Consider the following 72,089-nt stretch of genomic DNA (forward strand, 5'->3'; position numbering starts at 1 on the left):
TGGAGAGGGTTTGCATTTTAGTCTACTTTGTCAGACAGTTGCTGAGACCCGTTGCTGTGGGAAATGAATCTCAGTTGATGTGATACTGAGAACCCATAGGGTTGTGCATTCAGTAGCTATCCACTGATTTGATATATTTTGAGTAGTGGTCATTGCCCACAAAAACAATTGCACCCTCAACGATTGCAGTGGCCTGCTGAGTAGTTATATATCTTTTCACCATTGCAGTGTTACGATCCATTGGAATCTGAGATTAGTGAGAGCCAGATTCCTGGGTTTCATTACTTCCCTTAGGATATTTGCTCTAACACTGTTTAGGTTAGTACAAACGTGATGAGCTCTGAATTCACTCATGATGCATGTAGATGACACATTGTTTAAGAAATTCATGCAACTGCTTCCTATCTCAGGCTGCCAGGGGTGCCTGCATGATGCTCTGTTGCTCTCCTGCCTCTGAGACCCTGCTTGCCAGGTGCTGTGCTGGTACCATGCTCCTCTGTCAGATGTCCATCCGTAACGAGAGATCACTTCTGCAGTCATTTTAGTTTCTCTTTTTTTTTTTTTTTGAAAGGACTGGATAAGGACTGGTCAGGTGATTTATGTTGCTTCTAGGTTGAGCATCTAGGGAAGAAAGAAGGTCTATCTATGTGTAGGTTTTATAATTCAAAGTTTCAGTTTTAGATGCAGGGTAAAACTGGAATCTCTGGGCATCGTGTTCAAATCTCTAGTTTTGGTTTTGAGTTAATACTTTACATTGACCTCAACTGTTATTTAGGTTTGAGTGCATCTAAAAATGGCGTGAACATAGCATTTCTTTTAAGTTTCAATATTATGTAAAAGTTTGGAATAATTTTTGTTGTAAAACTTGAAACCTAAATCTAAGGTGACTTTGAAACTGAACTCTAACCTAAACTGCATGCATGTATCTGTGCCAATCTATTTTTATATATTATCAAATAAAATATCTTGATATGCTGAAAATGTATGTAGCACTTTTTCTTTAGTAGTAAATTGATTCATATTGGAAATAATAAATGGGACATATCAGTTATTACAGATCCCTTGCATTTCTTAGCAAAGATTTTCACTTTTAGAGCTGGTTATATCTTCCATATATGGGATATTCATGTTAACAATGATTGTTTATGGGACACAGGTTTATTACAAAATGACATAGTGTTTACAGTAATAAAACCAATTTTTATTTTTATTGTCATTTTCTAGTTAAGAATGTTTGGTGCCTCAACGTAGGGCAAGTTAATGTGAAATAAATCCTTTGTATTTAGGTTACGTTTGGTTGTGGTTCCGTCTGAAAATAACAGGAGCTGTTTTTGTCAAATGTATGATTACTAGTTTACATGTTTTCTTACTCGGTTTCTGTCTGGAAAAAATGTTTACAACATAAAAGCATCCTCAAGCTTGAGGGCATTTTTGGCTTTTTAAGTGGGAAAAGACTCCAGACACTCTGGTGGGATAATATAGGAAGTTTCTGTTGCTGGATGTACTGATGGGCTGAGGAGTTAAATCCTCTGAGCAATCAATCCACTGGCTTTTATGAATGCTTAGGGAAAAAAAAGAAATATATTGCTGGAAAAGAGAAATAAACCTTGTTGCAGGATATGTGATGGCCAAATTAAAAAAAGACATATGTGTGGTAAAGTCTCATGTATCATTGCAACTGTCTGACTGAGCAGGACAAGTGAAAGCAAAACAAACCCAGGAAATAATACTTTTCTTATAACAAATGGATTTTGAGGGAAAATCTCAATGAGGAAAGAAAGCATATTCTGATTCTGACTGCTCCTCTGCTGAGAACATGACTTTTGCTAAATAGCTTCATAATTACTTTTAGAGTTAATTCAGCAGGTCCAGTATGAGATAAATCCTTCCTTGGGAGAAGTATTGTCTATTATGTGTGCTGATTTATGAGAGAGAATCAGCTGTATTTTAATGATAGCTGGACTAGACTGTAAATAGAGACTAGGGCTTACAATATATGAGAAAAGCTGGTTTGTGCTTAATATACTGGATAAATTGTTCCTGGCTTCTTAGGATGTAACTATACTTGCTGTCGCACTCCTGGTTTACTCAAGAACTGTGTGAATTGCTGGGTAGGTGCGAGTCATGTAAGGGAAAACCCGGCGGGATACATTTTATATACCTTTTTTTTTTCCTCAATGTCATGTATTAACCTTTTTTGTCCTTTTTTTCTCCCCTCCATCAAAGAAAAGCCTTCTCAAGACTGAAGGCAAATTATAGGAGTGAGGAAAATGACCACCAATAATCAGAGCAATACGAAATTTAACACTGTGAGTTTGTTTTAGCAAGAGGAAAACACCAGCTGCCGGCTGTCATAAAATTCTAAGCTGAACCTTAACTTTGTGGGCAGCAGCTTTAAAATCTATTTCATATTTCTTATTTCTTCACTTAAGCTATTCCTTTCTCCAGCTAATAATAGGCTGTGGGGTTAAATCTTAGCTTTTGATATTTACTGGGAAATGTAGTACAGTGATTTATGAGTCAAAATGTACTTTGAATAAATTATCATTGCAAATTACGGTTTATGAAAGTTGTGACTATAAACGTAATTACACCATAGGCTTTGCACAACTTGAAATCTCACTTGCTGAATAAATTTGTTTTCATTCAGGTTGCATTCCCAACATTTTCAGAAAAGAGTGAAACAAACCTAACCGACAAAATTTCCTACAGAGTTTATTAAAAAGGTCACCTTTGTTTGCTAAACTTACCTAAAATATAAACATTTCTCTAATTAATGAGATGCTATTTTAGTCTGTTATGTTTCCTATTCAAGTTTACTAAACTAGAGACTCATAAGGAGACTCAAGAGCTCCACATTACGCCATGCCTTCAGCTATCTATATATCCTAAAATTGTTAAAGTTAAAATTGATTCTTTGAGCCGTTAGGGAAAAAACAGCCGCTAGCCAAAATTAGGTATATTACTGTAAATTGAGGAGGGGAGAGGTTGAAAGCTCTGCCTGGCAAGAGAAGGGTTAAGGACTTTTTTGCTATACCCGTTTCAAATTACAATGAGAAGCCTCTTCTTTCCCAGCAGGGTTGTGCTTACATTAGTCTTTAGATCTCTCTTGAAGAGAGCTGTTATATTTGTGCCTGCTAGATTTGGAAATAACAGTTCAGAAGCTGAAAAGGGTTGAATGGATTTACAGAAGGTTTTTTTTGCGAGTAAATTCATGGCAACACATTAATTTGATTAGTACATGCTTTAGAATTACTTTACACTCAAGCGATTCAAAAGATGTTAAAGTTATCACCAGGCTGCTGGACAAATATGTGTTACACCACCAAGGTACAGATCAAGACAAATCTGTGACTCAGGATTTTATCTTGGGAAGAGTGCAAGGTGTACGAAGAACTCAGAATAACGAGGGAAGATAACTCTGGGAACTACAATGTGTCAGAAGAACAGCTCTTGCTAATACAGCTCCCCACCAAAGACCTGGTTATCTAAGGTTTATATAGGAATGCCTAGGTCAGCTGACAAAATACTGGTCTTCTGCTCCATAAATGCAGAAAAAACGATAACAACAGTGGAAAATTGGAAGTCTGAATTTCAGCTTTCTTAGAAATAACTGCAACCTGACACATTCCATGGTATTTAAACAGGGTGGGGGGAGAGAAATCACCAAAGATGTTACGTTTAGAGATGACATTGAAGAATAGGTAAATTTTGTTTTTCAGCCACTGGAAAGCAGACCTCATAGGAACTCAGAACAAGTAGGAGAAAAGATTTTTTTTAATTTTTTTTTTTCCTTGTTCTTTTTCTTTTCAAAGATGAACCTAACTGCGCTCAAAGCTTTTGTGGGCTTGCTCTGGAATTGCTGGGTTCTGGTGGGTCACGCACAGGGAGGTATAGGAGACAATCATGTCCATTCAAGTTTTATTTACAGGAGGCTGCGGAACCATGAGAGAAGGGAGATTCAGAGAGAGATTCTCTCTATCCTGGGTTTACCTCACAGACCCAGACCATTTTCACCAGGAAAGCAGGCTTCTTCTGCACCCCTCTTCATGCTGGACCTGTATAATGCCATGACAAATGAAGAGGATACGGAGGAGCTGGAGTATTCACTAAAGGGATCAATGGCAGGGGAGAGCAGAGGGATACGGAAAGGATACCCTGCCTCTCCAAATGGATATTCGCGGAGAATACAATTATCTCGCATGACCCCCCTGACCACACAGAATCCTCCCTTAGCCAGCCTGCACGACACCAACTTTCTGAATGATGCTGACATGGTCATGAGCTTTGTCAATTTAGGTAGGTGGAAATTTTTTTGTTTATGCTCTCTTTCACAAACTGTTAGCCTGATCTTGCCAGGGGCAAACCTCTCGGCTGGACCGTAACCTGTTCTAAAACGGCAGGATCAGGCCCGGGCTGCTGTGCCACTGGTAAAAGAAAAGTTGTACTGATGGTAAAGTAGCTACGTTGTAGGTGGCCATGGAAAAAGATTTTTCTCACTGTTTATATAAAGTCAGTTTCTATAACTCCCCTCTGCTGGCTTCTGTTTTCTTTCTTTCATTGATGTAATGAAAATTCTAGCCTTAGGCCAACTAACTCCTTTTTCTTTTTAAATCTCAAAAAATCAAACACTTATGCCTATTGCTCGGTTATTTCCCTCACTGTTTTGCTTAAAGCTCAGACATGAACAAACATCAGTTGTTAATATTTTAAAGCCTAGAATGTTATGAAAAGGGAAAAGTTAAGCCATTTCCGAAAAAAAAAAAAATCTTAGGTTATTTAGGTTTTTTTTTTTCTGTTGGTAAGAGTCAGAGTTTTATTATCTTTTCAGCTGGATGGCTGGATTTTAAATAATCTGTTGCTGTTTCTTTGTTATTTCTATTTAATAACCACAGACTGTGTTTTATTATACTGCCATGGTGCTCAGTCTGCAATGGTTCCTATTTTCTATGTCACAAATAAATTAAATAACAAGTAGAGTATTCAACACTAGAAACACGCAAGCAAAGAATGCTTTAGAAAATTTTATCAATTCAGACACAAAACCTGATAAAACTAAATTATATTGGCTTCTGAGTAGAATACACATGCTTACCAGTTACATTGTGGTTGAAAAAGCAGTTACATATTTCTTTAATAGAAGGCAACTTAAATCTGATTGAGAAAGCTGCAAATAATTCATGAAATGTATTTACTATTTTTATAAGTAGTTTAAATGCTGCAGGACTCATAAAGCTGGCTAAAAAAAAAACTTCTCGTTTGATCTGAATAGCAAGAAATTTAATTGAAAACTTTAAGTTCCTCAATAAGCTAGTACAAAATCTGATAAACTCTTGCTTTCCAGGATAATACTTTCTACAGAAACTTTTTAAACAATGGCACATGTTCCGAAATGCCTTCAGATTACCACACACATTCTGTAGCTTTTATGTCTACCAGGTCTTTAATCCTTGCTGCAGGATTAAAAATGTTTCCAAACACTAAAATCCTCAACAACTCAAATTTCTAGGAAAATGACACCCTAGAGTTTAGTTGTCATAATAGTAATATTCAGTGTCACATATGTCCTAGCCTGATCCTGCTGCGATTCCCCAGACAAAAAAACCTCTCTGGAGGAACACAAGTTTTCACTGGGTGTCTTACCTTGACTGAGAAGTTTCCAATATTTGTCTCATTTTGTTGGGAAGCCAGTGTTGCCTTGAGAAAATACTTTTGAGATGTTAAAGCATCTATTTTAACTTACGTTTCTAAACTATGAAAGCTGGGGTGAGATGCTTTATTTTGCTAGTGAATATGATTAGTAGAAGCCATTAACTTGTAGAAAAGTACCATGTAAATACCAGGTTTTGTTTGGTTTCTGTAAAATTAAAATGTATCTCAGCACTTAGGGAGGCTAAATCCTAATTCACTTCAAATGCCCTTCCATACATGTTGAATACTGCTGTTTATCACGCATTCCACCGTGTAATGTACATAAGGAATATTGATGACCACTATAGATTAGCTTCAATGTTTTTATTAAACAATCCTATGTTTCAGTATAATTAACATAAAAATGAAATAAATCATAGGAACAGGTAACCATTTTATACGATTTATGCAGTATAAGATTGTGACAGATGAGGGCAAGCTCTTTTAAGGTACAATGGGGAAAAATACGCAGTGATAAGTGAATGTTAACACTATACCTTAAAATCAATAAATGCTGATGCAGCACAGTAATAACTCAACTGGTTTTAGATTTGAAGCCTCAGTCAACTTGCATCAAATTAATCTGCTCTGGAAATAGCATTCACCATGTTCATACTTGCACACCATTAATTACATAAGGTGTAATTATAAAGCTTTATTAATCATCTTGATACTTTAAATTGAAACCTCCCTATATAGCAGTAGCTACTATAATAATTTAAGACATATATATTAAACAAGAAATAAGTAGCTGAGACATTTGCTAGGAATTATTAAGCATAAGATTGAAAAGGCTGAATAAGATTAAAAGTAAAGTAAAAAAATTGACAAGGAAAAATAATTCTATATTAAAGAATGAAAATTGAAACTGATATGCTTGTTTTGACAAAAATCAACCTGTCAGAGTTGCAAATGCCTCACTTTCAAAAACAAATTTAAAAAATAATCATCAAGGGAACTGCAATTATAATTCTGTCAAGCGACTAGGGAGGAAAACATGACTGTATTTACTTGTCCTGAAGTTAAAATTGTAAACACCTGCTCTTTATACTGGAATTCATACCAGAATTTCCATCTCTTTGTTTCTTGAAAGATATGACAAGACAGAGACTGTGCCTTGTCCTGTGTTCTATATAAGACTGTGTGTGTTGGCAGCTCTCCATAAATATTGATGATTGTAACAGAAGAGTTAACTGGGGTTGGTCCAGCAGTCAAAGAATAAATCCTCTACTAAATTCACTGGGGTTTTCAAAGATCTGATTATATCACCTACAAGTTCAAGACTTTGTTTTCCTCACTGGGTATTTTTTTACCCTGTTGTTATATTTTATTATATTGTTGCAAAGCCCTGACTGTTTAGAGTTCTGGCATCTTCTTTTTGGCCCGTCTCCCAAAATGACATACGTAGGATACCCTGTTCCTCAGAGAACAGGCAAATAATACTTATGTAGTTCTACTCACTTTTCTGCTTGCTCAAAATTTAGTTAGGGAAGGACTCTTTTAAGATAAATGTTAGTGTTCCCACTCTTCACCTCTCACCAAAAGAGGGGGATTGAATAAAAAATTATGTACATGACTGAGGCTTGGTGAAACAGCAGCACTTTTGAAAACTACATTTAAACATTTCAAGGACTGAATTTTCCATTAGCATCAAAGTGATCATCAAATCCACTGTATTTAACTGTTCCTTCTCATGCAATTCAAATGGTCGGTATTTTCTTTTGTTTACAACACATCTGTAAATTTTTCTCTAAACAGATTGCTGCATTTGCTAAGCAACTGTTTTCTTTCTCCATATTTTGCTATGAATTGATTAGATAGGGGATAAATATATACAAGTTTTGTAGGGTATTGTTATGTTTTCTTTCTTAGCATATAAAATTAATTTCAAAAACTCAAATGTGAAGATCTCTTATAAGGTTTGTGATCCTGACCTACATATGCTAATTTAAAGGATATAATATTACAGGGATTTTTAAAGTAACTGACGCACTCCAGAAAGACACCTTTTCTTCTTCACACACAATGTGATTCTACAATCAAAGTTACAACAACCCTCAAACCACACATGCCGTGATTCTTAAATCAGACACTGAAATCAAAGGAAATTTTGCCTTTTTGAGGCACAGAAGACTGTTCATATTTCTCCAGCTTCTCTACCCCAATTTTCTACACTGTCCTGAAGATTATATTCTTCTTTAAACTGAATCACTAAGCAAATACATAAATTCAAAAGATTTACATCCCATTTTATTCACCGGAGAATGCTGATGTGACAGAAGACAACTTTTATGCACCTACTTTGAGAAACCTACAGTACATCAGTTCACATGGAATACCTGTACAAATATATTTTCGTTACACATGAAAAAGAAAGGATTTCTTGAGTGTATATAGTGGCTAGTTTCTTACATTAAACTAATTCAGTTTCTATAACCTTCCACTCACAGCTAACATATCAGCAGTGAGGGATATGGTGTGCTAAGCTACAAAATGCCAGGAGCTGTGGAAGGGGAGCTGAGTTTGAAGGATACATGCAAAAAGGCCTCAGGATCATTAACGTCTCTACTTGAAACTTAGAAATGAGCACACTTTCTTTCTTTCCTTTCCACCGGACTTCAGATGTTGCTGTCTTAATTTTAACCTTACATGAATTTCCTTGGCTGTGGTACAGTTTTAGTCTGTAAAATGCAGGCTTCTAATGAAAATATTGACATAGCCTTAACTGAAGTGACGGAAATAATGCTATTATCTTGCCTAGGACAGAGGGATGCTATTACAGAGATAAAACTTGTTAAATAACAAATAGACCCCATGTCTTTATTTGTGGAGATGGATCAATGCTGAGAAAAAATGAGAAAACATTTATGAAGTTTTTTTGAATGGCAACCCAAAGACAATAAGATGGTATTTTTCACTCTTTTACATACAACTTAAAACAAATTAGATCATGTGGGTCTTATTTATCTTATCCTAAAGTAGACCTCACCGTCATCTTGAAGTCCTAAGATTTTTTTTCTCATAATAAAATTTTAGTCACCCAATCAGTGAGCTGAACTAATCTGTTATGACCTAAGTACGCAATCAAGCATTAGAAATAACTATTAACGATGAAATAATATTCTACGGTCAAATTAAATATTAAGAAAGCTTTTTGAAAAAGAAGTTTGTTTATTTCTAGAACAAAGGGAATTTACCCATGGGATGGTATTCCCTAAAAATCTTTGCCCAGTCCTTACAATTCATTAGGCAGTTTTAACCAATTTTTCTGCAATGACAGAGCAGGTTGTTAGGGGTTGTTTTTGATTTTGAATAAGAAATAGTCTCCATATTCCTTTTTGGAATTACACTACATTTGTTGTTTTGTATTGAAATATTTTATATTTCCTTTGAAATCTCTCACATTACATGAACCTTATGAACTATACAGCTCTACCTCAAAATAGGTTTGTCTGTGATTCATAAATATCATCTAACAAAATAATGTTTTTATAACTGTCAATTAATTTTTTTGCCAAAGTTAACACTTTAAATCCAAGTAAATTATTGTATCTACCCAGCCAAAAAAATGTCAAGCTCTCCATTAACTGGGGTATAAAACTGTCTGACTTTCCTTGCCGACAGATTTGAAAGAAATTGCAGATAACTGAAGAGAAACTGATTTAGCAGATGGCTAGACGTGCATGGTGAAAAGCTATATATATGTATAAATATATAAAAATATATATTATTATTAATATTTTTCCCATTGGGAAGAATGACTGACCCAGTTCCACTTCTTCTTTAGAAAGTGCTCCTTTCCAGACTAAACACAGACTTTGGGTGGGGTTGTGGGGATTGTGTGTGTTGTACAGTACATATTTTCCCAGGAAAACACAATCTCGGAGTGACTCTGGCTAGCCATGAAAGAGAAAAAGGAAGACTTTTGGAGACGCCTCTGTGTGGAGGATATTAGGGGAATAATCTGCATGCCATGGAGTGGATGGAGAGCCTCTTGGTTCTCTTCCTAAACCCTAGGTTATTTGCTTAAATAACAGGACAACTTTGGCACACATGTGATCTCCCACACTTATTGCTCCTGTTATTGTTTTCTCTGAATGTTAAATTATGCAAAGAATTTTACCATGGCTACCTGCCTACTTACTGCCTGAGTTATGGAGGTAATTACAACATGAGCAGTTCCTTTTTCTTCTCTTTTTAGCCACAGCGATTCCTTTCAGCTTGCTTTCATAGGCCCACAAACTAATAAGAGTTTTGCAGATAATTGATTGATTGCATTCTGATCATTCTGGGTGTCATCTGGTGTTTCCACATAGCTGAGAATGAACAGTTTATGAAGTGCCGATTGCAGCCTCCAGCTAAAGAAAGGCTCCCCAGGGCTTCAGGAGAGCTCTGGCTGCTACCAGACTTAATAATTATTTCCCACACTTTTCCCCATCCTCTCCTTCGTGTCTTTTCCCTTGTCTCTAACTCCCGCCGTCTAGGCAGGGTCACCGAACTTTAGTTTTATGTCAGTGGCATTTGGCTGCAGAAGGGATTAAAGGACAGGAAGCGGTGAGACTAGGCACCAACGCGGGAGGTGGAGATGGAAGGAATGAAAAGAGGCATGAGAGAAAAATGGCAAAGCACAGACCAAGCCTTATGGGGAGGACAGCCCTCTTCTCTGTAGGCAACAGCCGTCATGCGGGAATAGACACAGACCTGCTGGGCATGGGAAAGGTTCACAACGGAGAAATAGCCTCTGCAGGAACCGGTATTACTGGGAGAGTTAGTCCCGCTCCTCTGTACTTCACGTGGAGAGTGATGTCGTAGTGCCGAGAGCATTTCCCACGCCTGTAGAGTTACCAAAGTGGAGGAAAGTTTGTCGTGGTAGGGAGAAGAAGGTGATTGCAGACAGAAAAAGGGCAAAGAACATGATAAAAATGTGTAAATGCAAGAGAAAATGAGGCCAGGTATGGATTTCTTCTCCTTGTGAGCTTTGCAGGTGAAGGGAGCAGTTTTCTTCTTAGACCCTCGTGGCAGAGCAACTGCCTCAACCTCCCCAGGCACTTGGCTCCCGGGCAAAACTTCTTGTCCTTGCAAAATGAAATGCAGCTCCTCCCACCCTTCAGTATGTGTGTGCAGGGAGTACACAGACGGACTACTAACGTTTGTGGCCATAAATAACGTAGAAGCTAGCTTTTAAAAACCGCAGGTTAAAGGATGAGGGTTGCCATGACGCACACAGAGAGGTTGAGATCAGAGGAGCAGCTAAAAGGGGTCGGGAGAAACAATGAATCCCCTTGTTCTGAGTCATATTTATGAGTGCTTCATTGCACCTAAAGTTCATATTTTATTGGCTAGGCCATGGGGTTTCCCCATTTGCTCATCTCTTAAAATAACACCCCTGGTTAAAATTTCCTATAAAACACAGAAATGCTACAGCAGGCAAAACAACTTGTCAAACCTGACAACTACATTATTTAAGTTTGTGGGTGGGGTACGCCAAGCAGGAGCTGGTTTGTGTTTTGTACTGAGTTATGAATTTGTTCCTATACAAAAAATGATTAAAAAACAAGTAGAAAAGGAGAGGCTTTACAGCACAGCTCTCCACTCAGAAACTTCCCGCTATTATTGAGAGATGCTCCAAAAGGTGAATCTAAATGTTTAGTTCCTAACTCTTTTTAAGCAACTGCTCTGGTACAATAGATTGAGAACTTGGCTTTATTGACCACTATTATACAAATCAATGGCATGTGTGATACCTTGCTAGAACATCACTTTACTTTATTTCCCACTATAGTTCAGGGAAAACTGAGACAACGATTAGCAATGAGTCAGAGCCTAGAAAAGTAATCAATCAGGACAGCTAGGGCTGGCAACCAGTGGCTTTGCAGAAGCAAAATTCCACCTAACTCTTTTTGGAGGAGAATCAGGAGACAGGAATTTGAAATTTCTGTTCGGCTTCTCTTTATCTGGCTTAGCAATGTTACCCATTCAGACCCCATGAAAACCTAAAGGTCTTTTCCAACCTCAATGATTCTGTGAATTTATCCCTTTGTAGACTGTGTATATCACATGAAATTATTTTTGGTTTAACTCTCATGTATTTGACTGTAGTCAAATTAATGAAGCTATATTCGTATTATCTGAAAAGTGTACCCATAGTCTAGAGTAATCATCGTAAATTAACAACAATTTATCTAAGCATATCCATTTAAAACCTCCCTTTTTAAAAAGTGAGGGGGAAATATAGGTGGGATTTTCAACTATAACATACTGCAAAATAATTTCAAAAATATATTGTGTTGGACTTTTACAATAAGGATAGCATCAGTTTTGGAGGTAGAGGTGTTAAATTCTGCCCTGGCAAACCTGGACTACAGAAGAGGAAAGAGCAGGGACACTAAATGATTTGTAAGTCTGATTTTTGAGCAGTGGGCAGATGGCACCTGATGGCACCTTGTGCCAGGAGCCATGGTATTTCAGTGGTATGGTTTGCAAAAATGTTAGCTGAGAAATCAGAAGAGTGAGCCAACAGTAGTGGGGATGATAAAGCCGTGGGAGCGAGAGCAAGCCCAGCGTACAACTCCATGACAGCTATAGTCTTTGTGGTGATTTATGATGGCTGAGATCCAGCAGGAACATAGCTTTGAGAAGGTTGTTCCCAAGGTTACCTCAGCTGGGGTGCCTGTCAATAACTACAAGTCATAACATGCTAGTGATCCTGAAGGTTAATCTGCTACTCCTGACTAGGTTAACTCATTGCCTTGCACATGAAATGTGTGCAAATGTTTTGCAGTGAGTCTGTCCTGGCCCCAGTCTAGCCTAAACCTGAAAGTCGAAGAGTGAAATGTCTGAGCAGCCAAATATAAAAACCTGAAGAGCCTCAGATAGAGAACGATAACAGTGTGCCTCTGTTTTCCAGTCCATAAAATGAGGATGTGCAAATACTTCTGTATTCATTTTCACTTGTGTGCGCTCTCATTTTTTGACCTTGCAGAGTACTGGAATAGCTTTCTTCTTGTGAAACCTCTTTTTACTCTGGCTGTGTGCTCAGTAAATTACATCACTCCTAAGAGCCTTGCAACACCTTGGGTCTCCTCATGGTGATCTCAAGCGTTATTTTAGAAAGGTCTAAAAGAAGCCCTTACAGGAGGGCAACAAGTCTATTTACTGTTCTTAAAAAAGGCAGTTTTACAAAATAATGAAAAATAAAAAGAAACGCTGGAATTAAAGCAGCAAAACTGAGATTTGAGATCTGGTGCAATGGAGAGAGGACGCGAGGCTACTTTAGTTCTTGTTCTCAGAATATAGATTTGTGCCTCTCTGAGGCATGAGTGCATGCGTATCAGCCTGTGTGCATGGCTATGTGTATGTAATATAGAAAGCACGTAAATGTCTTCAGTTTTAGTCACTGGGATTTTTTCCCCCTGAAATCATAATATTCTTTCCCATCAATACTATGTGGCTTTAGCAGCCCTGACCTTTCAAGCTGCCTGTTTGGGCCAGTGTTTATCAGATGACCGTTTGACCTCCTTGTTAATTGTACTTAATTACATCCTGTTGTAACATTTTGAAATAAGGAGGAGAGTTTATGGATCTGCTCCAAAGAGCTGAAGACTAAAATGGCAGCAGAATTCAGTGGTATGAGGTGCTGAGTAATCTCGTAGTTAAGTCAGTAAGAGCTGTGCCTTGTCCAGTCGATTGCAAAACTGGATCCTTAAACCGCTCCTTTTCCATTTAGGATCCTCGGTACTTCTGAGAATAAAATCACACAATTTTGTTTGTTCTGAGAAGGGCTTCTCCTCTCTGATTCCTCAGCTTGGAGTTTTCTCCAAAGAGATTGAGGAAGGGGTGAGAGGCCTATCAACAGCATTGCAAAGGCTGGAGTTCACATAGGATGATGATATGACAGAGACAAACCTGCGTTGCCATGAGTGATCTCTCTGTGGTTTTCCAAAACTTCAGAGTTCCTTATGCTTCCCTAGAATTGTCAGTTCCCATGAGCTTTTTGAGAGTTGTATAATATTCGCTATGAGATTTTCTGTGCGTTGATGATTTATGGGCACAGCTAAGTTTTCATTAGAGAGCAGCAATTATCCCCTGTAGTTGCAGAAAAACAAAAATGAAAACAAATCAACATCCAGAAACATGCAGTTCTTGAAAATGGACGCTCTAAAGGTTCAGAAAGCAACTTTAAACACTTCTTATTTTACAATGTTTTTCATATGGCTTTTAAAACACATGGGGTTGACCATATTGCTTCTTTCCTCACTGAAGATGAGAGAGATGCTTCCTCTATTATTGTTATTCCATAGCTCACTTTCCAAAAGCTTGATTTATAAAATTATAGTAAACTTGATTTCCTACAATGAATTAAGATCAAAAGGAAGAGAAGCTATAAAACGGTTAATACCAGGTGAAAGTCTAGTCCTAAGACTTTAAGGATCACAAGGCAAAATAATACACCTTCCATTACAGATAATTAGATTTATTGGAGAATGAAGTGCCATGAAGAATCAATTGTGTCTGTAGTAGTAAACTACACATAATTATGGCATTATTGTAAAAGATTTATCATCCATCATGAGTCATATTCTAGATAAAAAAGACAAGTTACTTGGTGCTGTGCTGCGAGACTCTAGACTGACAGTACTGCCCATGGTTACACTGTGAACTGAACAGTGCTGCTGTGAAAGCTAAAAGTCTGCGCTAAGTCTTTCAGGCAGCAAAGGCTAAACCTACAGTTCAGCTAAAAACAATTGCATTTACATAGTTAAATGTTTTTTACACGTTGATTTAAGTTACAAACTCATATGATTAAAAATAAAACACAGAATTTGCTGAATATCATAATAAGGTATTGAAAAGATCATAATAAGGTATTGAAAAGATCATAATGTTTAAAATCTCTTCAGCCTTAAGCAGTAGTAAATGTAAGTGAAATCATACAATTTAATATGATGACTTTCAGGGAGGGCTGATTTATTTTTCAGAATTTTGAGAGGTATGTGTAATGTGACACAATATAATATTGTTTATCAAAGTAGTTTAAAATTAGATATTTTTGTGAATAAATTTCTTTCTTGTCTTTGATTCCTTGCTGTGTTCCTTTATTAATGTCATCTTATAGCTATTGATTATGAGTCTTCAAAAAGTAGGATTTTTTTCATCACTTCTTAAACTATTTAATTGATGATCATGTTTACTGAGGCTGTATATCATAGCGAGATCACATTTACAAGGATATGAATTTTTATATATATATAAAATTTAAAGTAGGCATATTTAAAATAATACTCTATAAAATGGATGTACTTTTAAAATATTTATATTTATATGTATGTATGGTAATGGAAAATCCAGAGACAGTTTATGCCATGGAGTGAATACCAAGTAGAATGAGTCCGTGTTGCGTTTCACTGGGTTAGAATGGAGGGAGTAATGTCATTATGGTTAACAATATATTGCCCCTGTTTTGGTTTGCCAGCAGTTGTGTTTTGCTTTCTCCATGTTTGTATGCATTCCTTAGAAAATGAAAAATACAAAGGATTTTTTTACTAGCATGTGTGTGTACAGGAGAGACCTAATGTAAAAGGAGCTAATCGCAGGACTCAAATCAATGAAACAGGCACACACATGAACAGAGGACTTGGTGCCCTGGGCACAGCTCCCGAGTAAATTATGACCTGTTCATCCTGTGTTTACTTTGCCATCTGCTGCTGTACAGGAATGAAGCTTCTTTTACTAACATTGTATTACCTTGGATCAATGAGACTCAATTAAATCATGCTTCTTCAGCTTGTCCTCAGTCAAGGAGTGTGCTCTCATCAAAAGGGGGATGAAAACAAGCCCCCAGAAGAAGCGTTTGTGATACTTCCAGTTTGGGGGATGGACAACAGACGGTTCTAAATTTCTTGAAAAAGAAAACCAGGCCTATCACCAAAGATTAGGGCAGTAGTCACTTCTAATCCTGGTAGAAACAAAGGTTTAGCGCAAACATCTGCCAAGGCAGAGACTGATCAGATGCTGTAAAATGCATGCCAAATATTCTCAAAGTTATTATACCAAAAAGATTGCACTGGAAATAAAAGCACTATGTTAGTGGTCAGGTTTCCACTCCCTTCTCATTCTTACCCTCTTCTCAGAAAAACACTCAAATTTTGTCTGAGACGCATCAGCTACTAGAAGTGGAGAGAAGCCAGTATTATAACACATGACACAAGCTTCAGGAGATCATCTTTGCTGTTCCAGAGGTGTGTTACACTTATAGATACTTCTATAATCAGCCTGGGTATTGCATTGGTAAGTAGCTTGGCAGGGAATGTGAGAAATGCAGTCCCAGGTGGAATGACAGTGAGAATGTGAGAATGATACAAGCATGTCCGCAGTCCTGGGCAACCAGCTATAGGAGGCCCTGCCTGAGCAGTGGGGTTGGGGCAGATGACCTCCTGAGGTCCCTTCCAACCTCAGTTGTTCTGTGACTCTATGATAGAGTGGTTACAGAGAAGGGGGCTGTTACTCATGTCTTATATATTGACATCAATCATTCCTGTTTTTTTTTCGTACTGGAGTGATAGTATTACTCAGACAATTGTTGGATGAACAGCTCTGTATGCTCAAAGTGTCATGCCTTTTCTTTCTGCTTTGGAAAGTATTTTCTTGCTTTTTATGTCATTTGGAGACTCCTGTGTCTCTCCCCAAGTCTTTCCAAACTAACCTACTGTGAGGGATCAACACCTACTGTCATGTTACCTGGAGCTAATGTGAGCTTTTTCATGGCACAAAGATGTTTTGTGAAGACTACTTTTCCTTTCCTCTGGCGATGCAGGTGTAATACTGGATGGCCAATCCAGAGATCTTTTAACTCACTAAGGGCCAGTGAGTTTCAGCTCTGAAAGAGGGTTGAAATGTTCATTAACTTTGGTAAAAATCTAAGTTTATTTCAGGAAAAAAAAAAAAAGGCCAGGTGTTTTTTCCTTCATGTTGAAGGAACTTATTCCATGCAGGGGGTTGTATGTGGGTAAAATACTCTCTCTTTGCGAGAATAAATCATGATCAGATTTGACTACCAGAGCTGCAGAGGAGAGGTTGCGGTCTGAATCAGTATAACAAGCTTTTAAAATCACAGCCAGCTCCCAAACTGGCTGTTAAAACCTGCTGTCTGAAAGTGCCACTCCTCACCACCGCTGCCCAGTCTCCTGGCTGCTCTTCCTCCTCATCGTTCTTCTCTTTTCCCCCAGGTGTAATGTCTGGGAAGGCTTGACCCTGCTGTGCTTCTGGCCCTATAACTCTGTTTCTCAGAATCATTGTTTAGGCTCTCCTGGGTGGGTCCTCGCTGTTGGCTGATAGCAAGTAAGCACAGGGTAAACCTTCAAAATGAGGGCTAACAGTTTATATACGATGAAATTCCAGTCTCTTTACATGTTGAATTTTTAAGGTGATGACTCAGTTAGTACAGCAATTAGTTCAGTACACCCTTGTGTACACAAAATACAAGTCTGAGGAACTCTTGAGTTCATTGGAGCCATGCTGACATACTAGCTAAACACATGGCTTGTGATCGGCTGTTTTTTTCAAAATAATTTCATAGCCTATCTATAATATAGCATATCAAAATATTTTTTAATTTATTATTTGTAATAAACATTTTTCTACTCTTTAAATAAGATGTTCTTCAGGGTATCCTTCTTCATTGTTATTATAGCTGGACTACTTTTTATGTAATGTTTGGCTAGCGATAATGGGTATGGATAGTATTGAAATACTCAAATATGACCATAGGGTAAGCAGAAAATAGTGCCTATACAGTCATATCCAGTTTGTCACGCAGACACAATTTCCATGGAAGCTCTTCTGACAAATTCCACAGCAGGAAATGGATGGAGTTTGTTAGATGACATATGTGAACAGTGAATGGTAGAGTGACTGTCCACCTCCGGGTGGAAGCGAGCAGAGGGTTAACATGAGCAGGAACTAAGGAGATGTGGGAAGATAGAATGGGCTTTAATGTTTAGCTTTTACTCCCCTGCCAGTTGCCCTATGATGATATATGCCCTTTCACCCTTCTCAGATGTTACGATCCGTCTGTATACTTCTACAGTGTCAAAACAGTTATAACTTACGCCTATTTTCTGACCGCCGGATCCCAGAGGTATAACTTTTGTTCCTATTCAGTTGCAGCTGAACACAAGAGGGATCTTTTTTTCTGTCCTTTGTTAACCTTGAGGTTGTGTTGATCTGACATCCTGACTTTCACACACAGTCAGAAACCTGGGAATAATTGTTAGTTTTCCTTGTGATGATCTGTGGTTAGAGAAAAACAAAACTAAATATGAGAAAAAATGGAAGTCTATTGACAGACAGTACCAAAACCCACTGGCTTTGTCAAAGGCCAAGTGAAACAGCCATCTTTGAAAATGCAGACAAAATTAACAACCTCAGGCATGGTGGTGTAAGGATCAGCTAATTTATCTGTGCATTAGCTCAGAACTGCATGATAGAGTGATCTTTAATCTGTTCTATTTTATCAAGTAAAGTTTTGTTTATCCCTGATGAAACCGAACACAATCAGAAATCTAGTGGATATGTATTTTTAACATAGGTATTTGTGGTTGGAGGGCCTTTGTAATATACATTGTGACTTAAAACAATGAAGAAATCATAGGTTCCTTACTTACTACATTCAAAATAGCAAACGGCATGTGATATTTTCTTCATTGCCTCTCCCCAGGCCTTTTGTTGTGATGCCTCCATCTTTTGTCACACATTACTACTGACAGCACAGAATAGGTCCAAAAATGACCTGCCACTGTTAATCTTAGAAGCTGCAACCAGCCTCATATTCAACTTCAAAATTTGTGGAAGAAGATTCAGCTGAGATTCATTCTACCATTGTTAGCAGAACTAAAAAGCACATATATGGAGTGCAACTTTTGTTGTGCTTCATGCTACAGCTGAATAACTGGAGTGAAAGCTTTGCATTCGGAAGGTTGAAGGATACAGTGCATTATGCTGTTGAAACCAGAAGAAAAACTAGATTTTGAGGAAGCATTTTGTCAAGTATCTTTTATATTAGGATTGTGATAATACCCAGACTTAGACTCTCATAATTCTGTTCACTTCCAAAACTCAATCTCTTTATTCTGGTTACTTAGTCCTAATCTTACATTGGCCAAAACCAAGCCAGCATAAAGAAAGCAGGGTGTTGCTTTTCCACTTTGTATCAAAAACTGAAACCCTTCCAGCATTTAATTATTATTGGAGAAGCTGCAGCGTAGCATGTTTTGACTTGTTGAGCAAGTGTATTTGAAGAGTAAATTGAATGAGTAACACATCTTTACCAATGAAATTTCCAACAAAACATTCACAATTGAATGAAGACCAGCAATTTCATTAAAGGCATCTGTTTTATGCCGTATTTTAGTGTGAAGTAACAAGGAGGCATATGATGCCTCACAGATAATCTCACAATGTACAGAACACCTGGGAGATTATGCGTTAGAAAGCCAAGCAGAGTTATGCCTCTTTGGTGGAGGCATTTCTTTAGGTCTGTGCCTATAAAAGTTGCTGGCAGGCACTGTTCCTGGGAACTTTTTCCTGCTCAGGGTAAATGCTGAAAACTTTAAATTACTGAGCTCTAGTTCTTAAAATAATTAATGAAAAGACAGAAATTTATCCTTTTACATATTCACTTGTATTCTACCATGTTTTTTTAACTTCCATTATTTGCCTAGTTGCTGCCTACCACTTACTGAAACTGAATATATTGCACGTGTGTTTTGAGGGGATTAGAAAGCCGAAATCACATAATTTCAATGTCTGCCTTAATTATTTAGTATTTCGGAGTATTTTGACTTTTTCAAATGTGTGTTTTGTTAGTTGGCAAGACTCTATCAGATTGTATTGACTACAACAACAAAATTAAGAACTTAAAAAATTAATAATAGAACAGTACTTTCCTTGTCATTCTCAAAAGATGTAATACTAAGTGCTTGGGTAAGATAAATGAATATTTTAACTTATTTTTTTATAAAATATGGGATATTGAAATACATTGTTTCTATGAGGGATAAAGAAAGAAAACCAATAAGTGCTTGAAAAAAGTCCAGGCAATGTGTTATTCTTTTTTTGTCTTTTTTTTTTTTTTTTTAATTACGGTTTTCATTTTCATTCTTGCTCTGGATTCTGTTGCAGTCTTTGATGTGATTTTTTGTTGAATTTATCTTGACTTGAATTACTTTGCAACTCATACAGTTCAGTAATTCTGTGCAATTGTGGAAAGAATGTTCTATCCTTAAATTCTGGGTTCAATAAACAATAGATGATTTTTCATTTATTGAAACTACCACTAACTGCACAGTATTTCATCAAACAATTTTCAAACTATCCCTAGTTTAGTTAAGCAAAATAGCCAAATGTTGCTCATTGATGTCAGTAGCTGACCTAAAAAGAATTTAGTGAAACAGTGTAACTTGCTTCAGAATATGACCTACCAAGCTTTCTGCTTTGTGTTTTAATAAGAAAGTATATTTTATGTAAAAGCAATTTACATCATTCTTTCAAAACCACATCTGTAAATCTATAATTACTTTAAATACAACCAGTCTAATAATAATAAATACAGAGAAACTCAAATATACGGTACTTCAATAAAGCAGTTCTTAAGAAACAGAACTGTTGCAATGGAAAAAAAAAGTAAAATTTCTGCAGATTTACCCTCCGTAATTAAGCAAAATTCTCACTGATTACGGAAATAGTTTTGCCTTATTTGGAAGGGGATCAGAACTTGGATTAAGTTTCTGACAGTGAGTTTCGTGTTTAAGATAGGATATATGTGGAATGCAATTCTAGGGACACCTATTTTCAACCCCTGCCTACATTTTCGACTTATTGGATCCTTATGTGTCTGCTCTTGGGCTTTGAGTATGGGCTGATCCATTCTAATCAGAGACAAGTTCCCAAATGATCTCAGTTCAGAAGGTAATTTCTGAACATCCCTAAGACATGTGGACAGACATGACTGAAGTCTGTGCAACCAGTCTGTGCTTTCCCACCTCTGCCTGGAGAGGAAGATGGGAGGGAAATTAAGGGTTATTAAGCCTAAATCACCCACTTTCCCTTACTACTGGCTACAGAATATGCATGAGGGCACCAATCTTCCCTCACTCTGCTGATGAAAATGGATAAAAAGAATTGCAGAAGGTTTGGTACTGAAAGGAGAAAAACTGAATGGTTGTATGACTGAAGCTTTGCAGTTAAAACACTCACTTGAATCATTATCTAATAAATGCCTAATGTCAAATGAATAAAAAAATCTGATGTGGGAACAAAACCTAATTTCATTCTTGTTTTGACCCCCAATCTCCCTGCATTTCTTCTGCGCAGTAGCCCAGGATGTCCCACTGCTGGGCTACTCAGTATCCTGGCAGTTAGGATACAGTCTAAAGCAGCTGATAGGGACTGAAACGTCCTTTGACTGAGCAAGGGCTATCTCTTAGACCTATTCTCTGGAGCTGCAGATGACTAAAGGGGAAACGTAGATAAACTCCTCTGTTCTTCTTAGCGGCTGCTGCAGGACAGTTGGTCCTTGACAAACAGAAGTGTCTCTCCACTGACTGTATCGGGCAGCGATCTCTGGTGTCCAAAACAACCCCTTAAGGACAGGTGACTATTTTTATAAATTTCAAGGTCTAACTCCAAATAGATTTCCTGAGTCCAGATCAAGATTTTTTCCATTTTATAAAACAGATTAAACCTATTAAAGCAGTAGTGTTTAGACAAATAATTACATTTTTTCTTTTTTTTTTTTTTATGATCACTTTGGGAAAGTCTTTTTCATCACACTAGGACTTCAAAAATCTACTTGATTTAAACATTTTTTAGAAGACTGTATTCCTCATTCAAAGGCCAATGAGCAGACTGAAAAAGCTGCCATTTACTTCAACAAACTGAATTAGATTTTGCATTTTTAGGACTTTCAGAGTAAAAAGATGAAAGATATACTTGCTGAGATAAGCTTATCTAAGTTTCTAAAGTTAATGTTCATTTTCTACAGTGTAAAAGCCTAAAAAGAATTACAAAGCTTTAAAATATATTTTTCAAAATCTGTTATCAGATCTCCTCAACTCAGAATGACGTTCTGACTTAGCTTCTCTCTGATGCATTTCATTAAAATATTTACACCTAGCATAGCTTTCTAAAAAAAAAATATGAAAATCCTTCATTCTTCCTTATTTTGTAAAAAGTGAATCACTTCAAATAGTCTGATAGTGGAAGACAGAAAGTACTTCTAGAATTCGAATGTTGGAGAGAACAATAAGAATGAGGTAAACAGCTATTTGATGTCTGTCTTTTCACAGTAGCACAATAGCTAATTCCTTGGGCCTCTGACCTTTTAGTGTCCTGCAACAGAGTACTTGCATTAATCTGTTGCTTATCTGTCACCTACCACATTTGATATTTCCAGCCTCTGCTTTCAATTATCAGTCATTAGAGGCACCACTGAGTAATTTCAGGAGAAAACGCCTGGAACCTTTGACCTGTTTTGTCAGATAACCACAAGTGTTCACTGTAGATAAACTATCATTTCATTATATTCAAGATGTAAACGACTGTCGTTTGTAGTGTATCAGCTTACTGTAACCTTTATCACCTTGAAGTGATTAAAACTGACTGGTTTACTTAGTGTTTATACAGAGAATACAGAGTCAAACAGTGAAATTCAGTGAGATTAGTGTAAATAGCCCCTTCAGAGTTGCACCCGGTCTGTAAAACCCTCCGTTTTGCCGTGACATTTATATTTAGTAGTTAAACAGTGACACTGAGTTGATTAATGAGGCTTCGCTATTTGTGAATCCAGTTGGGATCCTGGGATCTTACATTGTAAAGCTGGTTTATTACAACATATCTTTGGTTTGTCCCCCAGTTCGCCAAAGAAGCTTTCACTTTCCCTGTGTGTCACCAGGTACCAACCTCTTCAGGAAAAGCAAAGAACATGTCAGTGGGAAGCTAATCACTAATGAAAGAACACATCTAATAGACCCTCATGTGCTATGACCTAAAGCCACTGCTAGCACTTTTTACATTTTTTAAGCTCAGTCGATGGTTAATCAGATATTTATAGCTGAATTGGTAAATTACCGATTACTTATTATACTGTCCATCCATACATGTGGCCTTGTACTTTTTTCCAGAAGACAAACAATTTTGTTAATCAAAATTAGTGCATGGTATTTTCTCTTGGTGTAAAAGATGACCTCTTTTCTAAAATATCTTTTTGATGTGAAGTTGTCTTCATTCTTCTTAGAGTTGGGCTTAGTATTAATACAGTATGAATATTTCATCGGTTTGCCACACGGGTGGAAAATATCATTCTTTCCCATCTTACACACAGGTGTTTGTGATATTCCCCTGAGCTGTGATTTGCCTGATGTAATCATAGTGCTGAATATATTTGTTTCAGGTGGTACAAAAATAACATTTTAAAAAGTTGATGCTAAGAATCCTGAATAATGAGAGCAAATGAAGAAGTTTGTTGTGATCAGCATTGACCCTAATATTCCAGTTATTTTTACTTAGAAAAAATATATTCCTCCAATGGTTAAAAAAAGACTTCCTGATTTTCTGGTGAACAGTTTTTTAGATGCTGTGATCGGTCTCACAGAGATGCATTTTGGCGGATGAGCTGAGCAGAGCTGGAATGACATGAGAATATTCTGGAAGAGCTGAATACTTAAAAGTCTTAACCTGTATTTTTTAGACTGCCAGTATTGAAAAGCTCTTGCATGTGAAAAAAAAATATTTGAGATATGATGCCCCCCTGCACTTCGTGCCATTTCAGCAGGTCAAAGGACTTGGGAAATACTCTATATTGATACTGAGCATTCATGGTCTTCCCTGACAAGGCATTTATTAGATGTAGAAGGGATCAAGACTTGTATATTATTTTCAATATTAAAATACTTAATATCATTAAATAACATTTCACTTTTATAACCTGTTTATCATTCTAGCCTTTAGTTATTATTACAACATCAACATCACTAATTTTTTTACAGTCTGCTATATAATGCAAGATCTTAAATTGCCTAAATTTGTAAAAATTGTTTATATGTTTTGTACATTGGCCAACAGAAATTTGCGGTTTGAAATTTTGGCTTCATTGTGGAGAGTGGGACCTCCCTGAACTCAGTGTTTTCCACAGTGTTCAGTGCCTGTTTCCTACAACCCTTCATTTCTGCAGGCTATTGCTACTCCCGAGTCCTGGCCTGCCTATAAATGCTGCCTGGACCCAAGGAAATTTTGAATTTGTGTCCCTTTCAGATGACAGTGTTGTCTCTTCCATGGGTATACATGGAAAGACAGACAAGTACTATCTGTATGAGCTGTAATATTTAATTTTGGGCCCATCAGGAAGCGGCTATCAGTGTTCTTTCAGCTGTTGTGAGTGGTCCTGAGAGAACCCACCGATAGTATCGCAAGGTATTGTAGATGTTTCTGTCCAAACTAGAGCACATAAGGAGAGAACTGCTGTTTCCAAACTAACGTTACTAATTAGAAGGTACTTGTAAGAAACTAGACAAAAGGAAACCTCAAACCCAAACACAAATGAAACAGGCCAGGAGTACTGGCATTCAAACCTTTTGTTCCACATCTAATTGTCATTCATATCACTAATATCACTCATAGTGAATAATGCTTAGTTACCCACGCATGCTGGTAAATACTTGTTGAATAAACACTAACCAGAGATATCAGAGATACATTTGACTTTAATATATTTTTCCTTTGGAGGTTATTGACAGATCTGTTCTACGTCTGCTTCGAAACACTCAGTCACAACCTTAGAAACTTACAGCCGACTCTGCACTAGAAAAAAATCCTCATCAGTTCAGTGCATTTGCATATGCTAATCTCTGTCAAGTTCCCTCTGAAATTAAAGAGTTTACATGGACATTAAAGAAAAAAAAAAAAGCAAACAACCCCCAAACCTCAAGTCAGGTCTCCGTATATATCTCACAGTTCAGAACTGGGCAGTGGAGCTGCTAAATAACCTGTATCCTGTTTCTCTTCAGTAGCAGTCCATTCATCTTCAGGTACAGAGCAGCCAGTTTACATGCTTCTGCCTCTTTTTTGCTTTACATTTTCTACGTAGTGTACGATGGCAAACCCATGGCTCACAAGTTAGCAGACAATTTTCCTTTTGTCAGCCAGGAGAAAGTTCATTCTTACAGAAGAGAAAGTGTTCTTATGGCCTATATATTTTATTTTTGGTGATTCTTATGGCAATACAGATTTGTACATTTTTTTAAAAAAAATATGCTAATGAAAACAAGGATAGTTTACATTTTTGAAAGAGTGAAAAGGAAGCATACTGTAAGGCACTAGCTACACGGCCACAGGTGACTTAACTAGTAACTACTCCTCTGAAAAGAATGTAAATACTTTTCCTTCAATAGCTTTCACTTTAATATGTCCATAACTGTAATCTTATAGGGCAAGCCAATAACTGTTTGGTTTTTTTTAGTGCATTTCTATTTTGTAAGACCACATATACATTATAATAATACACATGTGCAGGTTTATACATGTTTATACACACATAGAAACGCATGTGCATTGTTTATGTAGGTGTACACACATACATGAGCACATAAGTATAAATATACATATACTGTAGTAACATACACATTTTATTATTTATACATGTAATAGTAATCTAAATATGTGCTTTTTCAGAACTGACATAGTTCCTTCCTTAGATCTGAGGACTGTTAATAGTAAAATGCAAGAAAAGAGCAGGGATTATAGGAGGGAGCATTTGGGGAGCTGGGTGCGGTCATAAACGTTTAGCTGGTTACCAAAACCAAATCCCAGCTCTGACTGTTTTAGGCTTTGTCCACCATGAGTAAAGCAAAGCACCTATCTCATGAGGCAGGTGGAACTTCTCCAGAAGTGAGAAGCCCTCTCTTCTCACAGAGCACTGCGGCTTCACAGGTCAATGATGCATTGCACTCTGTGGCAGCGGAAACCATGGATCATTTTCCTTTCCACATCCATAAAGCCCAAAGTATTAATCCCATAAGATGGTCATCAGCCAGTACTGTGGCCTGTAGGTTCCCTTGCCACATCAAAACACGTATTCCATTGCAAATGTCACTCTTAACTTAGGGTCAGAACTGCAGCAGACAGTGGAAATAGCTTCAAATCAGTTGTAAATTCAAATAAACTAAAATCCTCTGTTTAATCCCCTTTAAAATTCTGTACAATCCTGAATTAAGCAATGACGAGGTTAATTTTAATTTTAAATTGTGGCAGTGTCAGAAGCAGAGAGACCTGCACCTGCCCACCCACAGTGCATTTGAGGGGACTTCTCATTCCTGGAGCGGGGCTCCCTTTGCCACGGGGGGTGCCAGAACCACTCAGCCCTGATTCATGGCTCCTTCTTCTGACCACCGGCAAGATGACGCTTATGCCACTAGACTACAACATGTGTTAATTTATAGGATGTAACTGCTTCTTAAAAATATAGCTGTCACAGTGCACTTCAGTAACTCTTCAGAATTTATTACGTTAAGTGGAAATGAGCAGCATTCCTCTCATCTGCCTGGTTATTAGTGGCAATTAGTGTTTTCCAAAGTCATCTATGGCTCCGACATTACTGCGGCTTTGCTTATGACTACACTGAAGTCCTAAATCCTTTCACAGCTTTTAGTTTGTCCATATTTCTAGCTACTTTACAGCATGCCTTTTTTCAGCTTTTTTTGATATTCTTTCCACTCCAGCTTCTGGAATTTGTGTAAAAGCCACTGAGATTTTTTCCTTTTGAACTGAAGAAACTGGGCTGGTGGAATTTCCTTTAACTGGAAGTATGTCTGGGCTTGTGGTTTTATTATTTGCACAGTTTCATATTGTCCTGTTTGTTTACTCCCAAGGACAGGGAACACTCCATTAATCGTGGGAAATGGACATTCATTTCACCTCTTTAATTTACATTCAACTCTTTTTCTTACAGTTGAAAGAGACAAGGACTTCTCCCACCAGCGAAGGCACTACAAAGAGTTTCGCTTTGACCTTACGCAAATCCCGCACGGAGAGGCAGTGACAGCAGCCGAATTCCGGATATACAAAGATCGAAGCAACAGCCGCTTTGGGAATGAAACCATTCAGATTAGCGTATATCAGATCATCAAGGAGTATCCAAACAGGTAACCTGTTGGCGTGAACGTATCATGTGTTGAAGAACATCTCGTGTTTCTGTCTAAGTAGGGAGACAATAACTGATCATAAACGTACCCTGGGCAAGGCACCATTGCTACCGCTGTGGCTTGAGCAGTATTAATTCCTAGGCAACGACAACAAATACTGAGCAAGAATGAAACTTATCTTCAATGTAATTTATTCCAGGTTTGTGGAGAGTTACGCGTCCAATCTCACCAAGTACTCTGCCCATGCACAAAGAGGATGAGAGTTAGTGTTCTCAGTGAGCAAATGGTGGAGTCGTATGCACAGTCTAAGCATCTGGATTTGGGAAATGCACCATTTGCTGACACTGAGGTACTACAAGCCAAGATTCACTTAGCTCCTTAAAGGCAGATAGACAGTTCAACTCTGTTTACTTTTGAAGAAGCATGACTTTTTTACATGTGTTTTAATATCCTGCAGAATGTAATTAAAATATAAAGTCATGCACTAACTTCAAGATGACATATGAACACTTAACACATTCTGCTCACCATAACTGAAAATTAAAACAATCGTAGAATCATAGAATCATTTAGGTTGGAAAAGACCTTTAAGATCATTGAGTCCAGTCATAAACCTAACGCTGCCAAGTCCACCACTAAACCATGTCCCTAATTGTCACATACGACATTACACATGAACAAATTTCTCATCTGATTTTGCAGAGCTCTGTGTGTGACATGTTTCTAGGACTCTACCAGACCTGAAAAAATGACCAGATTTCACCAGGCAAAGTAGCTAAATACCTGAAAAATCCCACTGAAAACTACTAGCAATTCCAAGCTTCTTCTGAAAAAAACAACATAAACCCAAAATTCGGATTTTGAAATTAAATTAGTTTATGTCTTTTCTCAGAAAAGGGAGGGAAAAAAAGTTTTGTTTTGCCATAAACAAAAACTTCCTTCATCCTGGAACAGATAAAACACTCTGGGCATGTTTAGCAAAAGAAAAGAAAATGGCAGCCTAAACTTATGGAGTATTCTGGAGGAAAAAAAATGACTCATCACTAGTTAGCTCAAAGGTTGGGCCAGAGTTCAAATCTCTTTTCTGCCCACAGAAGCTTGAGCTTTTACCTTCCAAGTGAGATCTCTGAACGTTAAGTTATAAAATGTTTATGGCTATAAATAGGGAGTCATTTTATATCAATGAAGTAGAATCAACAAGAGGGAGAACACTCATACTTCCAGAGTACCTTCTGCTTTCTTAGTAAATTTGGGGATGAACAAAACAGTGTGGAATTTTTTCTTCACCTCTGTCTTCAGCTTGCAAAAATTCTTTTGATGTTGGTTCTAAAAGAAACTTATTGGAGAAAGGAATGAAACAAGAAGGAACGAAAGATATCTTTTTTAAGAGCACAGGTCAAAGCTAGCATGATGAAAGCTCTTCACCTGAAAACAGATTGGGGAAACTAATGGGAAAAGTTAGTTTTTTAATCTATTTGATGTTTTCTTTTTTGGGTTTGTTTTTTTAAAATATTTTTCCGATAGGTGGTTTCTATTCTGTATTAGAGAAAGCAAAACCGTTTACTACTCTGAAGCAAGATCACAATTTAATATTATCTGACTTGTTAAAATGACAACTGTCTCTGTGAAGCCACTAAAGAAAGCTCTTGATTTATTTCAATATAAAATTTATCAACATTTTCTATTTCCATTTATGAACACAAAAGCCCCATGTCCTTTAATGGAAGCGTGATCCTAGAAAGGATAAATAATAATAAAACATAAAAAAATAAATAAAAAAATATACCACACATTTGATTTCACCAGTATAACTACAGAAACTTCAGAAGTAGACTGTTTCCCTCCTATTGTTGATTTTGCCAGTTTCTACTCATACATGGAGTATATAGAAGAAAATGCTTCAGCGGGACAGGATGAAAGAAGACCACAACCTCTCCACTGTTCGAATTGGAAACAAGGAACTTTTCCCACAAGATCCTTGATACCTCCAGACAGAAAAGCTCCCAAGAATTCTCATTTATTTATTTTTTTCTAATAAAGCCACAGCTTTTGCTTTGGGTCCCAGACTTCATTAGTGCTATTCTTGACTTTGTCACCTCAGCTTTGTCCTACATACATATATGAGATTTTAAGCGTAAAATTTTCAGAAGCTACGATTGCAGAATGTGAGGATGAGAGAGCTATGAGGGTGGTGAGATGTGGCAACACGTTGCCCAGAGAAGTTTTGTATGCCCCATCCCTGGAGGCATTCAAGATCAGGTTAGATGAGGCTTTGAGCAACCTGGTCTACTGGAAGGTATCTCTGCTCATGGCAGTGGGGTTGGAACGAGATGGTCTTTAAGGTACCTTCCAACGCAAACCATTCTACTATTCTAGGATTCTATAATATCCCACACTCCTTATTAGTGCCATATCACAGTAAAACTGGTGGGTAAAACCCTTCTCCCCCACCCTTCTTTACTGTGAACAGGAAACATGAGTGTCTAACAGGGCTCTGCAATCCCAGACACAGTCCTGTGATGCTTTCAGGCAAGGAGTGGTCAAGGTGTAGGGTTTCTGAGTTGCAGACTAAGGATTATGTTGTAGTCTCGGACATTTTTCTGTCTCAGCGGCAGCGTGGTCACTGAAGTGTGCTTGTATTCAATTCGCTCGGAGTTTACTGGAATTACAGTCTTTGGGATTGAAGTTTTCTGTTTGTTCTAAGGGAGCGTGTAAAGCACAGCCCGTGGCAAGGCGAACTTTCCTATGCAGCCCTGCCAATGTACTCCTACCCAAATCTTTTCTCATGACAAAAATAATGTAGTCCAACATGCCAAATCCTTGTTCATGATCTGGTGGCAGCTAGCCACTAATTTAACTAAACCCCAAGGATTCTTCCCGCATTAGGGAATCCTCAAGTGGCATTAAGATACTAATGCAGCTTTCTGGAATGAGGCAAGAGGTGAAGTAGCATTATGGGGATGGCCTATTACATAGTAATCGTGATTTGATCTGTTCAAAACTTTGCTGGGTTTCAAGGAACATATAGTTGCTTTATTCCACCTTTACTCCTTAAGTGGCCCAGGAGATCTAGAGCTTCTTAGACGTTCTGCCCACAGCTTCTTTGCTGAAATTCTTGACTGTGGTAGCATTTCTGCTGTAGACAACTGGTCGTTTGGGACCAGGCTGAGATCACTAAACTTAAACAGTCTCCATAAAGGTAAAGCCAATCAGCTGTATTCTGCCCGAATGTGTTCACTGTTGCATTTCAGGCTATTTACGACATAATGCCTTACTTTTTTATTATGTGTTGTGGGCTATTTTTTAAATAGAAATATTTTTTTTAAATTAGAGCCAAAATTTACAGCTGTTTTTCATTTTAAGTGTGATTGTTTTTTTCTTTTCACAGAATGAAGGAGAATTTTGAAATTAAAAATGTCATAAAATATGGTGAGAGGTTTAAGTGAATGACATCAGCTAATGGGGGAATCCTGATCCTGGAGCTCTCACTGCCTTCTCAGGGGTCAGGTTTTCACCCTATGTTAGTATCAATTATAAAAAGAATTGGCTTTTTTCCTGACAAATACTTTGAATGTCTGTAGTAAATTACTGTTATGTGGGCTGAATCATTAGCATTGATCTGGAGACATTTTTCTCTATTCTACTACGTGTTCTTGAGAATCCGTTTTAGTTTTCTCTAGGTACCCACAACTAATTTTTGGTTCGTTTGCTTAGTTAAAGGGCAAGAACAATCTTTCTCTTTGAGTTTATTACCTTAGCCAGATCACTATACTTGTAGGAAGGCAGGCAAGAAGATTGACGTATCAATGCTAAAGACGCTTTGGTATGAGTTTCTGCTGCACTACAAAAAAATGAAGTCATATTGAAGAGAGATTCACAGGGAAAATTTGTCCTTTATAGGGATTTCTGGACTGTACCATTAGCAGTGCCCTATTCCGATTTGGCATATGAGACATTGTACATCCTGACTTTTGAGAACATTTTGTATCAATCCCTGCAAAGTTTGGAGCTGAAAGAATCTATATGGGAAAACAATTACGTATTCTAGGAGACAAGACAAATGTGAAACTACAGCACTGTGATATTGTAACATTTTATATTCAAACAATTTTACAGTTTTCTACTAAATCTACTGAATGATAAAAGAGATATTTATAAATAAACATCTTAAAGACTGTCACATTCAGAATTAAACTTTTCAGCTTTAAAGTTCTGATAAAATTGCTTATTAGAGAAAAAAGTTGGCATTTAAGGCTCCAGCAAGTACTATTTATGAGCTTGCGGTACGTTGTTAATTTGTTTAGTGCTAGCATAGCAGCTCAGGCTCTTCTGAATTGTAAGAGTGTTTTCATGTTAGCTCCAGAGGGAGAAAGTATGTTTTCTCCTTGTGTGGTCATTAACACATTTCTACTAGAATGTAAGTGATAAGAGCCCAGCAAAAGATTATCCTTTAGCAGAAGAAAAGAAGGTGGCTTGAAAGAAAACCCTTTAAATTTTCTTATTTTTTTTTTAAAAAAAACAACCCTCCTTTATAATTTCTGAGCTCTTTAACCTGATTCTGCAGATGTTTCTCACATGTAAGTAAACATATGCTTGTAACAGCTCATTTGATCTTGTTTTCCAGAGTATTGAACATTCGCAGTTTCAAGAGCTACATGAGATGTTTTTTTTACTATCAGACTTTCTAGGCATACTTACAGTGTTAAGTCTAGAAAAGACAGTAACTTCCTACGATGTCATTGCAATTAAGCAACATGAGAACAGAGTGACAGGACATTGTAATTTTAAATCCACCTTTTATACACAAAGCCTGTTATTTCTGTCTCTCTTACCTCTTTAAACATATGTTCATGCTGTCTGTAAGGTAACAATACCTTTCCATGGTCTGTGTAAGTCAAGTCTGTCTTTAGTTTACTTGGACAGTCAAAATTTAGAATAAAATCTTTTTTCTTGTAAATTATTGTTTTGATTAGTATTTATGTCAGAAAAGAAATAGGTTTCTATAACTATAGATTTAGATTTAAAAGGCTAAATGGTGAAAACAGTTTTTAATAATGCATGTTGCTTTGTAGAAGCATGTAAAATGAAACTGATCAGAGTTAAATATTGTAGTAAATTATTTGTAATACAGATGTGGTTCTGGAACCAATTGTGTCAAGAGATATGTGAAAAGAGAACAAATAAACAATCCATGCTAAACATTTAGTAACACGATTACACTAACTCCCCTGAGCAGCCCTTCTGAGTGGCCCTTCTGAACAGCCCTTCTGAATTACTGGAAGATTTCATGGGAACAAATCTGAGAATATATAAGGCAACTGAGGGTTAAAATGTAATAATTGCATTATTGAATAGATACATAATCTCCACTTTGATATAGGGACTTATTTCCTAAACATCTGTACTAATATGAGACTGTCTGAACTGTCATCTATTCATGTTTTGTCATATGATATATTTGCTGTCATATGTTAATAATAACAGTTTTTTTTAGCAATGCTACGCCTTTGAGGTTTAGTTGAAATTGGAACGTGATTTTGACATTTTTTGTCTTTTACACTGAACGGTTTGTAAAAGTAAATCTTCCTGAGACATTCTCATGCTGAAAGATGAATCCTTTATGCACAGCCTCAATTACATATTTTGTATATTTATATCAGGAAGCTGGATTTTTCACGTTTTCCAGAGCTGTAGTTTTCACATGCTGAGACTCATTTCAGAAAGGCCTCTCAGGGGAAATACCTGTATTATACTTAACAATTACATTTTAGCTACAGCACATGCTGTACTGTGTCGTGATGAGGATATGTCAAAGGATTATTTATTTGGACTCCAGGAAGTTATTGTCAGCAAGGAAATTAAGGACAAAAAATAATAATATTTGAATGCCTTAACTCTCTATTTTCTTTAACTTAGGGATGCAGACTTGTTCCTGTTAGACACAAGAAAGGCTCAAGCTTCTGATGTGGGCTGGTTTGTGTTTGACATTACTGTGACCAGCAATCACTGGGTGATTAATCCACAGAACAATCTGGGCTTGCAACTCTGCGCTGAAACTGTGGACGGTAAGATTATAACCGTAGATCATAATGCCGTGTATGCTCTTGTCGTCTCTTGTTGGGAACCTTTTCTGCATGGGTGATTTTTAAGTTGACTGGGTGACAACTCACTGAAAGCTTGTAAGTGAAGAACACAAGACTTATCCTGCCATAGCTGCAGGATAAGCTTTCTATTAGTCTTAATTCTGTAGAATACGACAATCATAAAGCTAACCAAATCAAGTAAAATTAAATGAAGTTTGGGATAAAAACTCCGACATACAAAATAAAGTTTTGTTTTAATCTTCTTCCACTGATTATTACATTCAGGAAACTCAAGCAGATTTGTGGAATTTTTGTTTTAGAAAGTTTCTAGAGATCTTTCTGGGCTGAAACATGGAGTATAAAAAAAACCTCAGGACCATTCAGGGTATACCTCATAGTCGCTGAGACTGATGTTGGAGAAAGGTTAACAATAGGATAACGCGAGATCGGTTTTCTATCATTTGAAAAAATTAATTTCAAAACTTTTTTATCTTGAAATAAGTTAGAAATTTGAAATCTTGAAAATTTTAATTAGCTGGAACTCATAAAGAACACTATCAAAACCGAAACCAGAGCTGTAGGGTTTTTAGTACAAATTTGGTAGGCTACTACATTGTTCACAGTTACGCTCTTCATTAAAAAGTGAAAATGCATCTCAATGCAAAATAATATTTTTAAAAGAAATGTTCTTTACTTAGACTTCTCTAGAAACTAATAAAAAGAGACTTATATACTGTTTTTTCTGTGATGGTTCACCTAATCCATACTACTTTACAAGCAAACTTTCAGATTTAGCTCTTTCTTGTCAAAAAGCTTTTTCTGTCAGAGGTCAAGGGATCTATGATGCCTGTTAATCTAAACCTTAGCTGACATAATGTTAATGAGTAGCAGAAGAAACTCTGGTGTAAGGATTAATATTATTTTCTTCTTTCTTTGTTCTGGCTACATTTTCTCATTGTTTTTGATCTGAATTCTCCCTCAGGCTCAGCTGGGCTGTGAACAAAGCCTCTCATACTTTTTCAGCAAGTGCTCCGGCTGCGGGAGAGTTATGCAAAAACTGTCCTCCTTTAGGCACGATGCTTAAAGAGGGAGTTGTCAGGCTTGAACCAGAGCGGACGACCACTACCCCTAATATTGCCTACATGGTCAGGATACAGTCAGTGGAAAAGGGAGTCAGCAGTGCAAAGCAGACCACGTCGCTGCTGCGTTCAACCAGCCTTCAAAGGCACCGCACCTGAGCTCAGGCTGTACAGGGAGCGGCTCTGCTTTGGCGAGGCCATTTTTAAAGCCTTAAAATTCTGGAGAGGTGACACCTCCGTCAGGCATCCAAATTAGGTGGGCTGGCTTCTGGCCAGCTTTCCTGCTCCAGAATAAACTCCGTCCTTGACTTTTTTTCCAGGAGATTCAAATACAGAGATTCTTGAAAATTACATGTCCATGAAAGGCATTCATTAAGAAACCCTGGAACCAGCAATTTGTTGGTTCTAGCCTCAAAATTATATCCGTTCAGTAAACAGCAGGAGAGTTTGTATGGGTAAAAGGAAACCTTTAGGTTAACACAATGAAGAAATTGTAAAAGAACAGTTTATGTAAATATTTCCCCTGTCCTACTCCCAAGATCAGGAAGGTGATAGATAATTTTCTATTTTAAATTCCAAAGCCACAGGCTGCTTTACCTTCTGCATCTCACTTATTTGAATTTCTCAACACAGCTGCTTGAGTGAGGAGGGAATTCCCCTCTTCCCTCACTTTCCGTTCCCTTTTCTGTTTATTCGTTCAAGAGTGCCCTTCTAGGGACTAAAGTTTTCAAAGGGAAGACCTGTGCTATACCGCTTCAGCTTAGCATCAGGCAAATCATCCTTTCATGCTCTTACAATTTTGCTCTTAAGGCTTTGATTATTTTTATTGGGTTGCTGTTACTTCTGGAAGCTATTAGAAACACCAGCAGTTGAATGACATGTTTGTGTACAGATGGAACATGAATTTTTATACATGACTCAGTACGTAGTGGACTCAGTTTGTAACTCAGAGAACCCCACTCACCTTCCCTCCAACCAGTTTTCTATGAAAGCTCAGAGACTGGTTCAAATCAACCGAAAAACCTTCCCTTGGCTCAAGTGAACTTTAGGCTGTGCAGGTGTGAAGTACATTTCTTCACTCCTCCAGCTGTTCATTGAGTTTACAGGAGGCAGAAGAGTTCTGGAGAGATCTTTATGATAAGAACTGATCCATTAACCTTTCTATTGCCACAGATATTAAACTAAATGGGATTCTATTAAGTTAGAGGATCCCTGTTTGAGGCATTCAGGTGCTGCATTGAGGCCTTGGATAATCAAGTCCATAAACAAATACTAATTTTTACATTTACTTACACAGCACTTTTAAAATGGGGTGCCAATAATTACTGAGACTCCAGGATGCTACTATGTTGTTGTCATTACCATTAACAATAATATTTCTTACAGTTATTTTTCAGTGATTTTTTAGGCAATTACTTGTGTAGCTGTATTTCTTTGGTGATCCCTGAAGATGGTGCATAAATAATAATAATGTCTACGTGAGAAATAAAAAAAAATTGTAACTATTTAATATAACAGTGTGATAAAAACAACTTTGGAAGAATGTCTGGTTGTCGTAATTCATATTTTTTCGCCCTTTGGAAACGTTGAAAAAGTACGAAAAAGCCACATGCCATTGGAATGTGTTTTCTTTTTTCTTTAAGACAGTATTTGGTATCATATGCCTCATTTTAGCATGAAATGTAGACTTTTTCTCTTAATGGGACGTTTTATTTTGAACAGTAAGAATAAAGGTTTGCATGACACATATGGAAGCTGTCAACATATAATGCACTGTTTCCCTGGGGCTGTGGTAAATTAAGGATCAGGGGGTTTTTATTCTCTTTTTTAATGTCTCCTCAACATTCTGCAGCATCCCCTTTTGGCCGACTCCCTCCTTTTGACACCAAAATTCTCCACGGTGTTTAAAATGAGAGGTGATCATTTTCACACTGATGGAAGTGCGGGTGTTGGATGAATTGCAGCCTAAAAGCACTGCAGATGCAGAAACAGTTCGAAAAGCTCCACGTGATGCTTTTCCTGTATATATACCATATGTCTCCTAAGACTTAAAATATGTTCCAGTGAATCAGCACCTTTGTACCAACACTTAACATTTTTGTAATTGGAAGTTAGCAATGATTTGAACATCCCTTTTACTGGAGGCGTATAAATAGCTGCAAGAATATTCCTTTGGCCATTTACATCCATTGCTGAAGAGAACCTAGTGCTGTCTACAGAACATGGGAGAGAGAGTTAATGTGTAGTGATGGCTATTGATGATCCACAGAATAAAACAGCTTCTAAATACACAGCTCTCAATACAGCATCCTGAATAGCCCCCACAGCCATGAAGTTCTGGGCGTTTTCTTAGATTACTAAAGCTCTCAGTCTGTTTTCCATCTGCCTGCACGTCAAGGAGGAAGAAACTGATAGTAACTTTGAAAAGCCCAAGCTGATTAAGGTGATTTCTGTTACCACATAGTCCTATGGAAGGTTTCTTTGGGCTTTCTTGCTCTTTGAGGTGGGCAGGCAGCAGCAATCCTCAGCTCCCTGACTCTGACTCTTACTTCAGGTATTTATTTTTTTTCTCAGAGCAAAGGGAAACTTGAAAAACACAGGTTCCTTGATTCGAGCAAATCCTGGGGAAGGCCAATTCTCTCTCCAGCACACATTTGGGTACACTTCCACGTGTCCCCTGGAAGGGGTTTTGGCTCCTAATCCTACATGTTGCAGGAAGGACTGATGAGGTCCTTCTCCAGTGATGATGGGAGACATTAAGAGACACACTTTCTCTTTTTTAGCCTGGGCCTTCCTAGGTCCCTTTCTCCCATGAAGACTTCAGAGTGGCAGCATGGCCACATGCCACATTCTTTATGTTGCAGAGGGTGGCTGGCTTGCTTTCAACCCATAGCAACCTGTGGCAGCACCCTCGCTTCTCTAGGTAGTCGATTGCATACTTTACATTGGCCTTGGTATCACCTTTACAACACTGGATGTTATCATTCTCATCCCAAGGTTGCCCCTAGTCAACCTTGGCACCTGACTTACATGACCATGGTAGCCATCAGGTTCTCTGGAGGATGCTGCTGGGTTGTTACATTTAAGTCTCTTGGTTGATCTGGTACTTACAAGTCAAAGTATCAGGAGTGAGTTCACCTTCATTAGTGTCCTTACAGTGGGGGAATTTAGGATATATATATTTATATTGATGTATATATGGACTTTGGCAGGCGATAGCTCTGCCTAAATTGTGAGCCATCTGGAAGCCATATAGCCATGTTAGCACAGCAATGAACCTGAGCTAATATATGCTGCCCCTCAGCAGGTTTTATTAGCTTGGGCTCAAGCACTGCCTAAGTACAGCTACACGAGTTCTGGTTCAGAGCTGACTTTGGCCAAAGTCACACTAGTAAATTAAACATGCTCAGGAACACCATGGTGTGAAACAAGCCAGAGGGATATTCTCTCAGTCTCCGAAACAGGGTGATCCCATGGCAGCTGCCCTCTGGGAGAGGTCCTTGGGGTGCTGGGGACTTTGTGGTGTAGCTGGGATAGGACATAAGTGCAGCAGAAGCACTCTCCCACCCTGAGCAGAGCGAATGATCCAGCTCTGGTGCCTTGGAGTGCTCCTGGGCACTCTTTAATTTACTCAGATAGGTGTAACCCCTGTTTCCAGCTGGGTCAGAAATACAGCCAGCATTTTCTTTTGTCTGCTTGTCTGTTAGTAAGAGCGCACTTACTTTAAGCAGGAGAGTCAGGGAGGTGAGATGGGCTCCAGCTCCTTTTCCTGCCACCACTGCGTCCTGGTGCATACTGGTCCTGGCTGTACAGCTGTGGAACTTCTCCTCCACTCTGCTCCCCAGACAGATGAAGGACACATCTGCTTCTCAGCAACAGTATTTCAGAGATAATGGCGTTTGTGCTTTTTTTTAATTCAGAAGGTTTTTATCCATTTTATTATTTGGTGGATGACTAATTAATTTAGTCTCTCCTGGTTTTATGGTCTTCCTGACAATGTTTTTAACAGTGCAGAAAAGCTCTAGGACTCCTATAAACCATTCACAGTTTAAGTACACTAAACTGAGAGGATAAATCAAGTACTTAGCAAGCATATTTGTGTATGATTACATCCGATTTTTTGTGTAAGGATACACGGTACTGCCACTTTATACAGCATACCATGGTTCCTAACATGTTCCCAAGTGCTTTCTTTAAGAGCTTTATGAATACCAAAATCAATACAAAAAGAGACGCAAAATTCATTCAACTGAACTGAATAAAAATAACAATATGTAAAATTTTAAAAACAAAAGTGGAATCTTTGGTTTTGACTAAAGCTGTGAAGCCGAGGAAATGCAGAACAGACCATGCAAAACCACCCATTTTTAGGAATTCCTTAAAGCCTCTAGGGAGCAGAAGAGTTAATAAAACACATGAAGCTTGTTTCAAAAGCTTATTTTATCTTGATATAGATAAATGTATCCACCAAAGGAAAATTTTGCATTACAGCTTCTGTAGATGATACAATAGAGATGGTATAAAATACTTTGGAGTGGTGAGGATGTCCTATATATGGACCATCACATTTGTGTTGTTAGGTTTTCTCTTCTTTTTTTAATAAGCCTTCGTTTAAGCTTTGGTAGCCAAACTCTGTCTTAATTATTTCGTTTCTCTGAAGTCCCATTGCTCTCAAGAGCATTGTTCAGGCATGAGAAACCACACAAGTTTCTATCTAATTTTGAAAACTACTTTGCGAGCTTTCAGACTCAGAGCCTCAGGATGATTTTTGTACAAATATTAGATGGTATGGGACCTTGTATACTCAGGGTCTTTCTCCAAAACCCCTTTCCCAATCCTAATTTCAGATATCACTCCACATGAGGAGGAAATCACAGGTGTGGCATTGGTAATTTCTTTTTTCAGTGAACCAGAAATGAATTCTCAACATCACTAAAGCTTTTATTTCTATCTACAAATATATAAAATTATTACCAAAATAACTACTGTGACCTAGCAGTAGTGGTTAATCTGTAAAATGTGTTTTGTGGCTTGCTGAACACTTTTGAAAGTAAATAAGTTCTTGTTTTTCATAACAAAACGAGTGGTTTGCTACAGTTCGATGACTCAGGACAAAATAATGGATCTTGGAATCACTCGTTGTCCTGTGTTGCCAGTGTAAATCTGGCCAAGACACATAATGGCTGAAAGCTCTTGCAAAATTAGCGTCTGCTCAATGCCTTACATAAAATATATAGTGCCTGAGGAGAGACAGCCAAGTTACAAATCTTACCACTGTCATTGGCATCCACACTGGCGATCCCAGAAGTCAGCTTTCTGAATGTCATGAAAAACGAGGCGATGCCTTCAGGTCAGGACTGTGAGACAGATTGTTATTGAAAGCTTGAAGGGCTCTTGCATTTCCATTTTGAGGGGATGGGGGGTAGAAATGAACTTTTAAGATGGAACTTGATGAGTTCATGAAAAAATTGTATGATACGACTGCATGTCATGGCAGAAAAATGGACGTAGTGGCACAGTAAATAGCTCCATAGTTATGATCCTGAGTGCTATTCCTATTCTGTGGGTTAAAAAAAAAAAAAAAAAGAACAAAAAATCAAAACTGTTGAGGTAGCACCTTTTAATAAGCTGAACTTCATAGTTATTTTTGCAGCAGCGATTCCTTTATTATAAGGGGGCAGGATGTGAAAAGGTAAATAATATTCATTCAGTTCAGTCAGTCAAACTGGCACTTCCATACAACCTTCTATGCAGACTGCTAAGGGCACTTTACTATCAAATAGAATAAAAGCCAAAAATCGGTTTAAATGCCAAGTCAAACAAATGTATTTTGCCAAAGACTCAAAATCACATGAATAAGGACTAAGGAGTTCAGCAGGTTTGGAACATAATGCTTTAAATAAGTCTTAGTCTCCAAATATACCTGTCAATATGGAGAAGAGAGAATAAATTGTCATAGCAGGATTAAGAAGCACATGCCAGAATGCAAGGAATACAAAGGCTCTGGACTGTCCTCGCATACAGGAAGTCCATCTGTTATGCCTATTTGTTTTTTCTGCATGTAGGGGCAATTGCAGCAGCCGGGCTCAGCGGAGCCATCTAGAACAGGCAGCGGAACCTGGTTCTTGTTACAAAGGCCAGTTCAGGTTAGGGTAAGATTTTTCTTACTGTATTCTGAAGTCCACACTACGGACAAAGGCGAGGACTGCCTAACGAGGCCAGAGCACACAGATGGAGCTACTGCTGTGGCAGAAAGCTTGATGCATTTGAAATACCTCCTGTTTGGGAAGGGGCAAAGCTTTGTATTCGTAGACTGAAGGAAATCTCCCACGTGCACACATTCTTTTTTTTTTAATTCTTTTTTTTTTTTTTAATAAAGGATAATAGAAGTTCTGTAAATGCAAACTTTCTTCTGCACAGAAGCAACCTAAAATGGAGACAACATATGTGGTTTGAATTCCCAAACCAAACAGTTCAGAGATCCTGAGAAGAAGAAATATAGCGTCTCAGGGGCAGCGTATATTTTAATTGCTTCATCTTCTGAAAGTTGCAGTTAGGCTAAGGTATATGATAAACCGAGAGAGAAAAGTTTCATGATGGACCCACAGAAGTCAATAAAGGTTTTCCTGTTGACTGCACTAGAAGCAGACTCAGTGCATATACCATTCACGGATTGAACAAATGGCTTCTAAAAACTCAGGCTGGCTGCTTAAAAGATCAAGCAAATAAAGGAATAAAGACACATAAGCTGTTTCTGTGTGTAAAAAGGCTGTGGGTTACAGGATTAATTTTTTATAGTATATCTCTACACCCTAAATAACCAAGTAAGCCTTAACTTGTGGAATCTTAATAGCCATCTCATTGCTGGAGTCTAAAGGAAACCCAGAGGAAACTTAATAATATTAAAAGTTATTTTAAAGGGAGTTCACATTGGTTTGAAGGATATTTTGCTTCGCACACAATATCCACCATTGTAAATTCAGAGAACCTAGATTTAAATTCAGAAAACCTCCACACATCTTTACAGCCCTCAGTATATAAATCTAATAGTATTCTTAAAGTGTCCACCAGTAAGGTATTAATCTTTTACAGATAAAATTAAAATTCTGAAAGTCATTGGAACAAAAAATAAAGAAAAATAGTAAAAATATTCCCTCTAGAAATGAGGGGAAACTTGGAACTTTGTGGTAAGAGGCTAGTTTGTCCATGTTGCAATGAATAGAGAATAGTCTGTACAGTTTTTCATATCTGACTTGCAAGAGAAGATTGGAACATATAGAAATTAATGTTACTGAATTATTTAATAGTAACTCAAACACATGAAAAGAGGAATTAAAGAAACACAAGACTAAAAAGTCATTTAAAATGAAATCAGAAGCTTCAACAAATATAGTTTTCCCTTGCAGTCAAAAAGTAATTATCAAAATTGTTCAGAATATGTTGCCAATTACTCTGCTCCATAACTGCTAACTTTCTCAGTTCTTCTCCTGCCTTTGCTGGTCTCTCTGTCACTGGAAACATCTTAAACCAATTTAAAGTGCTACACCTGAATAAACATGTTGTAAAAGTGTTTATGTATTGAAGTGGGTCAGTTCAAGGTATGGTATTTGGCTGGAACTTCTAATTTCTCTTTTTACTGCAAAAGGGCTGCCAGAAGGAGGAAGTCTGAGCTGAATTAATACATTTGTTACAGTGGAAGTAGAATGGAAACTACTTTAACCACAAATCAAACTGCCTCTTTCATTTACACCAGTGATAGAGTTTTTCTAAGAAATATAGACTCTGGCGTACAGCCACTGTAAGTTTGTGTTTGAAAAGGAAACCTGTATGCTTATTTCTATAAGGTTTACTCCTATGCTTATTTCCAAGTTCTTTTTCAGGATGATTGAGTTAACGGTATTATACGTTTGTGAGGCAGATGCTCCTTCGTTGCCCACATAGCAAACTTTTCCAGTCAGTTCGGAGGAATCCCCAGGCTCCCTGATGCGGTGCCTGTGCCCGTACCTTCCCGTTTAAAGGAGCTCTGTGTCCCCCACCCAGCACAGCTGCACAGCTTCACATGACACTGTCTCATTTTCTGACGGTTGAAGGGTTCTGCATAGTACACGTACGCACAAAAGTGTTTATGCTGCCAAAATAAATTCTGTTAAGAGCAAGGGTTTATTTGCTAAAATGTCACTGATGCAGTTTCAGTGACTTGTTTTGCTTTCTTTTCTTTTACTGAGGTTTAGATCCTGTAATATAGTGAGCTTACCACACAGTCCTGACTGAACAAATATTTTAAAGAAATATGCACATCCCCTGGGAACAGAACCAGAGTCAATAACGTACATATTTCAAAGTCCGTTCTCTTGAACCACTGGATGCCTTCCTACCTTTACTAGTGAATGAACATCGGTTTGAGTAACACTGCACAATATTTATTTTTAAAGCAGAAGTATATTTATTATCTACACTTCTCTTTGCTACTGATTTGCTTTGAGTCTATAAGGTTCCACATCTCACACTCAAGTGATGCAAAAATTAGATGACTGCACCTCATTAGCCTTTCAATAGCCTACAGACTTTAATGGGGCTCATTTATTTCTCAGTTCTATAGGTGTATATGTGAGACTGAAGGAGAATATTTGAGTAATGAATAAGATATATAGCATAGAGGCCACAGTTTTATGCAACAGCAAGCTACCAGTAAAGCTGTTGAAATTTTTGTAAATTGGTGATATTTTTTTTTGTCTTTAATATTCCATTTAACAAAACGCAGTTAGGAATTTTAGTCACATGACTTCAGGATTATGGGTAAAATAACCCTTGTCACGCTTCAGTCAGCAGTTGAACTCCCACTGTGGCTTCAGGAGGGGCAGAAGTTCACCTTTTACCTTACTATCTCCATTCGTCTATAGGTCGAAGTATCAACGTTAAATCTGCTGGTCTGGTTGGAAGACATGGACCTCAGTCAAAACAACCATTCATGGTTGCCTTCTTCAAGGCAAGTGAAGTGCTTTTCCGTTCTGTCCGTGCAGCCAACAATAAAAGGAAGAATCAGAACCGCAACAAATCCAGTAGTCATCAGGAGTCTTCTAGGATGCCAAGTGTTGGGGGTAAGATGAAGCTATGATTTACTAGCCTGTTTATAGGAGTTATGGGCACTTGCTCAAATGCAGCGGAGTCACAGCAGCTCAACAAGATATTGCTCATTGGCTGAACTGTCAGAAACTGTGTTCCTACTCCATTTCTACCTGCCCCTCTAGTTTTACTTAAATTTCTTTTTTTATGTTGGCCCTGAGCATGATCTACCTTTTGTGAGTCAGGTCACTTACATGTATCAGGGGTCCTGGAGGGTGAAATGACAATGTAGTTTGGGAAAGGCTGTATCTGAGCTTGAAACTAGTTCCACGTAGTAGGCAACAGAATGAGATCTTTGCTACTCATGAGAAAAACCCAACTGCTTGTCTAGGAAGCCTCAGCAAAAGACATTTTCACTGCCTCTCAGCTGAAGAAGCCAAGATGTAACACAAAAATCTGAATACTGGAAATAAGGAAGCTTAAACAATCTGAAAGTGTAAACTGTCCATGAGTTCAGACCAGCTGACACATGCTGATGTAAATACACGGAGTATCCACGAAGCGGAGTGAATTCGATCCCTTACTTACCTGAAAGGGACTGACAATAATGCACGTGAAAACATTGTTAGTCCCATTAGAGTCTAGAGTAAGTTTTGCTCCAGTTCTTTCCTGATATGCTCTTTCAGGTGGAAACACAAAATCGCTTGCCAAATATTCTCATTTTTGAACAAACATTTCTGCTTTTCAGGGACAGGATGTGAAAATGTATTTTTCTAAAAGCATGGCAGATCTAGTACGAGCACATTGAAACCTCAGTATAGATGTTATTCGTAAGCCCTGTGGATGCTTACAAGTAAGCAAATTAGTATTCAGTGGAAAAAATTCATCCCTGGAGTGGAACACATCTGTTTGAGGAGAACCGTAATTAGCATTATGTATTACTTAAATCCATCTCAGAACCTTGAAAGTGGTAGACTTTCAGAGACCCCTCTAAGATAACATATAAGCCTTTCCCTGATCTTCTGCACGTGGATGAATTTTGCCTTATCAAGCACAAACTGCTATTGAGTTGCTAAAGGAGTCATAGAAATTATTTGAATAGCTTATTTTTCTAAACTTATTTAAAGTTTACCTGGTGATCTGCTGGAATAAAACCCTAATTTTAAGGTTAAAAATTAGTATTAGAACATTCTTTGAAAAAAAATGTTTTTAATCTACTGCTTCAGTAGTGGGATCAATTTTGTGTATGATGTGTCAGTAGAAAAAATACTGTGCCCTTTCTGTAGTTTCTGCTGAGGACCTGGAGCATAGTTTTTTCTGAGATTGATGACTTAGATGCACATATTCCCTCTGAGAACCCTAGCTTTTAAAAAGCCCCTGACATTTGTTAAGGCAGCAGGGATCTCTATTTACAACTGTTTTTTATTTGTTTTGTTTTTTTTTTTTTTAGTATTGTCAAGTTTTCCGATATTCTGTATAACTGTACCACAAATGGCTCATCTGCACAATTAAATTCTAACCCCTATTAGTTAATATTGCAGGGGAGCAGTTATAAATAAATAATGAAAAAAGTCCCAAACTAGACAATTTTATCTTTTTACTAGTAAAAAAAATAAATTACATGCTCTATAGCAGAAAGGCATTTTTCAAATTATTCATTATTTATAAAGTGATATTGACTTAACATTCTCTCTTCATTAACGGCTTAGATGTCTTCAGATTTTTTTAAGCGATGCAGGTTAAAAATTGACCGAGTATCTTGTAATTCAGATGTGGTTTAAGCATGCACATCAGTTAAGCTTGCCAGCTGATGCTCACTCTAAATTCTTTCACTTCAGCAGCGGAACTGAATTTGCATTTTCTTCTGCAGAAACTGTTCCTTCTGTTCTACTACTATCATATGATGCACTTCCCTATTCTCATAAAAGGGCTGTGGACTTAAGGACACAACATGAGGGTGGTGTTTTTGGTTTTGTTGGTTGGTTGGTTTGTTTTTAAATACAGTCAAACATGATCTGTGCAACTGAATTAAATCCAAAATACCATCTCCTACCTCAACGGTAAGTAAAATTCTCTCTGCACAAAAAAAAAAAAAATAAAATTCATATTTCCTGGAAAATGTCTACTAATTTTGACAATTACATTATTTTGAGAGAGAGGAAAATCATCAAAGCACAAAGTACACACAAGGTATCTAAAAATAAGTATAATACTTTCGGATTGAATCCCATTTTTCTATTCTGTGAGGAAATGAGAATTGAACAGATTTGTTAAGCCTCCTTGATTACAGCAGGAAAGCTGAACACTAGCTCCCTGCTGGTTTAACCTGGGAAAAAGTCAACCTTAACACATGCCAGCAAGTTGCATTGGCATGAGAATCGCCTCAGGAAGAGCTGTCTGTATGTCTCAAAACACCGGTCAACTTCATCTATGCACCCAGTCATGCTCCAGAGCTGTTTTAAAGCAAGAAAATTCAGAACATCTCTAGTGAAATAAGCATTATGAAACAAATTTTCTCCTAACCTCTTTAGGCCCCCAGTCTGCATAAGTGTAGAGAAACATCACTATGTATGTTCATCCATGCCAGACCTCTGTCAAAAAATGCTGCAGTTCAAGAAAACCACACTTGTAAAACAAAATTAGGTTAAGAAGCACCTGCATATGCAGTTCTATCAAAGGCAGGGGCAGCGACCTCTGACTGGAACTAAAGGCAGCAAGATATGAGCAGGCTGGAATAGGTGTCAAAACTGAAGGCAGATAAATAACAACAGTGTCACACAGCAATGTCCTCCATAGCAAAACCACTTAGAGTAGCTTCTGCACCATGGCAAATCAGTTTCCATGCTCTTGTCTTGCAATTTGCCACTTTATTTATTTGGGTGCCATTAATGATCAGTGATGGGACTTTTCATTCTGAAAGTGATTCAAAACACTTTTTCTTTTAATAACTATTGCAACAATGCTCGTTAAAAGTTGCAGAAGAGCATACTGATGGCTACAAAGATAAAGCACAGATTCTATCCAGATGCTCCAGCGCACAAAAAAGACATGAAGGAGAGAACAAGTGTTTATTCCCAGATCTTCGTTTCTTTGCAGAATACAGGCAGTCCTTCCATGGGGAGAGCCTGTCATCAGGGAAAAGCTAAACCCTTCTACTCACCAGCTCCAGGAACCGCACAAGCAGAGTGGTTATGGTGCATCCCTGCAGGCTTTGGGAGGAGGCTGATTCTCCTAGTTCTCTACAGCTTCCAGTAATGAGTGACACTTTAAAATTATTATTCATCTCTTCATATTTAAACCAATGAAAAACCCAAAGAATTCTGTCCATCATCTTCCTTATGGCAATACTCTCTGACGCGTGACACTGTTGATGTAAATGACACAGTGATGGGCAAACGTAATTGTGTGGTGTACGTCCTTGTTTCTAAGCTTGTTCCATAATCATATATCTACAGCATCTAAGTCAGATACTGACAGTGAAAAATGTTCATCTACATGGCCAAAGGTTATGTAGCCAGACCCAGCTAGGTATGCTGTCATTTATATGTCAGAGGCTTTTGTTATACGTCTCTCCGCACATCAATCCCAAATTTCCTAGTCATGTCTTGCTTTTCTCCTTACTTTTTTCTTCTTCCTTTTCTGTTTTTTTTTCCCTCTTTTTTTCTTTTTTCTTTTTTCTTTTTCTCCTTCCCTTTGCCCTTACCTTTCATCATCTTCCTTTTGCCCCTTGTCTTTTGTCTTTTGCTTTTTTTCTTTTGCCACTTTCTTTTCTAAATTCTTGGACCTCTGTCTGTGGCTTTACTGTATTCTCCACATATCAAAAAGCAAAGCCCCACTGGGCAATTCAGTCCTTCCCTCCCACCGGACAATACATTTTTTGAATTAGTCATGAAGATATACACAAAAACAACATGAAGAAAATAAAATCTATATGTGTCAGTTATTATAACAGCTGGGCAAATGTTGACAGATTTGAGGTCAGCATCTCTGTGTTGCTAAGAACTTCAAGAGAAGACGACCTCAATGCAGTGGAAAGACAGACAGAATTAAACTTAGCATTCAGACTCCACCTGCCTGCTGATCACAGAGGACTGAACTGTTTATTATTTACCCAGTTGTATTTTTGTCAAACTGTAGATAAAAGGAAAAACAAGTCAAAGCAAGACAACTTATTCCCAAAGCACACTATATAACACTTCCTTAAAAAAAAGTCTGGCTTAATTTTATTTAAACATCATCTAAAAAGAATTACAGTGTAATTGGGCACTAGAGGATATTCACATTTAAATACTGAATAGTGACTTACACGAGGAAACTCAAAACCAAAGATAGATAATTTTTGTTCGTAACGCAGTGAGATAAAACCAGAAAACAATACCTAACTCTGTAGTTCCTGTATTTTATTGGTTGGTGTCACACTAATTAATTGAAAACACAGTACTTTGTGATAGTATACATAAACATGACTATATGTCTTTATTTTCCTTGGGAAAAAAAAAAACAAACCAATCTCATATTTTCTTGCCCTCCTCTCACAGCTCTTTCTGCTACATAGGGGTTTGGACCCCAACTGTGGTCCCTGAATAGCTGAGGAACAATGTTTTCTTAGTCACAATAGCCTGCAGTTTTGATTCTTCACAGAATAAGCACATGGGTCTTGAAGCTACAGTATGTGAAATTGGATCCTTGGCACCAGATCTTATTATAAATGTCACATTTGATAGTTATATGAAATGTTACATTACACACAACATTTATCGTATATGAAAGATAGAATTCAAGGAACACAGCCCGAATCTCACTTTCTTCATAGGTGTATGGGCTAAATGGTTTGCAGATATATGTCTGCATACAAAACGCAGACTTACCAGGTGTTCTGGTGTGACACCTCATCCACCACTGGTTAACCTATATTCAAATAATTCAACATATCGAGACAATGAAGATATCTATGCAATGACTTACATATTTATTATTCAGCCTTTACCCTTTAACTGTAGAGACTTCTGCTACATTCTGGTGCTAAAACTTCTGTACACATTCTTAAATATGAAAATTCCATGACTGACAGGAAACTGGCAAAAGCACAATTTTCAGCTTTCATTTGTTTGCCTGCTTGGGTGTTATCTCAAACCAGATTGTGACTTTCCTGACTTTCTCATATGCATTTCTTTCCCACATTTTTCATTCAGTTTTTTTTTTCAAACTAACCTGCATTCTATATGACTGAATTTTAAATTCCCGCTAATAACTGAAAGAGAAAAGCTCAATATTTACATTTTGTGAGCACTGATATTAGTCAAAATCAGTATACAGATCGTTGTAAAGAGCGATCAGTAAAATGCTGTTCATTTTTTTAGTTAAATTTCTTTACTCTCTATTACCGTCACCTTACTTCTAATGTGTGTGCAGAACATAATAGGTTATTACAGACAACTCAGTACAAAAGATGACTAAGGGTTCTTGGTTATATTAAAGGCATACAAATTTTTGAAAACTCATGATGTCCTAGGGACATGTATTTTCCTTGCTTCCAGTGGCTACTCCAGAAAGACACAAGACTCCCATAGTATGTGAGTATATATTTTAACACTACATGTCTTGGGGCAACTGAGAGTATCTGAGATGGCAGCAGGTAACTAACTACCTGTGGAGAACCTTTAATGACTGTCACTGAGAATCAGCCCACGAAGGGCTAGGAAAATACCATAGGAAAGAAAGTAGTATTTGTCTTTAAAAAGGAATGAGGATTTGAGGTACTATAGCGTAGAAAACATGACAACATCTCTGGTGGTACCAGAACAAGTTATTTAGTACTGCAAATGGATATATCTTGACTTGTGCAGAGCTTTTGACACAGTTTCAGGAGATATATTGGGGTCCAGGTATATTCAATTAACAATAGGTACATAGCCTGTTACAAAAAAAAAAAAAAGTATACAAAAAGGGGATTTGAAGCTGATAATTTGACAGTATGGTTTTGCTGCAAAACTCCTGTTCTGGGATATGCTGCTAGAAAATAATCCAGAAATTGTAAGAAATAATTATTTTACTTTATTTGGCACTGTGTTCAGTTTTGGCCATCACATCTTCAGAAAGACATAGAGAAACTGAAGAGAACTCAGAGAAGCAACAGTAGCACAGATCGAGACAGTTGACAAGAAGCAGTTGGTAAATATGCAGAAGAGCAATTTTAGGCCAGATATTTGGAAGAGTTTTCTGCAAGGATAGTAAAGCGCTACAATGCGTTATCTCACAGACTGTAGAACTCCCTTCCTTTCACTTGATGTGAAAAAAGCCTCTCTCAATTTTCCAGGAATTTTTCAACAGAGACACTCTCTGTTCCTGAAAATTAACATTTTGTTTCTTTTTCAGTGTCTTCCTTGTCTGTTTGGGTTGGTTTTTTTTGTTGTTGTGAATCTCAGCCAATAGTTTGTTTTTTTTTTTTCTGCCAGAATGGTTATTTTGGTCCAAAAAAGCCACTTGAAGTATTCTCGAAATGGAACCAGAGGAGACAGTCTGTCTTCCCTTCTCCATCGCATGCCTCACTGATGGCATCATTCGAATAGCACTATAAACCAACTCTGGGCAGTTAATGTGGTGAAGGCATGACCCTATTCCCTTCCTTTCCTGTTACTCAGGGGCAGTAAGGAACAAGTACTGGATTTTCTCCAGGATTAAGATTGTCCTGGAGAAGCATGTATGGAAGGTTCTGTGTGCCCTTCTGTCCTGACACACCTCTGACAGTGCAGAAACATTCAGGCCTCTAAATAGCATCCGTTAGTCTACTTATTTACATTAGTATTACCAATTAAAAATCCTCAAGTGGTGACTATTTCCAGAAAATATGGTAAAAAATGAAGGCATACAAAATGTGCTAATGTTTAAATAACAGACTTTTGGAAATTCTGTTGTTTCAGGACAATTTTTATCATTGTTAATTTATCTTTTGAATGAGGCTACTTTTTTATGGATGACTTCCCCATTATCTTGAATCAGGCTCTCACTTGTCCTCCTTTAATTACCTGTGCACATATTACCAAACTTGTTACCTAGCTAGCCCGCAGACATCTTGTGAACCTGTTTCCCCTAATGCTGAATGCATTGTTTTGCCTGTGTACACAAATCGTATCAGGCTGGCACTGCTGATTCTGTATTTCCAAGTTTATCCTACCTGTATGACTAACCCTAGGAATATAAATGACAGTATGCCTGTTCTTTTCCTCTATACAGTTTGGTCAGGGGCTCAAAACCAGCTAAATCTTGTCAACACTAGCAAGGCTTCTAAATAATTTATTACTATTTTTTTCTTCCTGCAGATTATAATACAAGTGAGCAAAAGCAAGCATGTAAGAAACATGAACTTTACGTGAGTTTCCGAGACCTAGGATGGCAGGTATGTTTATGAATGCTCTTTCCTATCAATTCAAATTGGGAAAATCTATTTTACAGTCCTCCATTATTTACAGTCTGTTTTCTTCATGATAATTGATGAAGAGATAATTGATTTGTCTCACTGATGAGAGATGTATTCTTTAAATACATTTTGTAATGAATCCCTATCACTATCACTTCACTTTTTTTGGCTGCTATTCTCTCAAAGATTTTGCAAACAGTAATGTCTTTGAGATCTGGATTCATTCACATAAAGATAAATCTGAACTATTATTCAAGCTATAAATAGATCTTTAGTAAATGAAACCAAAATCCCCAACAGTAAGCAATGGAACTTTTGAAATTTGTGCCTGATTTCTCCCTAATTCAATGTTGTCTGCTGAAGGTCAGAGAGATTTCATCAGGGTAGGGTCTATAGAGAGCTAGAGCTTGGATCAACACTCAGTGATCTTTATAACACCATAGCTAAACTTATATGATTTCTAGGAAAAATCCATCCTGCCATACAGTAACAAAAAAAGAAGGTACTTGTAGTAAAAGGTCATAAAGACAGAGGCAGGGCATTTGAGAAATGAAAATAGAGATCAATCTAGGTTTTTTTTCCAGAAAGCCAGGAGCTCTCTATAAAGAAAGAACAAGAAGTCCATCAGCAACCTATAACCTAGACATATTGCATATGTAGGTAAGAACTCAGAGATGGCTGGCTGTGCATTTCACATTTCTCTGAATTATTTTAAAACAATTCTCTGTGAGCAGAACAAGTCTACAAGGAGAAAAAGTGTGCTATCTCTTTAGTGACAGCTCATCCTTTACATATCTAGCTCAGATTCTCATCTAGCCTCATTACTCTGCTAGACTTTTTCTAGTATGTTTAACTTAGCAGCAGCTTTAAGAAGTAGGCAGAGACTGTTTTCCCAAGCCTGCAGAGCATAATCACCCTGTCCATGGCCACAGAGTAGGCTTGTGGCATTGACTTGAACTCAGGCTACTGAACAAGCGAGCCATTGTCTGTCTGTAAATCACAGATTTTTCCAGGTATTTTTTCATTTTTTGAAATAGTAAATTCCTATATGCCCCAAGATGTGCAAGGCTCTCAGATCAGTCATTTAAGGTGACCATAGAGAAAAGAGAACGTATTTTTTTCCACAAAAAAAATACTTGAAGAACTGAAAATTTCAGTTGGAAAGCCAAAGCTGCACTGTACAATATTTGATCAGTGAAACTCAGGGTGAAATGAGATAAAAAGAATCAAAACCCAGCAAGTAGGTACTTGCCCTTCCCACAGCACTTCCATTACCTTTGCCTGGAAAAGGAGGAATTCAGTAAACTAAACACATAGCTTTCATTAGCATTTTCAAATATTTTCCCTCTCATGGTCTTTTCCTCATGCTGTGTTGCTAGAAATATTGAAAATGCATGATTCAGTGACATTCTGATGGGTAAACTCCAACAACCCTGAGTCTCATGCAATAATACAATTAATTTTTTGGCAAAAAAAGTAATTTAACATGCCACATTCTGAAGTTCATTTTGTCCTTGGACAAGTCCCAGTTAGTTTGATATAGTTTTAAATTCTCTGGGTGAGAGAAAAAAAAAATCGAGTGATTTTATTTGTTCTTGTTTTAGGATTGGATTATTGCACCGGAGGGCTATGCTGCGTTTTACTGTGATGGAGAGTGCTCTTTCCCCCTCAATGCCCACATGAACGCAACAAACCACGCCATTGTTCAGACTCTGGTATGCCTCTGCCTATGTTGTAGTTGCCTATTTTGCAGTTGTAAGCGTCTTGGGACAAGTGCTGTCTCTTCCTCTCTGTTTGCTACTACTGAGTTTTGATTATTTCTGTGTAAACGATAAGCCATGTCAAAGACGTGCTTTGATGATTACGCTGGAGAGAGGATGAACTGTCCAGAGTGGCCTGTGTGGTATGTTTCCCTTCCATTTCAAATGCAATAACGCATGAGAAGGCTGTGTCATATTACTGGAGAATTGTGTAGACAGGAACCAAAGGGGCCCCCTGGTCCCACTTCCAAGAGTTTTTTGCAGCTTATTGAAGCTCCATGTTAAGATCTACATGCTATACCTTCCAGAAATGTGGACACTTGGCCACCCTGTGGACCTCTGTTGTCAACCATTGGCAGAGATACTTAAACCGTAATTTAATGTGAAGCTTTGCAAGCAGATGCATTTGCATCTAAGAAATGGTGTTCAGTCATGGCTGGCTAACAAACGTAATTTATAAATAAGTGTGTTTGGATCTGTTGCTCTGCCTGGTACATGTGAAAAGGGATTTGCAGCCAGCTTTCTGCCTCTGCTAGTTCTTATGTTAGTCCTGTGCATCAACTGGAGCAGCCAAAAACATGATCTTAGCTGAAGCAGCTGGCTAGGCCTCCTCTACCCCAGCAGCATTCAGCTACAATTCAGAAAACACAGTATCTACAGAAATCAAGACCTTCAGACTATGCTTAAATGTAATTCTGAGTCTGATGCCTGGTCATGATTTTTCACCTGTGCCAGCTAAAGAACTGGCTCTGAACAGCATCAGTATTAACAGAATGATTAAGAAGCAGAGGAATGAGAGATAATACATGAAGAGAGAGTGGGAGTACGAAATCAGAACAGGAAAGAGTTGCCATCCCTAATTAGTTTCTGAAAAGGTCAAGGCACTCGACTGCAATTAGAGAAACATGAGTTTAAGTCTCCCTCTGATTTAAATTGATGATAGGAAAGTATCCTGACCACCAGACTATGCTGATAAGTCTGTCCATAGATGGTGACTTTTTTCTTTGATTTTGACATAAAAACCCTGGGCCTGAAAAACCTCCTTCAGAAATGAGTGCAGCTATTATTACCCTCCTAGGAAAAAAAAAAAAAACAAACAGCCTCCATCCAAAAAAATAATAATAAAAAAAAAAAGTAAAAAGAAATCAAGCAAACAAAGAAAGTTTAGTATCCTTCTCACAGAAAACAAAATCTACTTGTGAAAACTGCCAGGTATTTCTACATTTTTAACACCTCAGCATATGCTGAGATCTTTTCCTTTCCATTCAACTTTTCATTTACGCACCTTCTACAAGTCCAGCCGCCAATGCAACATTATTCCTCTATACCAGAATCAAGTCAGCAAGATTCACAAAAAGAAGGGAAAAAGTCAGAGGCTGGAAATAAACAGAAAAATTGAGGTAAGGGGTCCAGATGAAGGGGAGCAGCAAATACTAGTTGGCAAGGAATATCTTATTGTCCCTAGGAGATGATGAAGAACAGCATATATGCAGTCCTGAGCTGAAAAGAAAGAAGTCAGCAAAGCAATAGTGTAGCATTATGCAAACATTGTCCAGAAAAGTTGCCAATATCGGTGAGATCCCCAAGTTAGAGTTCCCTCCTGCAATTAGGGAATGTTAAATAATAAGGGGCCCAGTGCTACTTTGTCTTGTGTGTCTGTCCTTTCCAAAAATGCTTAATTTCCCATTGTTGAGAAATTTGTGCAATTTGTCCTATATTTTAAATTGGCTACTTAAATTTTCCCTCCTTTTTATGGCCTTTTTGGAATTATGTGTCTCCCTCTGCATGTACAGTACATGCATTCAGTGGTGCAGCCAAAAAATCGTGAGGCTAATTAAATTTTAACTGCACATAAATTAGATGAGATAACAGTAGTTGAATGCTTTCTGGTTTAAATTATACAAAATTCAGATTTACACAAGGTGTGCACATGGGGATGGCTTGGGAAACAATTATTCATACACCCCACCCTAATCCAAGTGTAATCATCTCCCAGCCATGCTGATTACACCATTCTGAAAAAGCCCACTCTTTGGGTTGGGAAGTGACTGTTCCTTGGTACCCCTCCAAACTTTACTGACTCATTTTTTTTTTCTTTTGTAACAAGAATAGGAGAAATGCTGGGCCAATACCTCTCTCTCTTCTTTTTGTGAGACTGAACCTAGGCAGACAGACAATACAGACATACATAAATACAGGACAGACTGCATTTAATGAACTAGATGAGCCTTTTCTCTTGCTTCCCGCCGCTCTCTGAACAGGCGTTGGAGTAGAATTGACCTCATGGGCATGCAAGTCAGTGGATTAGCCAGCAGACTAGCCCTGACTTCCAGGCTCGCTCTTGAAAAGGCTGTGACCATCACTGCCACGCAGGGCTAGCAGGGCCACGGAGCTCCCCGCTGGGTGGTGATGGGGGCTGGTAGGACCAGGACTTATGGCAGGGGAAACGTCTGCCTAGGCTAGGCAGGATCATTCTTTTCTTCAGTGCGTTTGTTAATGAATAGCAATGTTAATGTTTTTAAATGTGTGTCTAAACCCTTACCAAAGTGCTACTTCAGGATTTATTATTGCTCTTTTCAAAAGGCCTTCTCATGGTAACAGTTATGTAAAAATCGTTTCCTGATAGACTGATCTCTGATGTCTGGCAAAGGCTCTGGGCTTATATCACTGCAAGACAGATGGCTCTAACAGATTTACAAAGACTTAACATACAAACGAAACCTATTACTGCTGAAGTCTTCATCCATGCCTTAATAATCTGTTGCCCTCTCTATTACAACTCCCTCTTTTCTGGCCTCCCAGTTTCCAAGTCTTCAGCATGTGCAGAATATTACATCCAACCTTCTTTCAAGTACAAACAACTTGTATTTCCCCCATTTTCAGATATTTCCACTAGATCTTGTTCATTCTGGGATGCTGTTCAAAACTCTCTTCCTTCTCTGTAACCTTTCATTGATATATTTCAGCCTAGTGTGCATAAAGCCGCCTCTGCCTCAGCCTTTTCCCCAAACCTGCTGTCCAGCTGGCACCCACCTTATGAATTGATTTTCACTTCAGCGGAAGCAGAATTGGGTGCACGGATACCTAGATAAGACCTCAAAATACACTCACGCTGTCTGAGAACCCGCTTCTTACCATTTCACAGGCTGAAAACAGTTTCAGTAGGAGCCCTTGTCTGCACAGCCTTTGCTGCCTGCAGCAGACTTTCCTCCACGCTGAGACCCTGACACAGCAGAGCATTTTAGCACATGCCGGTGTCCCGGAGAGACCCGGGACTTCAGTGTGTGCTTCACGTTAAGCACCGTCCTCAGCAGAGACGGCACTGAGAATATGTTTAAGCGTTTTCCTGAGCAGCCTCTTAACTCCAACTCTTTGCTAAACTTCATCTGAAAACCAACTGTCTGTCCTGGCTGCTCCTCCTCATTTCTCTCTCCATCTGCTGTTATTGTATAACTTTGCCCACGAGATTGAAATCAGAGCAACGTTCTGGAGGTAAGCTGTCCTTTAAAGTTGCTAAGCGAGGGAAATCTGCCACCACAGCAACCTCGGGATTGCAAAGACGTGTTTTGCGCTGACGTTGTCCTTGTACCTCTCTGTTTGATATATGAGCCATGTATTTATCTGTCTTTCAGGTTCACTTGATGTTCCCTGACCACGTACCAAAGCCGTGCTGTGCACCAACAAAACTGAATGCAATCTCTGTGCTCTACTTTGATGACAGTTCCAATGTTATTTTAAAAAAATACAGGAATATGGTGGTGCGTTCATGTGGCTGCCACTAGAATAAAAAGTAGTAATCTAAAGCAGAGGGTTTTGTTCAGAACTGTAATAAAGTCAAGATATGAGCCCTGCTGATGCAAAGGCAGTCCTAAATTTATTCCTTTTCATGTCATCTCTCATTTAAATGTACAGTATAATGTATATAGTAGCTTTTATTTATTTTAAAGTATATAGTTTCTTTTGTATGAGCAAAATTTCAAAATCATTTATTTTATGGGTCACCTCACTATGCAGTAGAACTTCACAAACTAATTTTTCAGTTGACCATACTGGAATATATTTCATTCCATTTCAATATTTTAAAGTAAAGCCTTTGTATAGATTTTTTTTTCAAGCTAAAATCTCCAGAACTTCTGTAACTGCTTCATATTGTTAAAGGAACTAAAATACATTTGGTCATATTGTGCCAATGAAAACTGTGGTGGGATATTTATTTAGAGAAAGGCACAGGAAAAAAACTAAACAAAACTGCTTGGCTAAACATATTTTTTTCTTTTAGAAGTTCTGCTCCATTAGAAAAAGTGAAATGTTGAACAGTGCTTAAGTAAATAAATAGTAGATAGAAAATAGAAGTGAAAAGATTGCACATAATTGTTGTAACTATTTTCTTTAACAAGATGAGTGTAACTGGAAGAGTATGTTACTTCTTGGCTTTGTGGGCTGCAGAGTTTGCAAAAGGCTCCAAGCTTTGGGAATTCTGTGGAGACAGACTCTCACCTCTATCTACGACTTTTCAAGTTAACACTAAAAATTGAACTACAACATTCTTACCTCAAATCACATCAGTCTATTATCTATTACACTGTTCCAGCAAATATTTTTATAGTAACAGCATAAGGAAAAATTACCAAAAAAAATAATAAACACCACAAAAAAACCCACATAAGCCTTCCCTTTCCATAGGCAAGTTACTATATACACTAAAATATGCAGAAGACAGGGTATGGATGGACTTTGCTCCATTTAGCTGGCACTTCTGGACACGCTTTCTGAGTGTATGAGGGAAGGCACCGAGGACGCAGCAGTTGTGTGCAGCAGTCATCGCCTGTTTAATCGAAAATCTTGTCCCTGATGGTGGCTGTTCTCAAGGAAAGATAAAAAAAAACCTTTCCTAAGAACCTGTTGGGTAATTTACAGTCTACTTTCGGTCCCATATTCTTTTCTTTCAGGTGGTTTAAATCATGAGATGTAAGATGGGATATCTTTCTTTTTCTTTTATCATTAACTACAGTAACTTTGAAAATTCTTAAATGCATATAAATAGTTTCTAATATCCCTAAAGTTTTGGCCTCAGATGAAATCCTGTGGTTGTGAATTGCACAACTAATTACAGATTTTCATTCTCACCAGCAGTATCCATATGCTTATTTTGAATTTACCACATTTAACGTCTTTGGACATCTCTTTGTTTTAATGCTATGAAAATGGGAAAATAGAAGCTCTGTTTTCTCTTTATTGCATAGCTAACTATAATATATGCTTTTATCATGACTGGCCTTGATTAAAAATACTTCATTTAAACAGTTCTCAGAGTGTTGCTAAAAAAAAACAAATAGAACATATCAGTTTCTCCATAGACAGTATATTCAAGTAATCTTTGACTTGTCTGGTTATTTAAAGCATATTTCAGAAAACTCAGATTATTACAGGCTGATAAAATCAGCGTGTGCATGTGACTGTGTGTACGCACATGAATGCTCAACTGTCTTTTTTGCAGAAACTAATTTATTTTATCTTGCTATTGGAGTAATACATAAATCCTTTTTATGTATACACTCAGTGTTTTAAAAAAATCGACAATTCTAACTTCAGTCTTGGGAGCTTTTTCCACTTAACAACAGTTCTATCTTACACTTCTATCTCTATTTTACACTGAGATTACCTAAATATCTACGTTTAGTTGCAGTTCACGCACAAGGGTGTATAGCAAAATATAATGTCTCCAACCGAATTACTATTTCGGAACAGCTAAATTCCTGGGTTGTCTTCAAAAAATTTACCGATACAGATTTCTGTATAAATTGAGTAGGTGGGTATGTTTTTTTGAGCTCAACTTATTCTAAATGGAATTTGATGGTAACTAAATTTTGGGTACATTAAGTAATATATTTTTAAATAATGGTGTACCATTTTGAGAATAAGAAACTGAAGATTATTGTTATATTATTCTTTAAAATATGCTGTTGGAATATATTTCTATATTTTGAGACATAATAAACCTAAATACTATTTTCTTCTGCTGTGATTTTTCTTCTGAGACACATGACAAAACAACACTCCCTTACATATTGTTTTACAGGTAAAAGTAAGACTTCACTAATAGTTATGGATAGATTTTGTTGCAGTTCATTTTTTAATACGGATATTTGTAAAATTACTTTTATTTTATTACTTCTTAAACTGCAGCTGGTGAACAATCTACGCTATTAATAAACATCATGCCTTCAAATGCTAATATTCCACTCAAAATATACTAGAAATTAGAAATAGTTCTTAAAAAACTCCATAAACCCCTAACTGGTCATTCCTCTGTTTGAAAGGAAGAATACTGGTGCCATACCTTCTGCATGCTCTGTATAAGTGTCTAAACGTGCATTTTCATGTAAACTTCAGGTAAGCCCTTCTCATGTAGTACCTAATATAAAGCCTTTCGTTCTTTTGCTAGGTCCTCTCAAATATCTGTTATTTTATATATACGTAATATATACACACATATAATGCATATAATATAATATGAATGTAATATACTAAATTATATTAAATATGTACCTATATCTATAGATATATCTATTTATATAGGTATAAAGACCATTTCATTATAATTTAGTCCATTAGAGTTTGTTCTTTTTAAAGTTATTTAAGCTTTCTGCATCCTTAACATTTAGAAAGAATCTAAAGGGCTAAACCCCAGAAAAAACAGAAGCAGCTCTGTACAGAATTAATGTTATGTGTGGGTCAGAGGTTCTTAGTTTTTAGCTTATTCATAATGTTAACACCATTGCTACATATTCTGGGCCAAAATCACATGTTTACAAGACGTTACTAGTGATCACATCTATGGCTTACGAGTATTCACCCAGTGGAAGTCAGTGTTGAGAGGTGAATGGTATTCCAGCAGTGATTTCATCTCCCTTTAAAAGCACGTAGTTTTCCAAGTGTGATTTTGATGTCCAAGACAAGGTGAGCTCTGACTGACTGAAGTGTGAAGCATTTTCAAGTTCTCTGATGCACTAAGCTGTCAACCCACATAACAGTCTTCCTTCAGTTAGACCACTTGATGAGCATCTCTCCTTTATCTGGATGCTCATTTTTGCAAAGTATTTACAAGGTCATGTTTTCCTGATTTTGGCCAAAGGTTTCAAATACATTAATTAGGGAACAGGGGTGTGAGACACTTGCTGATAGTCAAAACTGTGCTTGTTTAGACTGCATTGGCCCTTTTTTTAGCTTGAGATCAAGCTAAAAATTAAATTCATGTAAAGCTGGCTGGTAGCTGATGACATCCAATCAGTACAAAACTTACCTAGAGATATCTCAGACAGGTGTCGCTGTGGATGTCTTCCAACAAAAAGGATGATCATTCCTTGTTCCGTTGTGTATCTGTCTGAAGGGCTGTCCTGACTGACATGTCCTTTACAACCCCATGACTTCCTCCTGCAGCAGCCTGTTTAGGCTTTTAGATAAATAGGCATTTCTGTTGGGTGATGAGGTAGGTAATACAAATGGAGCCATATGAGGAGCTCAGGTATCCTCAGAAATAAGAAACCAGTCAGTTATAGCTGAGCAGAACTGTACAGCTGTTTATTCTGCACGCTGGCACCTACAGGACTACAGAACAGTAGTCAGTCTTTATATTATGATAGGAGTCAATTGTCAGACAATTTGGGGCCTAATTTCATTAAACACTATATACACCAGTGCTGTGAGTTACATCTGTATGGTAGACACCAGAACTGAGACTTTCTTTAGGGAGAACATAGAGGAATTGCACTTTTGGATTACAATTCACCTATTTCTCTCTAAAGCCTACAAAGTGGGTTTAGGGCAATGGCTCTGCTATAAACCTCGTCCGAGCAACCGTAGCAAATTACAGTCTCTGACACCTGTTACATTGCTGAAAAAGTTTAACTGGAATGTTTAATTGGGATGCAGAGCTTTGGGAAATCTTTTGTTATCATGATAGGATGTCACATTTCTATTTTGGAATATAATTTTATCTACAGTTTACTTGGAAAAGGTTGTACTGGTGACTGCATATTTCTTCTGTTCTGTTTTTTTGTCAGCTCCTCTTTTGGAGCAGTTTCATAGTGAATTGACTTTGACTCAAAGATGGTTAAAAAAAAAGGGTTTATAGGTTGTACTCATAAGATTCTGAATTGTTTCAGCAATAACTAAAGGATTTTAATAACCAGGACTTTAAAATCATGTTCTTCACAATCTCTACCAACCTTTCTGCTCACACTCAGCTGTGTGTAGGGAGACTCTGACATGTGGTGCCTGAATGACGAACAAGCCACATGTGAATTATACAGCATTATCTTTTACTATCTCATCTGCAGTCACAGAACTTGCAAACTGTGATTTACAATGTGTTACTGAATTCTTACTCATATGGCTTGAGCAAGAGCTTGATTAAAAACAAAAGAGAACTAAACTAAAATCCAACAAAAAACAGCGAGAGGGGACTTTCTTGCCATCTTAATTCAAATAAATCAGCACCAAACGTGGTACATGAGGGATCGGGAATCTCATGTGAATTAAATGGGCCTTTGTATTCTGTTTTCCATATTTACAACACATGACACAGACACTTCTCCTGACTGCTATATTTCCAGCAAAATACTTTCTGTTCTGTTCCTGCACTTTTTTGCTTCCAGATGGGCGCCATCAATTATTATTATTAATATGAATGAAGATATTTTCATTGCTTTAGCAGATGTTACTGCTTTACAAAAGAAGCATTTGTTATCAGTATTGCTACTTTACAGGTACAGAAAAGTGGAGAGACTTGCCTAAAACAAGAGCAGATGAGAGGCAGTATAGGGGAGACAACCAGATCTCCAGTGTCCCAGTGCTTTACCCCCTATCCCACAGTCTTAGTGGAGTGATGCACACGCTTGACACTCCTCTCCCTGCAGCTCATAACTTTAATGAATGATAGGCAATCTTGGGGGTTACCTGGACCTATACTTTGCATTTACCAAATACTTTTTTAGTTTCCTGATTGTTTGTGGAAATCTGGACAGTGACTGATAAAACTGGGGCATGTGCAGCGTGCAGACCACACCTTTCCTGTGTGGGAGTGGTTAAATTTTAAAGCCACTACTAGGGAACCAACCAAGATCTCCTTGAAGCAGATCTTGGAGCACCGTTTCAACAGCATCGTAAATTTGCACAAGTAGAGTTGAAGGCAGTGATGTATCCCTCCCTTTTCTTCCTTACATTTTCCTCCTGCTCAGTGGGAAGTTTAGTAATGCGTTAAGACTGAGACTGTTAATATCTATGTAGCAGCGGATCTCAGGGTAGATGTTGGCTGAAGATATGAGAACAACTTATTTTCTAGGGAATGGCGCTCTCAGATAATAATATTGAAGCAGAGATGTGGGAGCAGGATCTTCTCTGTATAACTTGTCCTGGTCTCTTCTGCCTTGTGAGCAGAAACATTTGCAAAAATGAGAAAGCTCTTTAATTAAAATGTGAGGACAAAACTTGGAGGGACTCTTTATGCACCTCTGCCCTCGTAAGTCCTTCCACAAAGGAGAAATTGAGGCTCAAACCTGGAGCTACTCAACTGCACAGAGATGAAAGGTTGGGGAAGACGTGATAAGAAACATGGCATGTATATCAAACTCCCTAAACTGATCTACTTGGATGAGAAAGCTTTTCATGCCCTATTATCTTCTTGGTTGCTGAGCTGTCTTGTATTAACTTGCCACAAGAAAGCGTGCTCCCTTTTAATCTCTCCAGTCATACGTCTACCACTGGGATTCCTTTACAAAATTAGAGCTTCTCCCTTAACCTCTGCAATGGCTTTTTTCAGCCTTCTCTGCATGTTATCTGTTTTATTATTCAAGACTAACAGCTCCCACAGGGAATGCTCTTTCCTAGACTATGCTGCAAGGATGGAACAAAGACAAGACCTGCCAAATTACTTGTTTAATTGGGATGTGAATCTTTGAGAAATCTTTTTGCTCACTTTTTCTTTCTTTTTCACACGCATTTGGGATTTTTCTTGGTTTGCTGTCTTGGTACGAATTCTTGTGGATAAATTCTTGTGGATATGTAGGTAAGTGCACAGAGTTCCACAAAACCTTCCTGTGAAACGTATTCGTGCATTTAGCAAAAAGCAAAACATCATAATTGATTTCCTCTTTAAAAATGGGATTGATATAGCTAGTAAAAACCTTGGATTCCCATTAAGAAAAAAAATGACCCTGGTTATATTTGATGTTTTGAAATCTATTAATTTAGTCAAAATTAAAGAGTTGCTAATTAGCAGGACCTACACTGTGTACCTCAGGACGTATATCCAAGGATCAGATTTTTGTTCTGAGATACATTGATAGAAATACAAAATCTATGAAAATTAATGGTGCCCTTGAAATACGTGTAAACATATTTCTGATTCTTTCTGTTTATCCGAATTGGACAGTGAGGTAATGAGAATGGTATTCATGCCAGAATACAATTAACTGCTTAATTCTCAAATTTCTTCTCCTTATAACCAAGCCCTTATGCTTGTACTCTTTCCTCTCACCTGTCTACAACAACAAATGGCTCAAGGTCGTGACTTAAAATTCTGGGGAAACAATTTCACGCTTCAAAATTGAACTGAATGTAGAAATTCTCAAACATCGATTAGAAGTTTTAAAAAAGATAACGAAAGCAGTTTTTAAAAAGTTTTTAAAAATATCATTGCTGATATGCAGAGCTAACACCAGTTCCATGGAAATGGCCAGTGGGTCACGGGTGCCCAGGCTGTGCCCACACCTCGCAGGAGCCCCATCAGCCTGGCAGGGGGTGCTGCTGCGGGACGCCGACATACCCTGACGAGAAGCCAGCAGCCCTGGGGACTGCGAGTTCCCACATTCGTGGAAAGGAGCCTGGAAGCTGCAGGGTTCCCTTCTCCAGCACAGTCCAGACATGAGGGCTGTCCAGGAGCTCTGCGTCTTTGTATCCAAGGCAGGCAAAGAGGAGAGGTGTCTTGCAGAAGGGTGCATGGTAGAGCCCACCGAAAATGCCTGTGTTTAATCAGAAAAGTGCTTAAAGATATGTCTCTATTTCAACGACAGAGAAGTATTCATTGTGAAATTCCCACATTGGCTAAATTTTCTCCGGACATTTCTGAGTGAAGCTTCACTGACATTTTCACAGAGATTTGCTCATTTTTGGCAGGAAAGAATTTGACCCCTCTCTTCAATCATGTTACACTCCATTTCCACTGACTGTCTCGAAGTCTTTTACCGTTCGCTTAGTTTTTCCCATGATGTAAATACACACTGCAGTAGAAGCAGTAGTGTTCCTCTGGATTTATTCTAGAATAACTAAGTAGCATTACAAAATGCTTCCTACAACGTTTTCCTCTCACTCCTCTGAATCTTTCCCCTTAACTGACCTCTGCTGTTGAAAAAGCTGTAAGAAATAAGCCAAATAATAATTGTCAATGCAGAAATCAGGTGACATGCATGTATTTGCACTTTTTTAATTAGGTAACTCAGTGTAATACAGCTATTATATCCCTCTCCTCATAGTCATTAATTACAAGGCATTGCCTTGACTCTAAGCACTGTGGCCCATCAGTCTTCCAGGAGAGTAGTCTGCTTGAGAGTTCGAGCAACATCAGGCTGAACAAGCTCTTTCAGCTCACAAATGTGTTTTCTGCAATTTTTTAAACAGATTGCTCCTCTAGAAGTTTACTCAACAGAGTAACTTCCTTCAGAAAGGTACCTAAGTGCAACCAGGAATGGTAAACTCTTCTGTTAACATACATGGATCATGATGAGGACACCTGTTCCCAGTTGGAATTTCATTATGTAAATGCACATTCTTTATATTCTAGATATTAAAAATGACACTATGGCTTTCCTAAAACCCATCTGTGGGTTTTCTGCTTAATGGTTCTGTCTTTTTCTCTACAATCTAGTTTCCATGATTGCCCAAAGCCTGCAGAATTCATCTTACTCATCATATCAATTACTGAAATTAGCTTTCCTGTGGAATATTCTAATTTCACGCATCTCTAATCACTCATTTGCTATGTGGGTAATTACCATCCTCATTTACATGCAAACAGATGTTTTGGCAATTATATTCTTGTTTTCTCATTTTCCCACCAACATCAGCTTTTTCTCCTTCACAGTCACAGCCACACTTTAATCTTTTTACATTGCAGAAAATTTAGTATTCTGTTTATGAAATGTTGGGCAACCTCAATTTTTTCCCTTAGAAAGAGAAAAGGAAGTGTTTCTAAGGCTACTTCTGTGTGACACAGAGCAGCAGCTCTATGCAGACACTTGAGCTAACCCTGCTCCAGAGGGTTTTGAATGTTCAAAGTTTGTGAATGTCAAACTAAAGGGTATGTTTTTCTATGTGTTTCCCCTTTGATGTGAACAGTGCAAGCAAGCCAAGGTGTAGAACCGAAGGGTATTTCAGTGAGTACATTTCTGAAAGGTGTATTCAGTGAGATGCTGAGTATCCACTCGCGTTGAAATCAACTTTCAATTTACACTTGGGTTTTCCCTTCTCTTGAGCTTGTCTTGTATGCTTTGGTTTCACGTAGAGCTCCAAATGCCTTAGAAGTTTTGTTATAATAGCACCATCTTCTGACTAACATCCTGTCAGGAGTACTTCTGAGTATTTTTATCTTTAGTTGGTTGCATCTCTGAGGGCCCTGCTTTTGTGAAAAGGTGATTGCTCCCCTGCTTCATGCATAGCTCTGAAGACATAGTGAAGCAGTTAACTGTGCTCGGTATGGAGCAGTACAAACATCTGTGCAGAGCTGAGAACTTGGGCAATGTGATATTGAAATATAAGCACATTTCCATTGAAAATGCTAAGAGAATTAAATGAAAATAGAAAATGTTCCACTGACATTTTTGATGCTGGCTCAGTTTTGCATGAGTAACAGCCACTAACAGCGCTTGTCTTCTCAATCTTTTCCAAGATCAGGATCGTGCGGTAGATATTTTCAGGAACCTACTGCAGTATAAATACAGTCTAGCTAATAAAGTTTTGACCTTATTTAACCTTTGCTTTGTTATGCACAAAGATGTAAATCTTCAAATAAATAAAAATGGTTGGAGCTATTTTCCTAGAGCAGTCCCTTCATTTGTATAGTTTTCATATCTTACCTACTTTAACTCTTGGCTATGTTCTAATACAGATGGATCCTTTCTTCCCATTTTTGTTTGGACAGTAAAGCAAAAACAGTAGTGACTGGCAGCTGACTATCAAACCTATGTAGTCAATTCATTTTGGAAAGGCTGTGGATTGATGTTTGAAGACACATATCCAGATCATTTCATATAAATTATTAAAACTTAGAGTACAGTTTCAAGGGCATAAACCCGGAGTCGTGTGCTTCATTTGTATGAGAGAAAGAGAGGACTTGGAAGTTCTGGATTGTTTCCCTGCTTCTGTCACTGATTCACTATGAAACTTTGGAAAACAAATATTCCATATCTATGTGTGTTTGTAATGTATTTATAAAGGACAGGTGAAATGAGTTAGGTTTTGTGAGACATATTTGTTTGTAAATCTGTTGGGCAGAGCAGAAACAGTGTTATTTTTGGCATAAGATGTTGTTGGCTTGTTTCCTAATTCTAGTCTACCATATGCATCTTTTTGTGATAGGCCAAAATTTTCAAAGATATGTTTACCTTGTTCAATTCTCATTTGTAGTACAGTAGCAACAGCATTCATCAATATCACAAGAGAATTAACAGATAAATATTTTAATAATAATAAGGAACTCAAATACTTCAGTGGTCATGTAAGTGTTTATGTTATTTGCATATATACACTATCTGCTCTATTTCCTCATTAGAAAATTGTGCCTGTTACTCATTTGGGCTCCAAAGTCTTTGTGACTTTACCCAGTCTGAAATGCTAATGTTCTTGTTCCCTGAAATTTCTACATATTGTAAAAAAGTCTAAAAAACATGGTGTGCAGAGCTGATGGCTCACTGGAACTGAGAGGAATTTTCTCTAACTAGTGACATATGTGGATGATTCATCGTATTGCAGAACTCTTTACAGAGGTGTACATGCTAACCCAAGGTGCAGGGCAGCAGAGAACTAAAATAAATGCCTAAATATACATTACAGTTGTGTTGATCTTTATTTCCCTGATGACATTGATCTATGAGTGATTAAGCCAGAGAGAAGTACAGGTGGTTACAGTAATGTTCTTTACTGTATAGCTTCATTAAGATATTTATTGAGTGTCACTAGAAGCTGAAGTGTTTGGGGTTTATGCACACTCAGTGTCATGTACAATTTTTCACTTTGGAAGCATATCCCCAAAATCATGGTGAACTTGCTGGATCAGAATACTCACTGCTATCATTCCTCCATTTATTTTCAGATCAAAAAAAGGTAAATGTAACTATAGACATCATCTCAAAGGTCATGAGAAAGAGGAGAACTATCTTAAAATAGCTTGGAGCAAGAAGACTGTGCATTCAATTAAAATACTGGTGAGGTGATATCCCCAGATGGGTTTAGTTCTTGTTTTGATTTCTGGCTATCCGTATTTGTTTCATCTCTTGCACAACAAATAGTAGACTCAGAACATCCTAAGGGACCAAAAGCCCTTAAGGAAGAGCATAGATGCCCCAACAAATATTTTTGTCATAGTTTTCTTAACTTTCCAGCCTCTAACTCTGTTTACACTGATGAACCGTAATGTATGTTCAATACATCTATAATAGGGATTCTGTCATGCATATCCCCTCAATATCTACACACTTGAAGTGCAACATCCCTCACCCCCTACATCCTCCATCAAGGTCTCCAATCTGCACCTCTATCTGTTGCACCAGCACACATCAGGTCATTTTCTTGTTGAACTGGTGATCAAAAATCACCACCTTCCATACTAAGGTCTGTTTGAACCTGTCTCTTCTTATTTCTTAGCACATCTCTCCTCATGCTAGCTGTTAAGATGCCAACCTCGCTGTTGCTCACCAGCCTAGGCTGCAGCTCCAAAGATCTCCCACAGACAGGAGGAAATGGACCACCTTTTCTAGGCAGGGCCTAAACCTTAATTAGATAATTACCAATTCAAGCCAGCTGGGTGATATATCTATAATTCCCCCTTTTTGTTTTACAGGTGTTTTTTTTGTTGTTGTTGTTGTTTTTCAGGAAGGCTTTACAGTGAGCAGAGACCCAGTTCATTCATTCCAACTCCAGCACACTTCCCTCTTTTGGGGTAGCAGCTTTACCTTCTTTATCAAAGGACTTCTCACTCCAGCTCTGGCAAGGGAGTCAGGGTAAAGGTCTTCAGGGTCTCTCATGAAGGCATCACGTCGAGGTCACCAGATGTTGCTCACCAGCCTGAGCTGCAGCTCCAAGGATATCATTACACCTCCCACAACCAGGAGGAAATGGCCCACCTTTTGTAGGCAGGGCCTAAACCTTAATTAGATAATTACCAATCCAAGCCAGCTGGGTGATATATCCATACCTCACAGGCAACCTTGTTTGACTGTCTGCTTGTCATATGAGTATCTCTACACCTTTTCTAATCACCGTTCTCTGTGACCTGATCCACGAATCTGTCTCCCTCTTCCTTCAAATTGTACTTCAAGCTAAGCTTTGTAGAGAGAAAAGGTGAGGCAAAACCAGTGGGTTTTGGGCAGTACAAAGTTCAAGAGAAGATGAAATTGAGGAAATAAAACATCATCTTTTTGTCATATGCAGAGTGACAACGCAGACATTCATTTCACTGCAATATCACCTATTCTTTTAGATCAGTGTGTCATAAAATATCACAGAATGTTTATGAAAACTTATTTCTGTATTTGTATTACTTTAAACCATGAGATGTGGTACAAGTTCTAATTCATTATAGTTCTCTCTTTACTGATTTTACCCTTCCCAGTATCATTGCTCTGCCATCTTTCACTTTCCTCTTCATACGCTGTTGTTGCAAAATGGTTTCAGACATCTGTTCTCATTACTTGCATATGTGTGATGTTTGTTGTTCTTGTGCTTTATTTGCATGTATAAATAAAGAAGATGTCTCCTGTTGGGATTGCTTTGAACAGCATGTGAGCCCTTTTTTTCACTCTATTTCAAACAAGCAACACACTGTTGAATGCAACAAATTGGTTTATGGACTCAGTATACCACTGGAAAAGCCAGAACACAAAGTGATGGTCTCAAGCTTTATATTTTGCTTTCAGTTTTCTGAATTCCCTGAAAGACAGGTAAAATTCAAGATGTAAAAAGTCAAGTATCTTTGGATAATGCACCTGTGCTTGGCTGATTTGTGGCTTCTTCCACATAGTGTATGCAACACAGTGTGCTCCAGCGTACAAGACTTTTCCCTGAAGGACTGCATAGAAAATAGTGCACGGCTGAGGCCTCCCCCGTCCTCCTTCAGACAAGTTTTGCTCTTATTTTGGGATTGTTGAGCACAAGTGTTCAGTTCACATGTATCAGTTCCAATGTACATTGTCAAAAGGCAGCAGAGTCTTTGCATGAAATTAATGACGCTTGGGCTATATTTTTTTACTGCCATGTATTACTTTGCTTTGAGATGTCATGCATAAGACTCAAAGCTTCATTGCAGCAGTGAAAAATGAAGCTTTCCCATGTCACGGCATGCTATGATAGTGCTGTGCACATAGGAAGGAAACCTGGATCTGGAATTTATCCAACAGCCAGTCTATATCTCAATGACAAATAGCAGAAAGATGCAAAAAGCCCAGATTTTAATCCCACGGGTTGTACTGGCGATTGAAAAGTCTTGAATTTCTGTGATTTCTAAACTTACTCTTGTTAACTGATAAAAAGTTATGTATGTTATAAGTTAACAATTTTACTAAGTGATGGAAATCTGATTAGAATCCCGGTATAAACCCTTTTCCCTCTCTTACTCCCATGAAATTTTCTGGTTTACTGCTGTTGAAACAGGCTTTGAGTAGGCAGAATCCATCCTCTTATGTTTTTTACCTGATATATAGAATTTTTCTAACTTTTCAGGACTCAGACACCCACAAGAAGACATAATTAATAATAAATTACAGTGCGTGAAAACACTTAAAGATATGATCTTCTATTGTCCTTTTGCTTACCACATTTGTGCTGTGACTGCTGTACTTGAATTTTAAACTTCTCCATGAAGATCTGAAGAATAGTTAAAAGTATGAGAACAGCAGAATCTGCTGGCTTTCCTGGATGGTCCCTGAGGCTATTGCCTAAGAAGGACCTCAAAGACAGAAATCAAGAATTAGATGAAAGTATAGCTTATATAATCCAAATAATACAGAGAAAGATCTTTTTCAGTCACTTCCTCTAGCACTATAGTAATAATAGGAGAAAAAAACTGCTCTGAGAGAACTTGTGACAATCATAATGGTAATCAGTCTTCCAAGAAAGCTCTAGCTGAGTACTTGTCCTGGTTTTGACTGGGACAGTTAGTTTTTTTTTTTTTTAACAGCTACAAGAGCTCTGTGTTTTGGTTTTAGTCTTAGATTCATTATGAGAAGAATGTTGACAGCGCACTGATGTTTACAGTTGGAACTGAGACCTTGAGGACTTTTCAGCTTGCCCTGTTTTTGTCAGTGTGCAAGAACACAATTAGCTGGGTGAGAGCATAGCCGGGACAGACGACCCACAACTCTCCTTAAGATTTGAACTTAGATTTAAGATGGAGGGCCAAACTGGCCAATGGAGTATTCCACATCATGCAACGCCATGCTGGTATATAGATGAAGGCTGACTGGAAAGAAACTCTTTTTCTTCAGAGGGCTCTCTCGGTCACTCAGAGTTCTCTCTCTGTCTCTTCCTCTTTTCAGGCCTCTTGCTTGTCCAGGATTGCGGTTTTGGGACTTAACTGTTTTGGGATTGTTTGCTGGAACAGGACAGGTGTTGGTCACCAGGTAGTGGCTATATTGTGCATCACTTGTATCACTTCATATAGTAATAAGATTGTTTCATCATTATTATTTTTTATTTTTATATTATTGTTATTATTAAAGTGTCCTTATCTCAACCTGAGTCTCCTTCTCTTTTCCCCTTTAATTCTCTCCCCCATTCCTAGCAAATGGGAGAGGGTGAGTGAGTGACTGCATGGCATTTAGTTGCAGGTTGGGCTAAACCACAACTGTACTACATAATATGGTATTCAGTACTACACTGCAGCTGGAGTCAGTAGTCACTTGTAAAACACAGAAGTTACTACAGCATTTACAATTATCCTTGCAGGGTTTAGAAATATAATGGCTAAAATTCTCAAAGAAACCTAGGCAAATTAGCGACTTCCATCACATTTTCAAAAGTAGCTTTGATATCAGGAGTTCGAAATCTAAAATTGATCTAGGAAACCGAATGATATTTAACTGTTAAAAAAATCATCTTAATCCAAACATAAATTCAGAAGAATGTTGACTTAGGCATCATTGAATCCTCAAGATGCCTATAGTCTAATTTTTTCTGGTGAAATTCCCCAAAAGTGCTTAAATACTTTCCCTTGAGAGCTCTAGAACTGGTTATACTCTCTTAGTAGCTAGTCGCCTTACGCTTACAGCAAAACCCAGGCAATCCCTACCTGTTTCCTTGACTGGTTCAACGGGCTGGTGTGCAAGCATAACCTGATCTAACCATTGGGTATCAAGGTCCCACCCTTTGCCAGAGTCCTGACCTCTCCCTTTCAGGGTTTGTTTGGCCCTCTCCATATTGAGTCATTTCAGCATGCAAATTCAACAGAAAATGGATGTGAAACAAGGCAGTTGTTTCCTCAGCATGCTGACCGAGCTCAACACAATGCTGGTCAAATGCTTGAGTTAGTTAGTGTAGTAGAAAGAGTGGGAGCAAAGGATGGGCAGGACTGTCAGCTGGCTCACACTGCTGTGGAAACCCAACATCAGAGCATGCTGGATTAGACCACACAAAAAACACGGGAATGAAGATGTTTTCTCCACCCCAGTGGTTGTGAAGGTTCAGTTTGCAGTCACTTGAACTGTGGAAGATTTGCACTTTTATTTTTTTCATCTGTCCCTATTTGCTTATAAGCAGTTTAAGTTGGGTTCCTACTTGGAATTCAAGTCAGCTGACCATACCACATGAGCTCCTGCACATCCAGAATTGTCTCTGTGGTAGCAGGTGACTCAAGAACTGAAGTGGACACTGTCAGACCTTCCTGGGACTTTGCTAAGCATCCAGCCCAGCCTACTCTATCCTATGAGAGTCTGGGCAGCTGCTGTCGTCTTCCACCCATGGACTGTTGCTGCAGCTCCTCCTTGTCCTCTCTGCTTTCCCAGGTACATGGCATGCAACCTGTCATTCTCAGCCATATATGCCTTAAGTAGGTCCTCCAAGGTGGCTTTCAGTTCTGAAGGATATTTTAGGATGAAGTGGTCTGAATATTGTCGGACAGAATTGTTCTTCTTTCAGTAGCATACTTAAATCTTTGTGTAGGAGAGAAAATATGCTTATGATTATGAGAGTCATTTCCTTAATGGCTGAAGAACTCACATGGGAAATGTGGGCTGTAATCCCTTCAAGCTGCTCTGAACCCCACATTACCACATCTCGGTCTCTAACAATCAGCTTTTTAGGTAAAAGGGAACACTGACATGATTACCTTTGACCACCAATGCCACATTTTGCACCTAAGACTGCAAAAATATCAGTTCACAAAGGAATTTGTGGCACGAATTCCAGTTACATGGTGCCTTCTTCTCTGGCAAATCTTCCAAAACTGCTTTAGCAGTGTCTGCTCATTAGCTTAGTCTGGTCTCCATTCAGCTTTTGGACCCCAGGGACAGCAACTTCTCTCTTGCTGAGCGCTCTTGGGG

The 72,089-nt window shown here is 38.0% G+C and overlaps 1 protein-coding gene across 2 annotated transcripts; it reads left to right on the top strand.

Annotated features, from left to right (window-relative positions):
• Nucleotides 1-3,815: 3,815 nt before the first annotated feature.
• Nucleotides 3,816-56,066, top strand: BMP5 (bone morphogenetic protein 5). 2 transcript variants are annotated; one of them, XM_009978052.2, is made up of 7 exons: nucleotides 3,816-4,299; nucleotides 26,690-26,882; nucleotides 32,799-32,947; nucleotides 42,945-43,142; nucleotides 50,427-50,503; nucleotides 52,129-52,239; nucleotides 55,917-56,066. In XM_009978052.2, exons 1-7 carry the CDS (start codon nucleotides 3,816-3,818, stop codon nucleotides 56,064-56,066), a joined length of 1,362 nt encoding a protein of 453 aa, XP_009976354.1. The 2 variants fall into 2 exon arrangements, with proteins under 2 accessions (XP_009976354.1, XP_086464443.1); XM_086608317.1 differs by lacking the exon at nucleotides 52,129-52,239.
• Nucleotides 56,067-72,089: the final 16,023 nt, after the last annotated feature.

Source organism: Tauraco erythrolophus, chromosome 2, assembly GCF_009769465.1.
Source record: "Tauraco erythrolophus isolate bTauEry1 chromosome 2, bTauEry1.pri, whole genome shotgun sequence".
In the NCBI taxonomy this organism is placed as follows: domain Eukaryota; kingdom Metazoa; phylum Chordata; class Aves; order Musophagiformes; family Musophagidae; genus Tauraco; species Tauraco erythrolophus.

Bases quoted from the DNA above. Each gene is read 5' to 3' on its own strand.
- BMP5 (XM_009978052.2), top strand. From the start codon at position 3,816: ATGAACCTAACTGCGCTCAAAGCTTTTGTGGGCTTGCTCTGGAATTGC. The intron at 43,143-50,426 runs GTAAGATGAAGC...TTCTTCCTGCAG, and splicing joins TAGGATGCCAAGTGTTGGGG to ATTATAATACAAGTGAGCAA. The intron at 50,504-52,128 runs GTATGTTTATGA...TTCTTGTTTTAG, and splicing joins TCCGAGACCTAGGATGGCAG to GATTGGATTATTGCACCGGA.